At 33.4% G+C, this 66850-nt stretch overlaps 9 protein-coding genes across 13 annotated transcripts; 5 read left to right on the forward strand and 4 right to left on the reverse strand.

The window, feature by feature from the left end:
• The first annotated feature begins 7440 nt into the window (after window positions 1-7440).
• On the forward strand, window positions 7441-14805 carry LOC133699809 (probable serine/threonine-protein kinase At1g09600). 3 transcript variants are annotated; one of them, XM_062123281.1, is made up of 9 exons: window positions 7441-7548; window positions 7667-8782; window positions 9603-9887; window positions 10478-10795; window positions 11494-11721; window positions 12516-12616; window positions 12997-13111; window positions 13214-13678; window positions 14117-14805. In XM_062123281.1, the coding sequence occupies exons 2-9, from the start codon at window positions 8375-8377 to the stop codon at window positions 14309-14311; spliced, it is 2115 nt and encodes a 704-aa protein (XP_061979265.1). In that variant the 5' UTR covers window positions 7441-7548; window positions 7667-8374; the 3' UTR covers window positions 14312-14805. The 3 variants fall into 3 exon arrangements, with proteins under 3 accessions (XP_061979265.1, XP_061979264.1, XP_061979266.1); XM_062123282.1 differs by lacking the exon at window positions 7441-7548 and adding an exon at window positions 9281-9402 and having other exon boundaries at window positions 8643-8782; XM_062123280.1 differs by having other exon boundaries at window positions 7479-8782.
• A 1272-nt stretch (window positions 14806-16077) lies between these two features.
• On the forward strand, window positions 16078-17337 carry LOC133699810 (glucuronoxylan 4-O-methyltransferase 1-like). Its single transcript, XM_062123283.1, has one exon. The coding sequence runs from the start codon at window positions 16254-16256 to the stop codon at window positions 17118-17120; it is 867 nt and encodes a 288-aa protein (XP_061979267.1). The 5' UTR covers window positions 16078-16253; the 3' UTR covers window positions 17121-17337.
• A 369-nt stretch (window positions 17338-17706) lies between these two features.
• Window positions 17707-22871, reverse strand: LOC133699808 (leucine--tRNA ligase, cytoplasmic-like). The gene is made up of 3 exons (XM_062123279.1): window positions 22710-22871; window positions 18948-22220; window positions 17707-18177 (listed from the first exon to the last, which is right to left on the reverse strand). The coding sequence occupies exons 2-3, from the start codon at window positions 22199-22201 to the stop codon at window positions 18168-18170; spliced, it is 3264 nt and encodes a 1087-aa protein (XP_061979263.1). The 5' UTR covers window positions 22202-22220; window positions 22710-22871; the 3' UTR covers window positions 17707-18167.
• A 1827-nt stretch (window positions 22872-24698) lies between these two features.
• Window positions 24699-28052, forward strand: LOC133698898 (ras-related protein RABD1). Its single transcript, XM_062122004.1, has 8 exons — window positions 24699-24875; window positions 24963-25035; window positions 25269-25316; window positions 25402-25449; window positions 25916-25987; window positions 26240-26395; window positions 27103-27206; window positions 27775-28052. Exons 1-8 carry the CDS (start codon window positions 24862-24864, stop codon window positions 27863-27865), a joined length of 606 nt encoding a protein of 201 aa, XP_061977988.1. The 5' UTR covers window positions 24699-24861; the 3' UTR covers window positions 27866-28052.
• A 1193-nt stretch (window positions 28053-29245) lies between these two features.
• Window positions 29246-34634, reverse strand: LOC133698897 (ras-related protein RABA2a). The gene is made up of 2 exons (XM_062122003.1): window positions 34213-34634; window positions 29246-29909 (listed from the first exon to the last, which is right to left on the reverse strand). The coding sequence occupies exons 1-2, from the start codon at window positions 34375-34377 to the stop codon at window positions 29427-29429; spliced, it is 648 nt and encodes a 215-aa protein (XP_061977987.1). The 5' UTR covers window positions 34378-34634; the 3' UTR covers window positions 29246-29426.
• Window positions 34635-35926: 1292 nt separating this feature from the next.
• Window positions 35927-39030, forward strand: LOC133699263 (elongation factor 1-gamma 2-like). Its single transcript, XM_062122456.1, has 8 exons — window positions 35927-36080; window positions 36173-36217; window positions 36350-36499; window positions 36593-36653; window positions 36785-36837; window positions 36943-37044; window positions 37569-38082; window positions 38407-39030. The coding sequence occupies exons 2-8, from the start codon at window positions 36209-36211 to the stop codon at window positions 38784-38786; spliced, it is 1269 nt and encodes a 422-aa protein (XP_061978440.1). The 5' UTR covers window positions 35927-36080; window positions 36173-36208; the 3' UTR covers window positions 38787-39030.
• A 1481-nt stretch (window positions 39031-40511) lies between these two features.
• Window positions 40512-41698, reverse strand: LOC133699136 (uncharacterized). Of its 2 annotated transcripts, XM_062122285.1 has the most exons (3): window positions 41592-41698; window positions 41314-41337; window positions 40512-41059 (listed from the first exon to the last, which is right to left on the reverse strand). In XM_062122285.1, the coding sequence occupies exons 2-3, from the start codon at window positions 41328-41330 to the stop codon at window positions 40687-40689; spliced, it is 390 nt and encodes a 129-aa protein (XP_061978269.1). In that variant the 5' UTR covers window positions 41331-41337; window positions 41592-41698; the 3' UTR covers window positions 40512-40686. The 2 variants fall into 2 exon arrangements, with proteins under 2 accessions (XP_061978269.1, XP_061978268.1); XM_062122284.1 differs by lacking the exon at window positions 41592-41698 and having other exon boundaries at window positions 41314-41563.
• A 10873-nt stretch (window positions 41699-52571) lies between these two features.
• Window positions 52572-53209, forward strand: LOC133699349 (uncharacterized). Its single transcript, XM_062122586.1, has 2 exons — window positions 52572-52647; window positions 52968-53209. The coding sequence occupies exons 1-2, from the start codon at window positions 52572-52574 to the stop codon at window positions 53207-53209; spliced, it is 318 nt and encodes a 105-aa protein (XP_061978570.1).
• Window positions 53210-55789: 2580 nt separating this feature from the next.
• On the reverse strand, window positions 55790-64531 carry LOC133699233 (KH domain-containing protein At1g09660/At1g09670-like). 2 transcript variants are annotated; one of them, XM_062122402.1, is made up of 8 exons: window positions 64357-64531; window positions 64083-64240; window positions 60410-60495; window positions 59521-59660; window positions 58216-58350; window positions 58022-58138; window positions 56458-56601; window positions 55790-56350 (listed from the first exon to the last, which is right to left on the reverse strand). In XM_062122402.1, the coding sequence occupies exons 2-8, from the start codon at window positions 64184-64186 to the stop codon at window positions 56192-56194; spliced, it is 885 nt and encodes a 294-aa protein (XP_061978386.1). In that variant the 5' UTR covers window positions 64187-64240; window positions 64357-64531; the 3' UTR covers window positions 55790-56191. The 2 variants fall into 2 exon arrangements, with proteins under 2 accessions (XP_061978386.1, XP_061978385.1); XM_062122401.1 differs by having other exon boundaries at window positions 64083-64237; window positions 64357-64515.
• Window positions 64532-66850: the final 2319 nt, after the last annotated feature.

Consider the following 66850-nt stretch of genomic DNA (forward strand, 5'->3'; position numbering starts at 1 on the left):
TATGGGTTGAGGTTTTTGTTAGATTGATGAGAATTAAAAGGAAGTTAATTTTTTTTGTGAAGATTTTGAAGAAAATATATATGCAAAAAATTATTCAAAAATAATTTTTATTTAATTTAAAAATGGAGGAAATGTGTGTTAATTTTTTTGTTGATTTGGTGAAAATGTTAAGGTGGGTGTTTGATTTTATACTATTATATATATAATATTTTTTAAAATATTTAAACATTAGTTTTTGGAAATTTTCATTCAAATAGGATATGCATTCCACGTGTCAAAGGAAGAGATGGAAACATAAGAATCCACAATATTTAATAAAGTTCTTTATTTATCATCTACAACCAATATGTCATCTATATGATTTGTATTGATTTTCTTATAGTGTTATTCTCATTCCATGTATTACCGTATTAATCATATTCCTTAATTTATTTTTATTTCTTAGATAGAACGAAATACCACTAGTTAAATTTTTCACAGATGATGATGTTGAATGATGGTATTGTATCTATATCTAGAAAATATGTGTAGAAATAAAAAATTATATATAATTAGTATATTCAAAATTTACCTTTTTTATCATTTTCTATTAAGAAATTTAATTTCTTCCTAAAGATTTTGGTCATCCTATATTTTTTCTTATTCAAGATTCTTTTTATGTTTCTAAACATTATCCACATATAAAATATTTATTTCAAATCCATGGTAGAGTAATTACATCTTTTTAAAAATTTATTTTTTATATATTTCATTTGAATTTAAATTTTAATAATTACAAAATAAAATTTCAATAAAATTTAATTATATCAAGATAACAATGTGAACCCGGAATGCTAAACCTTATGATACACAATCAAGAATTAGAATACTCATTAAAAAAGCTAAATTAAATAAGAAAACCTTGACCCAATGATTAAGTGGACCAATAATCGAAGATATATAGTTAGAACTTCACATAGACAATATATTTGATAAACTCTGAAAGTTTAATGAATAACCTAAAGAAGAGAAGAAGGGCCTCACATTATTCAATTATTAATCAAGATAAAAATCTATATTTTCAATGTTATTTCAACTACTTATACAATATGGCTGATAAAATAAACCCTAATTAGCTAACATGCTTAAATTAAATCCACAAAATTAACTAACTTAAATCTATAATTGGATTAAATGGGAATTAAAAAGGGATTTCAATTGATAGTTAATATATTTATGATGATAATGTTTCTTGTTGAAACAAAAGAGATTGGCAATTTAGAATGGCAACAAAAGACAATATCACAAGCCCGAGCCCCAAGTAGATGCTTGATACCTTGATATCCTTATGACAAATTAAGTCATTACATTTTCATTAAATGTGCTAAATTCTTTTTAATATTTGAAGTGTGAGGCACTAGTCATCCAGTGATGAAACTAGTGTTTAGTTATGGATGAATAAACTAGTTATCCTATAATGAAGGTAATGGGCTAAGGAACTAATTATCATGTAATGAAGTTAGTGCCTGATAATGAGCTGAACAACTAATCATCATGTGATGGACTAGTGTTCGATTATGGGTGGTGAAACTAGCTATTTTATGATAGAACTAGTGCCCGGTAATGAGACGTGGAACTAGTTGTTCTGTGGTGGAACTAGTATTGATTATAAGTCATAAAATCGAATATCAAATGATGAAAATAAACGCTTGATAAAAAGGACAATGAAATTAGTTAATCAGTTATTATGAAACAATGCTCGAAATTGGTTGCTTGTAATGATGCGAGAATAATTTGAAAAGTGTGATTTAGAATAAAATTTACTATTATTTCAATCAATCGGTTAATGAAACCGATTAACCAGTTGATCAACCGGTAAAGGAAGTGCTAAAATTATGGAATAAACCAATCGACCGAATTATAATAGAATAAAACCAGTCAAACATTACTATTAATAGTAAAAGGTAATGTTAGAATAATAGAATAAACTAATTGACCAAAACATTTATCCAGTCAACCATTATTACCACTAGAAAAATTGCCATTTTTTTAAACATTATCAAAGAGGAAATTATCTACAAATTGTTTAGAAAGTTGAGTTGTTACACATATGATGTTCATTTTATTTTATTATATATATATATGCATTGCATTGACTTTTCTATTTATAGTTATAATTTTTTTACTGTGTTAAAAAATACATTAACGAAACCTACATGTTCATTATTTTGCATTAGAAAAATATTATCCGACCTGCAACGAGGCGAGTCAAATAGATTATTCAACACTTTTTTTATATTTATTACCACAACTAATTTTTAATTTATTTAATTAAATATATGTATAGACTTTTCAATTTATAATATTTTTTTTTGGTTAAAAATCATGTTGGAAAAGCTGATATATTTATTTATTTTTCCAAAAAATATTTATCTGATGTATGATAAAACAAACACCTGTAAAATAGCTAGTACATGCTATAAATGATTGTTTGCCTGATAATTAAATCGACTTTTGATGTTACAATATGAGTTGTACAAGTATGCAATCAATTAACATTATATGATAAATAGAAAATATTAACCCTAAAATAAAGATTATGGTGATGAAATCTTTCATACTTAGATCATTGACATGTACTATAGCTGTAATTCTGCTTTCGAAATTCAATCATCAATCTTGATAAAAAGCATATGTATGATCATTGAGAATTGTAAGACGTGTTTATTTATTCAAAATAAAAATGAAAACGAATTTTTCCCATGAAGAAAATACATCAACATTACAACTACTTTTTATACCATCTTAACATTTTTTATTTGTGATAATTTAATTGTAGAATAGTAATTTTATTTTATTAAAATTAAAAATTATGATGAAAAAATATATTATTAACCAGAAAAAACTTTATATTTGATTTATAATAAAAATTAATTTTATGACACTAACTAGTCCTAAAAATATTACCTTTAGTTTAGTTTATTCAGATCAGTTTGCCCAAATCAGTCAAGTTTAGCTAAATTATTAAAATTTTGATCAAATTAATCGGATTATATCAAATAAACTACTTTTTCAATTCAACTAAAAATATAATATTCTAAATCTTAAATTTCCTTTAGCAACCCATTAGGACAACTAAGTTTAATAACTATAAATGCAATACACAAAAGAAAATGGTACGATAAAAATTTGTTAAAAGGAAAAAAATCATATAAAAAGTAATGCTCCAATTTCACAAGTGATATTAAGTTGTTCGTCAATGATATCTCGACTCTTACCATAACGTTATAAATATTAGGCATGCTAATTATTTTACATGTGTTTTATTGTGGGTTATGTATTTTGTTTTCTATAAAAACAAATTATATATACAAGTTTTTTTTGATGTATTTTTATAGTTAAAAAATCTCTAAGTGAAAATAAATTTTTTTATACATACATGTAATCAAATAAATCATAAATCAAGAACTATATGTGTTAATAAATAAATAAATATATTGATAAATAATAACTAAAAATAAACTCAGAAAATTAAGAGATAAGTGTAAATTAAAATATTTAATCTTGCAAGATGAGATGTTTACCCAATTATATTTGCTAAATTTATTTATTAGTTTTTTTATTCAATCAAATAATAATAAGAATAGACGCACACATTAAATTGATTGAATAAAATAAAAGAAAAAATAATACCATGCAAGGCTATATATATTATAAATATTTTTTGAAAATAAATATTTTTTTTTTATTTTAAGAAATAAAGTTCATCTATATGCAATATTAAAATAAACATATATATTAATCACAAAAATTTCTTCAAAAATTAAATACATACAAAATAACTAAAAAATAATTGTCATTTAAAAGAAGCTATATAAATAAAATAAAAGAGAAAAGGGGTATTAATTTAAATATAAGTAAAAACAATATTTAAAAAAAAACATATAAAAATATTAATTTAAAAAAATAGAAAAAAAAAATTAGAAGAAAAAAAAAGGACAAGCATTGTTAAGCTAGCTTGGCCCATTTCGTTAAGACTTGTGTGTTTGGGCCATTGTTTTTTTTTATTGTAATTGAGACAGATGACATGTCGGTTGCCATGATTTTTTTTTAAATAAATCAAACAATATGTCATCTAATTTTGCCTAAATTCTAGCCACTGTGGTGGTTAAAAAATTAGGGTTGAAGGTTTTTTTTTACCCAAAACCCATTTTACAGCCCATTTTTGAAATAAAACATTTAGAAAACACTACAGAAACCTTGACAAACCTGTCCATGGCCTCAAAAAACCATTCCAAAACCCGAAACCAAAAATATTCTCAAGCTCAGATATGTTTTTTAGGCACTTTCAAAGTAAAAAAAATATAATATAATATAACATGAACTCTCGTCATTAAATAAAATCATTTGACACAAAGATCAACTGTTTTAGTGACTGAAATCTGTGTCAAGTGTCAACGATATCTTTCTCTCTTTATCATCAGAATCTGACGACCTCTCTCCCTCCTATCCAAACCATTGACTATAAATAACAAAAATAAATTTTTGTACCATAATTGAATTGAAAAAATATTGAGGGACCAAATATGTATAATTTTTAAAGTCTGAGGACTAAATTAAACTTTTTATAAACTTTAAAACCATCACCCATTTGTGGCACTTTTATACTTTGGTTCCCTATATTTTAATTTTGTCATTAGTCAACAAGTTTGATTTATTTGCGCTTGATTTTGGCCCAAAAAGGATGCAATTGTGCAAAAAAAAATTGAAAACTAAATTAAAAAAAATAACAGTTGATCCACAATAAAATGTGACAAGATGAATAATGATGTGTGCATAGTAAAAAACTCACACCCTTTTAATGTTTTATAATTGTTCAAGGAAAAATCACAAGTTATCTCATCATACCAACTAATCCTCTACCTCTCATGTTTACTCATAATTTTTTTTGTGTTTTATTTTCTCAAAATGGCCATTATTTTTATTTTATAACAGTGTTTTATCATCAAATATTGTTCAACTGAGTTCAAAAGCATGAGCTAGGTTGAAGTTAAACCCTAAAAGACTCAACCTATTTTGATGATGATGATGCCTTTCTCTTCCAGTTCCCTTACAGTGCAGTCATAATCACACAAGATTTTCATTAGAGGATCCACAAGAGCTCGCAAGACCCATTTTATTTCCACGTGGTAAAACTTGCACAAACCTCTATTCTCTGACCCAAACAATGATTTTATTCTTATGCGTCTAATATTGTGGTGTAGAGTACTTTTTAAAGTTTTTTTCATTTAAAAAAGCATTAAAATGTTTTTTTTAAAATTTTTATTTTTGACATTATCATATCAAAATAACTAAGAAAACGCTAAAAAAGAATTAATTTGATGTTTTTTCAAGTCAAATACACTTTTAAAATGCATCCAAATACAGTCTCATATGTAAAAACAAACAATATTGAAGAAGAAGTCTTTATGTTGATATTTGCTTATATAACAAGACAAGACAAACAAGGAGTAAGACGATGAAGATTAAAAAGAAGCTAATGTGATGTATTAGAATGCACATTCTTATTATATACAAATTCAACAAACGAAAAACATTCCAAACTTATAAAGTTCTTTTGAATGATAGTACATGATAAAATAGTTAATGATTTATTCGTTACTTTTGTTTGATCATCTGTTTATAAATGACAAGTATTTGAAAACAATAATTAATTTTTAACCTTTCCCATAAAATCTTCAAAAAATAATTGAGAAACTTAATATCACCATTAGTTTTTTCCAGGTCAATCGTGGTTGGTTGAGTTATTAAAAACCCGACCAAGTCAACTGGGTTTTATTAGGCTAATTTCTTGTTCAATTCAACTAAAAACACAACCTTGGTTAGATTTCAAATCTTAAATTTCTTTTATCAACCAATCATGACAAACTAAGTTTAATAACTACAAACTCAATACACAAAGAAGATAGATGGTATGACTATGAGGCCCTATTTGTTTGCTAAAAAATAGTTTTTTTTTTGAAGTGGTTTTCATGAAAAGTGAATTCTTAAAAAGTGAATTATTTTTTTATATTTGGTAGTGTCATGGAAAATGAGTTGAAAAATATTTTTCAATATTTAACCATGTCATGTAAAATGAGCTGAAAAATAACTTATTAATATTTTGTTTTTTTTCAAGTTTATTAAAAAGTATGGGGACTAGATTTGACAAATAAAAAATTGGAGGATGAAATTGAAAAAAATCTAATTTCATAAATTATTTCAAATAAAAAAATAAAAATAAAAATAATAGAGACCAAATTTGATAGATTAAAAAATTAAAGGAGAATGGAATTGAAAAAAAAATCAATTTCATAAATTATTTCAAGTAAAATAAATAGCAATAAAAAGAACGGAGATCAAATCTGATAGATAAGAAATTTCAATTAATAAAATGATAAGAAAAAAATAAATAACAATCAAGATAATAAGGATCAATGTTGGTATAAAAATTAAATTAAATAAAAAAAATTCAAAACAAAATATATAGTAATCAAAAAATTTAAAATAAAATTTAATAAAATTAACAGATAACAAGAGACTTTTGAATTTTTTGCAACTTTTTAGAAAATATTTTCGGTTTAAAATAAAAAAAAGCATTGTTTTAGAAATTAAGCCAAATTCTTTGATTAAAAAATATTTTTATTAACCAATTTTTTTAATAGTAAAAAAACATAAAAAAATATTAAAAAAATTCTAGAAAATATTGCAATGTCAGATGCACACCCTTTCAGCTCATGAACTCTAAACAGATTCTCAATTCTTAACTACGAGAAGAGCTTGTTTGGCTCTGTGGTTGAATCTGTGTTTGATCAAATTTCAAATTTTTTTTTTGTTAAAATTGAGTGCGGTTTGTACTTTTTGGATCGTTTTAATGTGCTGATGTTAAAAATAACTTTTAAAAAATAAAAAAAAATTATTAACATGTATTTTAGTATGAAAAATTATTTGAAAAGTAAACTAACACACTGCCAAACACGTTATTAGAGATCTTGTTGAAGACAAAAGCCACATTTAGCACTAAAAGCCAATGATGATCGAGCAATATGTCCTAACTCCTACGTTGTCTCATCATATCCAACCACTCCTCTCCCTCTCATGAATACTCATCCTTTTCTCTTGTATTTTATATTCTCAAAATGGCCATTATTTTTAATAATTATTTTTATTCAATAACATAAATACTTTTAAATTATCTTAATACTTTTTATGCGTGACAATTTAACACGGGCGTCATAAAGATGGTTCGATTGAGTTCAAGAGCATGAGCGAGGTCGAATTAAAACCCCAGAAGACCCAGCCCATGATGATGATGCCCTTCTCCTCCGGCCCCCCTGCAGTGCAGTCACAATCACGCAAGATTTCCACTGCGGGGCCCACAAGGACATGCGGGGCCCACTGTGTCGCCACGTGGAAGAGCCTCTGTTTCTCTTCTCACGAGAAGAAGAAATCCTTTTGTTATTTGCTTCTCTAACAAGACGAGCCAAGAAAAAACAAGGAGGAAGAAGATGAAGAAGAAGCTAATGTGATGTATGGATCCCCACTCCTTTCAATTCTCGCTCGCTCATTCGCTTACTCACACATCACTTGGCATCATTGTGTTCTGTTTCTTTGCTTCGCTTCTAAAAAAATCAAATCTTTCTTGCAGGAGTAGTGTTGTCTGTAAAAAAGCTAAAAACAGAAGTGAAGTTTGAAAGAACAACCTGTCTGAAACAAAAAAATATCTCTCATTTTCAAAGGGTATTCGCATTTCTAGGAAATATCCAGATCCGAAATACCCTCTCTTTCTCTTTCAAGCTTGCTGTCGCACAATAACCTTGCAAAGACCAAAAAAGGGTCCAAATTTATCCTTTTTTTCTTTATTATTTTTTGCCTTGTAATTGGTTTTTTTTTTCTTTTTTGCATGGTTTTAATAGTTGTCAAAAAAAGGGTCTTTCTAGTTTGTTTCTACGTTTTGAAACTGTTACCTTTGAATGTTGTATCTCAATCTTTGTACCTGATTGGGATCTGGGTTCTTGTTGATATGTCAAAATGGTTTTTTTATTGATCTTTTGATTTGAGGATCTGGGTTGATCTTAGTTTTTTCAAAGTTTTCTTCTTGGGGCATTTACCATTGATTCTTATGTTTATCATTTGTTTCCTTTGAATTGGTGATCTGGGTTCTTCTTGTTGTGTTAGAGCTTGATATCAAAAGTTAAGAATTTTAAACTTTTAAGAACTACATTGATTGATTAGATGCGGAGTAGGATAAGTTAAGACATTTATACGTTGGAGATGATGATATTTTGGGGTTGATGCTGGAAAGAATTGAAGTTAGTAAAACCAGTCACACGGTTGAGAATTCTGGATTGGAATTATGGGCTGCATTTGCTCGAAAGGCGGTCGAGCAAATAATTTTTTAGACAATAATGTGAGAAGAAAAGAAAAAAACAAGCCTGCCAAACGGCTAGTCTCTTTATCCAGAAAAGATGAAGTCGTGGTAGAGGTTGATGGCAGTGCTAATGATGCCACAGCTAGCTTGATATCGAATCAACCTGGAAACGATAACGTGGAGTATGCTCCAGTATCATCCGATGAGGGGGAAAAGAAGGAAATAATCGAAAAGGCTAATAATCGAATGAGTTCTAGTATAGTGAGTATGAGCAATGGAGAGAGAGGAGCACAGGTTGTTGCTGGTTGGCCTTCTTGGCTCACTGCTGTAGCTGGAGAAGCAATCAATGGATGGGTGCCTCGAAGGGCAGATTCTTTTGAGAAGCTGGATAAGGTCAGTTTGGTGTATGTCTCCATGATTCTCGTTGTTTTTGTCTTGTCCATTGATAATTTGAGTGAATTGTTAAAAAAAAAAAGGGTTTCATTTTCCCCTTTCCATGAACTTGAAAATAATAGCTAATTGGTATACTGTTGGCTATAGCTTGCGATATATTCAATAACTCTTCGATGTTTAAATGTATTCTCAGCACAACCTTAACCAACACCCCTCATGTTATACCTACAATATGTGTATATGTGCAAGCATGCTTGCGGCCGCATATATCTTAGGTTCCTAATGGACAACCTAGTTTTGGGTGCATTGAGAGTGCAGTCATATTACTTTGTTCCAATTCAGTTGCCTTTTGGTCATTGGTTAAAAGATGGATGCTGTCTTTGTAGAGATTTTTGTTTTCTCTGGAAATGTAATTTCTTTCTGAATTTTTTACCCTTGACTACTTTAATATTCTTGTAAGAATAAATGCTCTGTTTACCCCTGAAAGTTTTTGAACAGTAAAATTGACAAAAATGGTGAAACATGCTAGTCCGAGGGATGGAGGCGCTGTTATGTTACTGCAGGCAACGAGTCATGTCTCTTGCAAAATGGTTTCTTCCCTGAAGCAAGCATTCTTCTAGGTTCTGTTGGACAAGCACTCCTTTCAGATTTGTTTGTTTCAATCAATTTGAAACTGAAAGTTTCTCAGCAACTTGGCATGTTATTTATTTGATATGCAATGCTTGGTTTTTGAGCAACCACCATTTAGCTGTTAAATGCTGTCTACTCCTTGGTTTACTGCCCAGTTCTTTACCAGTAAACTTTTCTGCAAACAATGCAGATTGGACAGGGAACATATAGCAGTGTGTACAAAGCTCGGGATCTTGAAACAAATAAGATAGTGGCATTGAAGAAGGTGCGCTTTGCTAATATGGATCCAGAAAGTGTTCGCTTTATGGCAAGAGAAATCATCGTTTTGCGCAGGCTTGATCACCCAAATGTTATGAAGCTTGAGGGTGTCATTGCATCAAAAATGTCTGGCAGTTTATACCTTGTATTTGAATATATGGAGCATGACCTTGCAGGGCTTTTGGCCTCACCAGGGATTAAATTCACTGAAGCACAGGTTCTTGCTCTATCTCATTTGAACTTTAACTGCGAGAATAATTGATACATAATATTTTGGATCCTAACATAATTTGACAAGAAAAAAAAAACAAGAAGAAGAAGAAATTTTATGACAAACTCTAGAGTGGCTATTTCAAGTACAGTTTTGAACTCTTTTGAAAATGTCAAGAACCCAGGTGAAACTTGCCTAACTCAATATATTGACGTGAGTGCCTGAAAGCCACCTAATTTCCTATGGTTTAGTTCTAAGAAATGGCTTTTTGAATCAAATTTTTATTTTCCTTGGCAATCCATAATAACACTATTTATGGTTTTTCCTCATCAAGCCACTAGAAAGGCCAGCAAAATGAAAACATTTATAATAAAAGGAAGCTAGGAGATTTCCCCCCCCCCCATTAAGATAAGCAGGTTGTACGTGCAATGATGATTTTCAACTGAATTTTTGTCTCTGCGATCCATCCTCGCCCAATTTCAAAGATTTGGTCCTTTACCGGATCTTTTTTCTTCACAGCAAATGAATGAACTGGGCTAATCTATTACCCTATTTTTTTCTTTATTAAAGGTTGATCTGAAGTTTTTTTCCTGCAGATTAAATGTTACATGCAGCAGCTGCTTCATGGACTTGAACATTGCCACAACCGTGGGGTATTGCACCGTGATATAAAGGGATCAAATCTTCTGATTGACACTAATGGCAATCTCAAGATTGCTGATTTTGGACTGGCAACTTTTTTCTCTTCACCTCAGAAGCAGCCTCTAACAAGTCGGGTAGTTACATTGTGGTACAGACCTCCAGAGCTTTTGCTTGGTGCCACAGACTATGGAGTTGCTGTGGATCTATGGAGCGCTGGTTGCATTCTTGCAGAATTGTTTGCTGGGAAGCCTATCATGCCTGGAAGAACTGAGGTAGCTTTCTTTTTATATAATTGAAATAATGCCTTAATATATTATTAACTTGTTAAGCATATTGAATTGTTAATTGTTGATCCTTGACTCAAAGTGGCAATTTCCAATGGTGAAATACCCTAAATTGGAATTATGCCAACATAGGAACATGTGCAATTTTTTTTTTCCTGTTTATGAGGTCATGTTGCGGCCTAGTGATCATCTCATGAATGGCTGTCTTAATAGACCTGCTGATCAAAAGATCTGTTTTGAGTATTGTCCATTAATGGCTAACTGTTTGGCCATCATGACCTTGATCACTGTGACAGCAGGTGTCTCTGCATCAATCTAGGGAAAAATCTCTCAGATCAACAACTGTTGGCATATGGAGGTTTCTTTATGGTATGTGGATTTGCCAGAAGATGGCTTCTACAGATGAGAGCAGCAAGATCAGCATCATGACATGTTATATGGCATTGTTTACTTTCAGATTTATGGTCACTGGCAATTAGGTTCCTGAAAATTGTGTTTTTGCTTCAATGAAACGATCTTAATCCTTCATGCAATGTGTTTGTTCAAATTTTCTATAGCTCTGCTGAACCTATGTTACTTTCATCTGTTGAATATTGTGGCCTGGAAGATTGATGAAAGAATGTTATTGCATATTCACATTTAGCCAAATTATTTGGGTGTCAAGATCTTATGTCTATCATTTGTAGGTGGAGCAACTGCACAAAATCTTCAAACTTTGTGGGTCTCCTTCTGATGAGTACTGGAAGAGATCAAAACTGCCACATGCAACCATTTTCAAACCTCAGCATCCTTATAAACGTTGTGTTGCTGAGACATATAAGGACTTTCCATCATCAGCTTTGTCCCTGCTTGATGTCCTTCTTGCAGTAGAACCTGAGCCCCGTGGCACTGCTTTTTCAGCACTTGATAGTGAGGTAATTCGAGTTCTATATTACAATATGATTTCACCTTGTGAATTTTTGTGAGTCTTAAATGTCTACAAGTGCAAGTCTTCTTCACTTACTATGTTTTCCACATATGCTGGGGCTGTTTTCCCTAGGATTTTTGAAGCAGAAGCATTATTTATCCGATTATCATATTTACACTCGATTAATTGTTATTGTTTAGTTTCGGATTTACAAGATGTTTGACACAACTTCTGCTTCTGCGTTTACGTGCTTTTCAAAAGTGTTTTTGGCTTAAAAAAACATTAAATTGGTTGTTTTTTCAAGTGTTTTTAAATCGTTTTGATGTGCTTGATATCAAAATTTTTAAAAAAATCTGAAAAAAATTTCATTTTGATGTATTTTAAAGCGAAAAGCTATTTTGAAAAGCACCCTGCACTACAATACAAAACACCCCTTTATAATATTACCCTGAGCAGTTAGCAAAAGTAAAATCCGAATCCTGAACATCCTTCCTGCAGTAAAGTTTGTCTGCTAGTTTGACTCTGCCTATGAGTGGGTAAATTGATGAAAAAAGGCATGGCTATTGCTAAAGAAGAGGATGGTGATCGAAACAGCATTCATAATGGGTTTCCTTTTGGTAGTTGACCTGTCACAAGTGGTGATAAAAATAGAACCCTTTCATTATTCTACACTTCTTTTTTCGTTGGTGGTATTATCAGGGTTTGTGATGCTTATATTAACTTTCTTTGCATTCCATTCTGTTAATTTGGAACTTGCATGCTTTAAATGATTAAATCTCAGGAATTTTTTCTCTTCCCCAGTTCTTCAAGACGAAGCCTCTTCCTTGTGATCCATCAAGTTTGCCCAAGTACCCACCAACCAAGGAGTTTGATGTAAAGTTTCGGGATGAGGATGCTAGAAGGTAAAGAACTTCACCATATTATTTTCCCGTAACATCTCTCTTTTTGACAAGAGTTGGATGTGGCCTTGTTATTGCAAATCATCAAAAGCAGTTAAGCTGCCCCTTTTCCTTTTGTTATTAATAATAAAAAAGGTTGTTTTTGTGATGAATAAAACTCAAAAGTAATAACAATGTTTGTTTGTGGATTACTGTGATGCCCTTAATCAGACACATAATCTCTGAACCCGATGACTGTTTGTCTAGCTTCCGTCACTAATATAAACTTGGAAATATAAACTTTTAATGGATTCAATGATGGAGAAATCCTCAATCAGGACCTGATATCGATTTATTAATGGTTGCACTTTATTTATGCCACCTTTTTATCATCTTGCAACCAGGCGGAGAGCGGTTGGAGGTAAAGGGCGTGGACATGAATCAACTAGAAGGAGTTCGAAAGAAAGTAAAGCTGTGCCAGCACCAGATGCCAATGCAGAGTTGCAGGCATCCATACAGGTAAATTGTGACTGTATTTTCCTGAAGGGTCCTGTAGTTATTTATGCTATGGAGAACTAGTTTTTTAGGTCATGATTTACCTCTGTTATATATCTAATACAGAAGCGACAAGGGCAGTCTAACCAAATAAGCATCAGTGAACAGTACAGTCATGAAGAGGATGGTGGTTCTGGCTATCCTATTGGTCCTGCCAGAGGAACAACAAGAAATGTCTACTCTCATTCTGGCCAGTCAATGCATCCTACAAACTTTGGATCTTCACGTAATATGAATATCAATGATGCTGCTCTTAGGGCTCCTAGCCAAGACTTTATTTCTCCAAGGCAGACTACAGAGTTGAGCGCTCAGAGATCTTTTGTTCAACGGGAAGCAGTCCTGTCTAGATTTTCTAATTCAGTTGCAGTTAGAGGCGATTCAAACTTTCAAGGTTGCAGTTCAACTAACGTGAATTCGCACTGGCCAGAGGAGAGTTTTAATGTTAGATACAACAATCTGGATGATTCCTCCCACAGTCTATTAGGCGGGCCAAATTTCTCGCATAAGAAGCCTGGTTTGGAGTCTACAATGGTAAAGGAATTACTCCAGCAATTATATGTTTAACAATCTTCTTCCTCGTCCCTGTCATGATTCATTCAATTAATGTAGTTGGAAGAATGACAAAACGGCTGCCTTGACCCCTCTGATTCAGTCATTCCTGGTTTTTGAGTGGAACTGGACGTTGTGAAAAATTAAATTTGGATTACATGAAAAATTAATTGAAATGCAAATGCAAGGTTATGTCTAGTCTGATTGCTTATTGCTGTCAATATGGAGGTATTGAGTGACACTGGCTCTTTCAAAATCCAGTGATGTGCTTGCAAAGCTAACAATGTGTATAACTTGTTTCAGGACAGGGTTAAAATTTTGCTTTTGTACCTTGGATGGTTATTTAAGACTTTTGTTTGTTCACTCGAAACTTTTTGTAGAAATGCACTAATCACTTGCACTGTTTGCTTGTGGCCTCAGGGTTATTCTGCAAAGAAAGGACGTGTTCATTACTCTGGACCATTGGTGCCTCAAGGTGGAAACATTGAGGAAATGCTCAAAGAGCACGAGAGACAAATCCAGCGAGCTATGCATAAAGCTTGTTTGGAAAAGAACAACAATGAAAGTGGACAGTCTCAATCACTACTCTATCATCAGAGAATAAATGGTCAATGACCCTGGGTTAAGAGAGCATGGCAAATGACATAACTTTTTTATATTCCTTAATGACAATTAAGGAATATCAGTGGCATCTTTCCATCAGATAGTTACAAGCATCTTCCATAATTGGCATGACATCGAACCGCAAAATGGAGAGAAATGAATGAAATGCCAATCAAATCCATCACCTCTGGTGTAGTACAAGATTGCCGATGGATTTTTCATGACACCAACCAAGTATGTGTTTGCCAAATCACTCTCTTTGGTTTGTCCAGTTTCAAAGGTATACTTTGTACAGCTGAAAATCTTATTATTATTATTTTTTTGATCAATTTTCCCTCATTCTGTGGAGAGGCTGCAATAATCCCAGATGCCACTCCAAAATGTTGCTCGGGGTAGCTTTATAACAATACAAAGTGTAACTCGTTCTTTTCTTTGCCCTAGCAGGCACATGATGAATAGCAATATAATGAATATATATATATAAAGAACCATTTGATTCTGGATTATTGAGTAGAATTTCTGTGTTTCCTTTGTTTCAATCACAGATACATTTTCCTTTGCTTTTCTTGAAAATCCTGTCGTTTCTCCAGAGGGGATTTGAGCTTGGATCTTCTCTTAATAAAAGAGGCGTTGCTAACTTCTTAAAGGTCTTGTCTTGGCCTTGTTACAATTGCTCTCTTAAATTCCCTTAAAATTCTACTTAAAAAAAGAGTCTCGGTGAAGAAGAAAACAATTGGGGCAAGGCATTGAAATGATCTCTCTCTGCACCAATATATTTTTTTTAAAATAATCACTGATATACAAAAAAAACCCAAGATTTCTTCTTTGTTTTCCTTTATATTACCAGGAAGTAGTGGTAAATGTTCACGAGTGAGGTGCTTTTTCATTTGAGAAGTTATCCTACCAGTTCATCCAGAAGGCTTTAGCTTGAGGTTTTTGATTACCTTTCTACATAATAATCTGTAAAATAACTTTTTTTTTTTTGGCAGAAAAAGATTATCTGGCTGCAGTCCTACAAGATTATTTTTTTTCAGATAAAGCAAAATGTATTATTGGTAGTTTCTGATTTTTGCTCAACTATGAAGAAAAAACTGTTTGGTGAGTTAAATAATTTCTGCTTTTTACACTTACTCCACGTATAATTACGTTTTAAATCTTGTTTTCATAGAAGTTAAAATAATTTTTTTTATTCAAGAAGATCTACTTTTTATTTGTTTTGTATTCAAAAATTCATCTTATATATATATGTGTATTTAGTATTGTGGTATTTTTTATGGTTATGGTTTGAAAATATAAATTTAAAAAAAACTATAAATTATAGATTTCTCATAACCATGATTAGATTTTATTGGAATACATGCAAAATCATAGAATATATTGATTAATCAAGTATTTTAAAACTGTAATCGCGGTCACGGCCAAACGCAATTTATACTACACCTGACCAAACTGTCAAACAGACCAAAACAAGTTTGCATATACATTCAGTTCCTTGACCACAAAACAAGTCTGAAACTTGGAGAGGTGCACAAGAAAGACAGCACCCTCTACTCCATAGTCCAAACCCACATGGCCACAAACCAAGAATTAGAAGTCCATAATGTTAACAGAACAAAGAAACTCAGAAAAACTGTCAACATACCACCAAACTTGCAGGTCTACCAGCAAAAAAGCTTGCTTCGTCCATAAACTTTGCGGCTATTTAGTCTTTATCAAGTATCCATCCAATCCAGTGTTCCTTCCCTTTATGTCTAAGCATCAAGAAGCAATCACTACCTTCAACTCTCAAACTCTCTACTTCTCAACTCAAACCTACCGAAATATAATCTTTGCAAGCAGCTTCCAAAACACAAACAAACAATATCCAGTCCCCTTTACTTTTCCATTCCAAAACCGAAAAGGGCAAGGACTTTTTTTGAGTTTCTCTCACTCTATCCCAAAGATCAAATCCAATATGAGGCCTAAAGACCAACAAATCACCAATCTTAAGATGCTCCTCTTTGGTGTCTTCCTTGCTTTCTTTGTGCTTTTCGTGTTGCGATCAGGCATGTCGTCTTCCCAGGAAAGTCCATCTCCCACCTCTCAACCAGGAGTTTTAAACCCCATGAAAGAAGCTAGAGAAACAAATTGCTCACAAGCATGCACTCAGATCCCACGCTCCCTAACTCAAGCTCTCGTTCACTACACAACCTCAACCATCACCCCACAGCAGACACGCAAAGAAATATCAGTGAGTGCCAAAGTTTTAGAAAAGAAATCCCCATGTAACTTCTTGGTTTTTGGCCTCGGTCATGATAGCCTTATGTGGAGTGCACTCAACTACGGTGGACGAACAGTTTTCTTAGAAGAAGATGAAGCTTGGATTGCGCAAATTAAACGCCGGTTTCCCATGTTAGAGTCCCATCATGTCACATATGACAGCAAGGTGAATGAAGCTGCCAATCTCATGGAAGTAGGCAAGGGACCGGAGTGCACAGCAGTTGGTGATCCGAAGTTCTCCATGTGCCAACTTGCCATGAAAGGTTTGCCTAGTGAAGTTTATGAGATAGAATGGGACTTGATCATGGTTGATGCACCAACAGGCTACCATGATGAGGCACCAGGGAGAATGACTGCCATATTTACAGCTGGAATGATGGCACGAAACAGGAAAGAGGGAGAGACCGATGTTTTTGTGCACGATGTGAACAGAGAGGTGGAAGATAAGTTCTCCAAGTCTTTTCTTTGTGAAGGATATATGAAGAAACAAGTTGGAAGGTTAAGGCACTTCACCATTCCTAGCCACAGGGATGACTTGGACAGACCCTTTTGCCCAGAGTAGATTTTCTTGTGTTTTTCTTTCTTTCTAAAAAGTCACATTTCCTACACTAATTTCCATGCACTTGCGAAGAAATTTGCTATCATTTTGGAAAAACATGCATGGCTTTTACTGAATAGGCAGCTAAAAGCATATTGAAGATTTCTCTTCACTGTCATTGAATTGATACTTGGTATATACCAGAGTATACATAGAAAATGCGAAAGGTTGAAGTTTCTCATGTCGTCTATACCAACGAGGGTCTTTTGACAGTAACAACTCTCATCTCTTATGCCTGATCATCAGATGGTAAATTCTTTTACCAGAGAGAAATTGCCCAGCATTTGTCTTTCTAATTTTTCAGATTCTGTAGGACAATAGTACTTAGCACGCACACAAAACAGCCCTATCTTCACGTATTTACAAGGAATCAAATCCCGAGAATTTATCAAAATAGAGGAACTTGATGCCATAATGCAGAAATTCTGGTCCCTGCCGATATATTTCTAACATGATATCACCAGTTGCACACAACATACTTCCAGGATGATTTATTGTCACGTACCAAAGAATTCTTGAAAAAAGAAACGAACTTACAGAGGGACACTACAAAAAAAATTAAAGTTTTTCAAAATTCATCCATCAAACAATCAGCAGTTTGTTCGTGACACAATTCCTGATCAAGATAGATTTGAAATGAGAATTACTGAGAACAGAAATACAAATAACCTAACAGACTCAATATTTATAATTGTATAGAGAAAATGCATTACCAGGAAAACACAAGGGTAGAGAATACTTATAATGGAAGAAAAACCATCTCTGAATTCCCAAAACATCTATATCTAGTTTGTAGAAACCAACAAGAGGAACACAGCATCTTAGGCAACAAAAGGTGACAGTTAATGCAATAACAGACCTCCTTTTACAACTAACTGAAATCCAGGAGCAAATTTCTTGAAAGAACTCTGCATCTCGGAGCTTCTTCAAAGTAACTTGTATGGGAAAGTCATCAGCTTTGAAATCAAGTAATGAAAAACCTCTAAACCATATTTCCATGCACCGTTGTAACTACCTGTTGCTGTAGGATAAAAGGACAAAAGCCAAATTTCAGAACATAAATTTTTTTAGCACAACACAGCCATATATGGCAGTAAGATAACCTGAATGTGTTTTCAAGGAAAACAGAAGTCAAGAACAAATTTTGAACTGGAAAAGCATTATGACAAAATCATAAGGTTCATGTTTAGAATTAAGCTACCATCATTGGATGCTAGCAAAGATGAGGAACATTTCCTCCAACAAACAAGTGTAGCTTTTCAATCTGAGACATAATGCCAATGTACTACATGTTAAGAACTTCGTAAAATAATCTACAAGCTGGTAGGAATAAGCAGCTACATGGAGACTCAAACCAGCAGTCTGATAGAAGCATCTCCTAACCCAAGTCGATAAGCTTAAAAACAAGCTCAAAGCAGTTTAAACAGTAAGCCACAGTCAACACTTAATTAGACAAAACAAATCTGCTCCGAAACAGAAATAGAATCAGAATGAGTAAATAAAGCCAGCACACGAAAGGAAATAGGCTGATCTTTAGCCTGATAGTTGGGTACCAATTCAACTGATAAGAAGTTAACATTCAAGCACTTTCTATGCTTAATTAACCAGGACAGGCATAAGGAAAAGCAAACACAGGATACATCAGAAAATCTAAATACATTATAAATACATGCGAATATAAAAGATAAAGGAAATAGTTTACTGGCCACAAACAAAAAGACAAGTCTCATAACAACAAAGGCCACATTCCTGTAGATAAATTTAAGTTGGCACATGAATGAATCCTCTCACCTCAACAAAAAGATGGCAGTTGGCTGTCCAGGAGAAGGAGGATTTTGATCCAATAGAGAGGAAAAACTACCAGCTTTGGCTCTAGCATCATGGTCATTTGCAGACAATATTTCCACCAACTCCAGACCAATTTGCCTCTTGATCAAGTCCGAGTTCTCCTGAAGAACCTCAATCTCACCGAATGGAAGCTTCAGATTCAAGGCTTGAACCCCGATAGCAATAGCCTCTTCCTTTTTGAACCTCAAGAAAGGCATGCAAAGCTTTTGCACTTTCTTAAAGTTTGCATCTTGACCAATTGAACTTTTTTGCAGTGCCTCTAATATCTCCCCTTCTGGTGCAAAAGTACCTGTGTTTCTGTCAAATTTGCTCTGAAGTATATTCAAGCATTCTGCTTTCCATCCATCAAACTGCTCATTCACATATATCAAACCTGTAATCTTCTCTTCAGTTAGTGTTGCAGCAGGAGCTCCCTTCTTATTGGATTTCTTTGAACCCATGATTTGCTTTTGAAGAAGTTTCCTCATCAAAACAATTGAATCTTGCAAGTACTTGTTGGAAGCCTTAAGAGTTTCATCCGGAGAATCAGCTGTAGGCCAGCCAGCATTCACGACTAATCCATCCTTCCTCAGAAGCTCCCTCCAAACATGTTCAGCATAGTGTGGGCAGATAGGAGTGATAAGCCGTGTCTGCACATCAATATAACGCCATACCAAGTCACGATTCATGCCCCCACTTCCACAAGATAACCTGTACTCATCTCTGGCAGCTTGGAGATCATAGCATCCAGTCTTTAGAGCCTCTCTAAACATGTATTTTTCATAATTCTTCTTTGTCGTTAAAACAGCAATGTTTATTTCATTTTCAAACACCCGATCAGCATAAGTAGATGGTGGTCCTGTTCTCAAGGATGCCTCTGCAGCTAAAACCTCTTCAATCCATGCAATCTCTTTAGTGAGGCGAAGGATTGCAGAATTTGCAGTCTCAAATACAAAGTTAGCATCATCCACACCATCTCCAGCATCAGCTAGACTGAACCGAGTAGCATCAGCAGAAAATTCCTCAATGGCCTGACGCAGTGTCCTGAAATTTCCTGTGGACTTAGACATCTTCTCTGAATTGAGCATAATGTGTCCATTACATCTGAATCCGCGTGGCCAGTGATGCTTGGCCATGATTGCTGTGTGGTTGAAGATGCAGAATGTCAGATGATTCTGAATGAGGTCCTTTCCAGAGACTCGAAGATCAAACGGGTACCAATATGTAAACTCCTGTTTCATCTTATTAAGAATAGATGGTTCTATTTTTGATGATTTTGGGTATGAACCATCACAGAAGATAAAATTCCAGACATCGTCAGTCATTTCCTCAGGTCTAATAGGATGGGTCTTGTTAGAACCATACATGTCCTCATTATGTAGAAAGTGGGCAACAGTGTAATAAGCCATGTAAATAGTGGAGTCAGATAATGACTCAACAAGAAAATCTGGATCCCATGGAATGCGCGTACCAAGCCCAAAAGATCGTGAGCAAGCCCACCGATTTAGCCAGCCCAAAGTATGCTCAAAGCCATGTTTTGTCTCTTCAGCGTAGAGATTCATCTGGGATAAGCACTCCTCAGCCAATTTCTTCCATTCAAGATCATCATATGTGAGGTACCATTGGTCTGTTAGAGCCACAACACATTCATCACCAGACCTTGACATGACACGCTTCTCAGGCTCGCTATACATAACTGCCTCACCTGTCTCGATGAGCTTGGTCCTTATCAATGACTTTGCTTCTTGGACTTTCCTCCCTGCACATTCTCCAACAAGCATGGTTCCATCAGTGAATCCTTTCAAGTATGTCAACCTCTTAGCTTCAGCAAGCTTCTCTTTCTCATTTTGGCTCTTAATTTTCAGGTCCATGCAAACCTTTTCAGCAGCCTTATCACCATATTCTGGAATATTGATTATGGGTATAATATCAAAAGGCACTACCCACTCATCCTTCACGCCATACTTTTCCCTGAAAGCTGGTTTCGCTTTCAAAACCTGCAATGCCATGTAATCATCAGGGGCATCGCTAGGCACACTGGTCACGATCCCTGTACCTTTGTCTGTCAGAATGGTCAACATGGGAAGCGCATAAATGACCTTGTTGAAGGAAAGTGGAGACTTCAATGGTAGACCAATCAGATCATAACCAGTCAGCTCAACCAGGCAACTAGGTTGCTTGGGGGTCTTTGAGAAGCCCTGATAGGCGAGGTTAAGGGCAGCTCTCTCTGTCAGGATGAAGACATCGGTATCATTCACTTCAAAAGCTCCATACTTGCCCTCAGGCAGTACCCATGCATTTGTTTGTCCGTACATTGTCTCGGGCCTCAATGTAGCAGCAGCTAGAAACACGTTTCTTCCCTCTAATGCTTTGAATTTAGGCGGGAAAGGGGGCATCACTTCCATCTTTATAAGAGTGTAATCTTGGGGCTGCACACCTTCACCACTTGCCCTGTCATGATCTGCGCATGGCTGGTCATCCAAGGGAGAGTATACTGTGTATCTTTTATCTTTGACAATCTTCCCCATGTCCTTCAACTTCCTCATCTGCCACTGCACAAAAGAATCAAAATATGGATTCATATCTGTCGTAATAAACGATCTTCTCCAATCACATCCCATGCCAAAATCCTTCAGATCTTCCATGGCCAGTGGTGGAAAGTAAGTCAACCATTTTTCTGGTTTCTGGAACTCTGCTATCTCACTGTCAGAGAGCCCAACACTGCGCATAATCTCCCATTGGAACATCTGTCCACCCGATTTCGACACAGCCTTAGACTTTTTTCCCTTGAAGTTATCTGGTAGTTGACCAGCATTTGCATCCTCAGGCTCTGGTTGCAATTCTACTGACTCTACCTCTTTAGGGAACACAGGTGGATTGCCAAACTTTTGGATCTCCCTTGCAAGCTTATCTGCTGAGGCCTTAATAGGCATACCGGTGCAGTGAAAGCCAAAAGGAAGGAGCACGTTAGCCCCATTCAATCTATGAAAAGCAGCAGCAAATTCAAGCTTGGAAAGTGAGAATGCATGTCCAAGATGCAAGAACCCATTCATATACGGAAATGGGAAGTTGCCAAAGAACTTCTCGCCTGGTTTAGGAGTCCCTTCACCAGGTTCAGCCCGGAAAACATCTTTCTCATCCCACCAGCCGCTGACCTTCTTCTCTATCTCCAACAGACGGTCCCTCCTTGCAAAACTTTTTCCACTCTCGGTTGCCATTACACAAAATCGACAAGAACTGCATACAGAAAAAACACACAACAACTCAGTCAGGCACCCGAAATCAAATCGCGTGGATGAATGACCATTGAATCGATATAAACTCAAATCAAAACCCAAAATCTTAAAAACTGCACATATCCCCTTTTAGAACTTAAATTACAGCACCAACAAATCAAAAAAAAAAAGAGAAAGAAAGCCAATTTTTTCATTGCTCCGTCATGAACTTGGAAAGTAGTCAGAGCCCATTAATACATATAAAAAAACCATTTTTCGAATAAACTGAATAAGCCCACAGACTAAAAACCGCGTAATTATACCTTGAAGCAGCAGAATTGCAAATTTAGAAGAAAATAATGGAAACCCAATTTAGCTTTGGAGTGTTATATATCGAACAGATTCATTTGACTGATTTTAAGGATTGATTTACACTTTTGTTTTCGAACGAATCTGACAAAAACAAGTTCGAAAAACACACACACACAAGAGAAAAGAAAACAGAGAGTACCTGTTGTGATTCAAAACAAAACGGAGAAACACATTCCGAGGAAAAATTTGAAGGTGTTGTCTTAAAAGATGAAGAGCCAGAGGATTTGACGGTGTCTTTGCGGCTTTGAAGAAGATGGAGCAGGAGGAGAAGTCTATCGCTAAGGTCGTGTAGGGTTTAATGAATTCGAGCCTATCAAGGAATCTGATGAGAGGGAAAACTACAAATAAGTATTCCAAATACTTATGTGATTTCGATTAAGTACCCAAATTTCTATATTATGCGATCTTGTCTAAAATTATAGGATTCTAAATTTCTAATATACTCGATTACATTTATGATTTTCATATATCTCGGAACAAAAAAGAGAAAAAAATAAAAATAAAAATATATGTTCTTATAGATATTTATTAATTGTTTTGATATATTAATATTAAAAAATATATTTTTAATTAAAAAATATTTTTAAAAGCAATTCACAACACATTATTAAACAACAATATTACTAAACGATATTAGATGTGACTCGAGTTTTATATTCTCATCTTTTACAATTTCAATTATTCTAAGCATTACCTAGAATGTTGTTTTTTAATTTTAATATTAGGTTTTAATTATTATAAATATAAAAAAGAAAAAAACACTTAGTGATAGTATCTTAAATGATACGAGAAAGATAATTTAAATAAAATTTACTTGATATATACATTAATAAACTTTTAAGATCATTTTAATATATTAATGTTAAAAATAATTTTTAAAAATATATTATTTTGATGTATTTGCAAATAAAAAATACTTTGAAAAGCAATCGTTACCACACTTCTAAACATCCCCTTAAAGGTTGTTGCTAGTTATTTCTGGCTAGTGGTCAACTCGAACACCTTTTCTTTTTTCTTTTTTTTTCTATTTCTTAAGATTTTTTGTTTTTATTTTGAAAATGTAAAATTTATTTTTAATCTCTGTTAATAAAGATCTAATATATTATTTGGATCATATCTTTTTATGTTTTATGAGTATATTTGCAAACACATCAACATGTGTGTTTGGCATTATGGTAATTTTATGATTCTAATATTTTAAAAAAATATAGGTTTAGAAAAAGCATTTTTAGTTATGGTTTTTAAAAAATATGTTTGAAAAAATAAATATTTGATTAAAATTTATATAAAATAAATTTTTACATGCGAAGTAAATGAAAAGTACGTATTCATAAATGAAAAATAAATTATTATAACTTTTTATAAAATTAAGGTTGGAAACACATTTATATATAAATATATAAAGTTGAGTGCAAAGGGTAGAAAATATATAATTAACGAGAAAAAAAAAAGCATAAACAACTATAGTTTATTCCACACTAAGTACAAGTACCTGCATGCTAAACGTTTTATTTAGAAAATTCAATCATGTCCTTCACAAAAAAAAAATGTCATTAACGAGTTGATCCAAAAATTTGCATTTCAAATCTCAACCCTGGGTCAGGTCTTGAGTTGAGGAATTTTAGGTTAACTCAAGTTTTAATTTAATTTAAAAATATATAAACTTTATTAAACCTAATTAACTTGCTGGATTAATGAGTAATCAGTTAACTTGGCCAAATTAGATTAGGTCAACATCAATTTTGTTTATAAATAAAACAATATTGTTCTAATTAAAAAAAATTAACCTAATGACATAAAAATTGACCTGATTTCTTTTTCAAGTTAGATCTTGTTTGGATTTTAGTAACTATCAAAATAGCAATTAAGACATCTTTACAAAATGATAATTTATTATTCTAAAGCATGGTTTATTTGTGATATATTTACTAGTGATTATTATACCATGTATGAAAAATTTGTTTGGTGCATATAATAATAATAATAATATTTACTTTGGGATAGTTTATTTGTTTTCATGTTTTAAAAATATTTTTGTTTTTTTTATTTTTTAATTTTTGTTTTTTAATTTTGTATTATTTTAATATTCTAACAGCTATCATCTCAAATAAAGCGGTAGTGGTGGGCACTCCTAGCCTTGACATTGATAGTGAGACAAACAAACCCCAAAGGACAAAACTCTCTCTCTCTCTCTCTCTCTCTCTCTACTTCTTCCTTTCTTCGTCAAAGAGAAACCCCAAGATAAGAAAGACAAGCCTTGCATATCTCCCATCTCCATTTGGATCGCAATCATGAGCAACGAATAGTAAGCCATTCTCACTCCTTCTCTCTCTTTAAATTCTTTCCTTTTTTCATTTTTCGCTAACATTATCTCTTTTTTATAATGTTTTAGTGATTATCTGTTCAAGCTTTTGCTAATCGGAGACTCCTCTGTTGGGAAATCCTGTCTGCTTCTCAGATTTGCTGTGAGTTTCTTATGCTTTGGAAACTATCAATTATAAGTATACATTTTGTTAATTTTGTATGATTACACGGTTCTTAATGTGATTACTAGGAAGATGGGTTGATGTTAGTGATTAGTGCTTAATTGGGTTTCTAATATATTGCTAATATCAGTGGTTATTGTTAAATGGGGTGGTGATTAGTGTTTAAATTCAACTGGGTTTTTTGTTTCTCACCCTGTTTCGTAATTTCTCAGGATGACTCTTATGTAGACAGCTATATCAGTACCATTGGTGTTGATTTTGTAAGTACTTCTGCTATGTTTCTCGCGCTGCTCATGTGCTTTGATGTTTTTTTAAAAAGAGTTAAAGAAATTGGTTATTTTGTAGAAAATCAGAACTGTGGAGCAGGATGGAAAGACAATCAAGCTGCAGATTGTGAGTATAGATAACTGTCTTTTCGTTCAAAGATGGTTTCTTGTTCTGTGCCTTTTTTTACGTATTGAAATGGAGATTGAGGGTGATCGCTAACTAGATATGTGCACATCTGTCTCGTTGGAATGGAATAACTGGTTGATATGAGTATATGGAAATTTAGCTGACTGGTGTTCTTGAGTTGAGGTGGTATGTATTCATTTGCACGCACTAATTAAGATGGTTGAAATTATGAGTCAGGTGATATTTTAGTTCAGCAGTTAAAGCCCTTTGAAATTATTTAGTGTGTGTTACCAGTCTGAAATAATGGATCATAGTCGAGAAGTTTCAATGACTATTGCGTATGTTGTTGGTTGGCATGATAAGATTTGTGTAACATAACTATTGTCACAAATATACTTCACCTTTTTTTTCCTCCTAATGATTACACTTTTAAGTTTAACATTTAGCTGGTTTTTGCTCTTTTCAGTGGGATACAGCTGGACAGGAGCGCTTCAGGACCATAACGAGCAGTTATTATCGAGGAGCACATGGGATAATTGTGAGAAATTCTCCATTCTCTCTCTCTCTCTCTCTCTCTCTCTCTCTCTCTCTCTCGCATACAAGACTGACACACCTGCACGCATAACACACACATGCTGATTATATGGTCTTCCCCACGTACTGGTTTTACTGATTTCTGAAAACAAACTTTATGCTTTGGGAAATTGTGCCATGATTATGTTCATTTTACCATGCTCTATGAAGTCATGATCAAAAACCTAATAATTTGTATTGTGTGGGATTGCAACAGATAGTCTATGATGTTACTGAGATGGAGAGCTTCAACAATGTCAAGCAGTGGTTGAATGAGATTGATAGATATGCAAATGATAGTGTCTGCAAGCTTTTAGTTGGGAATAAGTGTGATCTAGTTGAGAACAAGGTCGTGGACACTCAAACAGCAAAGGTACATCCATTTAAATTAGTTATCTCTGATGTGATATTAAATTTTCTTGAGGCACTATCTACTGTGCCAAGTTTCTTCTGGCCAAGTGTGCTGAACCATCAGGGAAGATACTGTGCCGAGTTAGGACTCGGGACCAGTTCTGCTCTATGCGATAACCTTGTCCTGTTAATTATTTTCTTTTACTTCAGTGGTAAGAGTCGGTGCTTTCATTTAGCATTGCTAATTTGGTATGCTGTGTATATGCACCGAGGGAAAGTTTTTCTTACAGTTTCAGTAAGACTAATAAAAATTTATTGAAACATGTACTTCTTGAAGTGCTATTTTCATGTAATATTGTCTAGTTCCACATACAGGCGGGCCTGCATGTTGCAAAATCTTGAGATCCATGGTTCTCAAATGTACAGAGCCAGAGATTTTTTGCATACAAATGGGCTTATCCTTCTTGAGATGATGACCAAAAGTTCCTTGAATTGTTGTTTTTGATCATATAGCCATATTGAAAAGGTCGCTTTTGTGCATGTCTTCTAATACTAAAAAAAGGAAATCCTCCTACGTATGTAAATTAAGTTTCGCTTGCATTTACTGTTGATGAAGCAATGAGTGAAATATCAGTAAACATGAAGGGCATTCCAACAGATGTTTTTTTAACAGATACTGGTGTCGATTTGTAAATTGATCTTTCTTTCTTCTACCTGGATAAACTGCAGGCATTTGCAGATGAGCTTGGCATTCCTTTCCTAGAGACAAGCGCTAAAGACTCGATAAATGTGGAGCAGGCATTCTTAACCATGGCTGGTGAAATTAAGAAAAAGTAAACCCACCAATCCAGCAGTTCCTGCTGCTATTAATTCAACTGCTGACTTTTATTGATTGCCAATGCCACTTGTTAATGATTAATAATCATTGTTTTACCTGGACGTTATCTCAATTAGCTATTTTAGATTTTTTAGGAATTAATCATTTTATAGAAGACACAAGTTTTTGACACCCAAAGCCATTACTGACAGCATAAATGTGTTATTCTATGTGCACCCTTAAACTGGAAAGGTCAGCTATTTTAAGAAAACGCAGCTTGAAAGATACAAAAATTCTGTTTTGGTGCATAGTTAAGCTTGGAGGTGTTTGCTGTCATATTATTAATCTCCCATGCATTATCTCTGCCAAAATCCTGTCGAATTGGTTGCTGTGATGCACTGGATGTTGCATGTGTGATTCATGGACTGAAATTAATAAAGTTGAAATCACTTCTTGTTCCTTATTAAAATTGAAACAGTGTTAATGCCCTTTGCATTCTTCTTTATTTTCTTCTTCTCTCAGTTTCTTTTATGTAAAATTATGCACGGAGTAGATCTAACTGTGTAACTGAAAATCTTTTGCAGAATGGGTAACCAGCCAACCGCTAGCAAGTCCACCGGAACTGTTCAGATGAAGGGGCAGCCAATCGAGCAGAAGAACAACTGCTGTGGTTAGCTATCTGTGTTGTAATTTTAGTTGCTTGTCCCGAGGTTTGTAGGTAAAAACGTGTTGTTCACATCGCAATCATATGGATGTTCCAGATACTGTCAGATATTCTGTGCTTGAAGTTGTCTATCTGTGAAAAAAATTCTTATGTTGAAGGGATGGAGATTATATTTAAATGTAATGTGAATGTTAAATATCTGAAAGAGGCAACTGTTATTCTCTCTGAAAGCAGGAAGTGATGGCAAGGCAAAGAATGATACATGCAGATTGGTTGGGAGTAATCTCAAGCAATGCAAATGGTATTTATCCACATGCAATTAAATGTATCTTCAGTGAAACGATTAAAATAAAATAAAAATAGGGCTGTGAGTCACAAGTTTGGAGCACTGAACAGCGTGGTCGGTTATTTAGGTTGTATTTCGACCTGGATTTGACTAGGTTAATGTTCAAAATGGTTTGGGAAAAAAATAACAAAAAAGTTCATGCTAGGTGTTTGGTCGGTGGGTTACCTTGTCAGGTTAGAAGACTAGGTGGAGAGTGCAAATAACTTGGGACTACGTGGCATCTGTGTTGCCACTGCCTTCCTTGGCCATGGCCTTGCTGGAAATTGGAGCGGCCTTGAGGGCTGTCACGAAACGATGGAAATGAACGATCAACTGCTGGGAAGCATTTGGATCTTACAAACAAGTTGCAAAACTCGATTTACTATAGCCCTTCTCTGCTTCCATGAAGATGCTATGGGATGATGTCCATGCTTGTGGAGTAAGGCGTTCTACTCATCTTCTTCATCTCCGAGCAATCAAAATATAGTTATAAAACTTGATCCAGCTTGACAAATCTACTCGATAGCCCACCTGGTTAAGTTTCTGGTCGAATTGATTTTTCTTACCAAAACAATGAAGGACTGTCATCTCAAGTTTTTTACTTTTTACCAAACTCATAACCCAGGCATCAAGTTTGGTGAAGGTACTCACGGTACAAGTTGCCTTACAGATACAGATAAAAGAAATATGCATGCTACATGATCATCCTAGCATGGAGTGGTTATGGGTCATTGTCGAAGGCTTGTTTTTGTGAGGGATTGTCTCGTCTGTCTCTTGCAATCACCACCATTGCTTCTCTCTCCATTGTTCTTCAGTTTATTTCGCACAAGGCAAGTCCGAGGATGCGATACACGAAAAACAGATAGAAGGGTTGCAGATATACAACACCAACAATAACCACAACACTAGGAAATGGATGGATTAACAATATCAGTTTGCAAGATGCATTTATTTGGTAAAGGCATGCCAATCAACAGTTGTATTTGCATCCCTACATCAATGGAATTCTCTGCAATCATTACCAAAGTGATCTCGAAGCAAACTTTGTGATACAGTAACAAGAACATTACAAAAAATACTTTCAATATATCATGTGAAGGCATATGAAATCTCAACAACAATACGGTTCGACCATATAAAAATTAGGAAGAAAAAAAAAACTGATATGGATCGAGTGAACATGGCAAAAAAGGTAAGAAAATAGAGACATCCAAAGGGGGAAATTCATCACAACAACACTTACTCTTTCAGGATGAAGAGCAGCAAGTCTTTTTAGTGTCGGGCTCAGGTCCTCCAACTACAATTGTCTTACCGTCTTTGATACTAGCAGGTGCTGACTCTTCTGAAGAAAGTGACTTCTTACTAATTATCCTATATATCTCTGAAAGAATTGTCTGGAAAGCCTTCTCAACATTTGTTGCTTCGAGAGCGGATGTCTCTATAAATGCAAGCCCTTCTTTCTCTGCATAACTTTGAGCATCCTCGGTGGCAACCGCTCGAAGATGTTTCAGATCAGTCTTGTTCCCAATTAACATGATCACAATATTGGAATCCGCATGATCCCTCAGCTCCTTCAGCCATCGACTCACATTTTCAAATGTTGTTGGCTTTGTAACATCATATACGAGAAGAGCTCCAAGGGCACCCCTATAGTAGGCACTGGTGATTGCTCTGTATCGCTCCTGTCCAGCTGTGTCCCATATCTGAGCTTTCACAGTCCTTCCTTCAACCTAGCCAGAATACAGAGCACACAACAATATGCTTTTAGAAGTAAATAAATTTACTTTAATGAAAGACATAGGATGAAAATCATGTAATGTTGACACAGAAACCAGACAAGTAGATTGCAAAAACGTGTGTGTCCTAATCTGGAACATGGGAATCCATAGCAAATGCACTGTAAGCAGCCACATTTATTCGAGGGAACCAATTATCATGCCGTTTGGTATGCATTTTGAAGTGCTTTTAAATTTAGCCTCAAATGGAATTTTAAATTGTAACCAACCAAAAGTCACATACTCCTGAACCTGTTTACGAGTAATGTCAAATGAATAGCACCAAAGTAGCTTTAGTTTTACAAAACTAATAAAAAAATAAAGGCACTTTAAACAATACAAATTACTGAACACTTCATAGGAACAGCCAAAATTCCTAAACTAACCCTTAGCTTAGGAATGCATTCGATATATATTTCTATGTTTGATTATCAGGGCTCTTCTAACATTTTTAAGACATTTATCTTCAGTCTCTTGCACATAATCTTGGAGAATTTCACACTCTTAGATGATCAAGAGTCTTTTCTTTTTTATCATCATGTCCCAAAGCCAAAAGTTATTCTCGATCCATATTTACTTTCACACTTTTACTTAAGACAGGTCATGTAATTTATCAAAACAAATAAGGGTCATTTTAAAAAGGAACATGTTTGGAAAGTGTTGAAAATAAATTGACATCGTAAAATGGAAGAGTGGAGAATAGAAATTTAAAATAAGACGCAGGGAGAAACTAGCTTTTTGAAAGATGTGAATTCAACCTCGTAATAGCTTGTAAATGAACAGCAACAAAAATGCTTATAACAACATGCATGTGACAAAATGTACTTCATCTTGCATGGAACTTCAAATTTATTTTTCCATGGAAACAGGCTTGCCCAATAGATTAATTCTAATAGATATGACCCAGTCATCCAATTGACCATTAACATCACAGCCAGGGTAACAAACTATATCTCCAAGTTATTTAAGATCAGAATTTACATTTTTCTATAGATAAATGATGCGTAACAAACTATATCTCCAAGTTATTTAAGATCAGAATTTACATTTTTCAACATCACACTTCAAGTGTTGGCAAAAGAGAATGAAGATATGTTTTATAATGGAACTTCAACAGTTTCTATGTTTTTTTGGAACAAAAGATCTAAGAATGGTTTAAAAGATTCCTTCTGGGTGGGACAAATCCATTTTTAGCACATGAAGGGCATGCAATCTCATACAGTCCTACTATAATCTCCTTAAGAAAATGAAGATAGATCTCAGGAACCCTTACTAGCCAAGATATGCCACCAATAACTAGTGGTAGAAGGTGGATGGCACCGCTATAAAAGCTTTGGCAGTATTCTCGTGCATTGGTGCATGTCTAGTCTGAAAACTGTCTAAGAGTATCTATTTCAGAACTACAACTTGTTAAATACTAATGCAAATGCTGCTTATTAGTATTTCATTCCAATTTCCTTTTCTTTTCAAGCCTATTCCATTATACTTCTTTCATTGTTGATTTTTTTTCCATTTTTTCTGAAATCCAGTCCAATTCATAAGCAACATAGCTATGATCCTATTTAAAACTTAACAGGTAGCATCAACATCAGCCATATTGTCAGCTTTTTTTCTGCAATGGCGAATATTGAACGGTTAGAATAATGTAGCACACACCTATCATACCATATTATTGTTCTTTGTTATCCAGACATCGATTCATGATATCTTTGGCCGACAATACTAGCATAAAATGTAATTCTATCACAGCCCAACAATATTGAACAGTTAGAGTAACGCAACATAGACCTATCATTGTGTCTTCCACTAAGTGAATGATCTGAGCATAGAGTGAAGAGAGTGTGGCATTGAGGTTTGATAGGAAACAACTATTCTAACCTCAACACCACACTCCACTAACAATCAATTTGCTCTGCAATGGAGAATATTGAACATTTAAGAGTAACATAGCATTCACCTATCATACCACATTATCGCCGGTATTCAAACCTCAACGCCACTCTCTTCACTCTATGCCACTGCCACTCACATGGATGGTTTCTACGACACCGGTGCTGGTCAAAATTCAGATACAGTGTATGAGCTCTTCCTATGTAGAGGAGATTTTTTTTGCAATGGAAGAGAGAAATGGAACTTGATGCAGCTGAACTAGCAGAAAATGGAGGTTCTATGTGACATGTCTTTTTTCTTTATAGTTATCTTATACACTCTATCACAGCTCAACAATTTGAATACAGATACCGTTTCTATATGAATTCATCTGCTTACACCACAAATAATTCTTTCTCATCAAACCTCAATGCCTCTCTTTTCACTCTATGCAAACGCCACTCACAAGGATGGTTTGTACACCACCAATGCTGGTCAGAATTCTGATATTATATGGGCTCTTCCTATGTAAACAACTCCCCTAAGTTATGTCAGAGTTACATCAAGACTTGAAGATATCATGTAGAGGAGATACCTCCTTTAAGTTATCATAGTTGCATCAAGGGTTTTGTTTGACCAGCACTGGTGTTGTAGAAACCATTGCATAAAGTGAAGAGAGTGTGGTGTTGAAGTTTGATAGGAAAGAACTATTTGAAATGTAAGTAGATGAATCCGCACTGCACTGGCGTTAAGGTTTGATGGGAAAGAACTTCAATACCATTTCTGTACGAATTCATCTCCTTACACCACAAATAGTTATTTCCCATCAAGTCTCACCGCCACTCTCTTCACTCTATCCAAACACCACTCATAACGATGGTTTCTACAACACCAATTCTCTATCAAGTCTCTTCACTCTATGCAAAAGCCACTCTCAAGAATTGTTTGATAGGAAAGAACTATTTGAAATGTAAGTAGATGAATCCGCACTGCACTGGAGTTAAGGTTTGATGGGAAAGAACTTCAATACCATTTCTGTACGAATTCATCTCCTTACACCACAAATAGTTATTTCCCATCAAGTCTCACCGCCACTCTCTTCACTCTATCCAAACACCACTCATAATGATGGTTTCTACAACACCAGTTCTCTATCAAGTCTCTTCACTCTATGCAAAAGCCACTCTCAAGAATTGTTTCTACAACACCAGTACCAGTATTTGTCTAAATTCTGATAGTGTGTATAGGCTCTTCCTATGTAGAGGAGTCTTTTATTAATTTTTTGCAATGGAAGACAAAAATGGAAATTTATGCAGCCGGAGGCATCTGAAACCATAACTCAGAGGAGGTGTCTTCTCTACATAGGAAAAGCCCATATACTTAGAGACAGTCCTTCTTAAAGTAACGTAGCATACACCTATTTGAATGCCGATGCGTGCATGGTTTCTTTTGAATACCAATACTATTTATGTACGAATTCATCTACTTATAGAGCGTAATGTTGAGGTTTGATGGGAAAGAACTACTTCCAGTAAATTGTTGAATACCAATACCATTTATGTACGACTCCATCTGCTTACACTACAAATAATTCTTTCCCATCAAACCTTAACACCAAACTCTCTTCACTCTATGCAAATGCCGCTCACAAGGATAGGTTTCTACAGCAGCAGTGCTGGTCACAATTTTGATAGCATATATGGGCTCCTGCTGTGCAGAGGAAATACCTCCCCTGAGTTATGTCAGAGTTGCATGCCTGAATAACAAAAAGGAGATAATATGGCGTGATAGGCAAGAGAAGATTCCTCTCGTTCATACTATTCCCGACCTTTTATTAGCCAAAGCACACCCTTTGTATTTACGACTTTATGACTTAACAGAAATCCAACCCTCTTAGTTCCTTCTAAACATCCTCTCAAGCCAACAACTCATATCTTCTTGAACCTAAACCTATCAAATTCAATATTAAATTTTTATCTGTCTACACCACGGAGGTTCCTTCCATTTACATTACTCCAAAATCTCTTTTACCACCCAAAGTTCAGATCGAGCAATTTCAATTAAAGTGACTGTGATCATCATTATTATGACTTCTCAAACCACATTACCATTTCCAGTTTTTACCAAACATTCCACTTAATTATCAAACATTCGCTCGCTAATACCTCTGAAATCACACAACAGAACAAATAATTTCAAACAAAAATCACAAAGATCCGATAAAAATCAGAATAATCAGATCAAACCATAACTTAACGAGATCGAACCAGAGACAGTTGAGAATTGCAGATAAAAAATCAAACCAGTAGCAAAACATTCAGAATTGAAGTAGATCAAGCAAAGTGTAGCAGTGAGTAAATAGAGAGAGAGAGAGTAAGGTAATAGTAACTTGAAGAGTGCGAGTAGCGAATTCGACGCCAATGGTGGACTTGGACTCCAAACAGAACTCGTTGCGAGTAAATCGGGAGAGGAGGTTCGATTTTCCTACTCCTGAGTCGCCGATTAATACTACCTTGAACAGGTAGTCGTATTCCTCGTCTGCTCTCCTCGCCATCCTTCTCTTTTCTTTTTCTTTTTATAGCCCTCAGAAAGAAAGAGAAAGAAAGAAGACGATGAGATGAGAAGAGAAGAAGACGATGTCTTCGCTTTGATCTTTTTCTTTCAAAAATCAAATCAATGAGGAGTGTGTGAAATGTCAAGTGTGTCCCTCCCTCTCTTCGGATTTGTTTTTTATGGTAATATGACGGAAATGCTCAAGCGTTTTGATCCGCGTTCTGATTGTTTTTCAAAAATTTTACTGAAACATGACTGAAGAATGAGGTAACCCCCACACCACCGTGCCCGGCGAATGGCGATGCAAGTTGCCTTTGGATTATGATTTTAGGATTTGTATGGAAGGGTAATAAAATTATTTTTTAAAATATATTTAAATTAAATATGTATTAAAATAATATTTTTATTTTTAAAAATTTATTTTTGATATTAATACATCAAAACTATTTAAAAATCATCAAGATAATAATTTAAAATTAAAAAGATAATTCAAAAGCACTATTAAATAGTAATGTCAAATAAAAGTTTAAAACTTAATTAGATTTGAGGCAAAACTTGGATTGTAAATTAAAAAAATTAATTAAGATTAATAATTTTTTTTAAAAAAAATCAAAACACTTTTATTTTAATCTAAGAGATTTCTTTTATTTTTTTTAAAAAAGTCAAAGGGTTGATAGCTAGATTTTTTTTTTGATTAGGTTAGTCATGGGTTGACTAAGTTACCAGTTAATCCGTGTTTATGATCGAGTTAGCCGTTTTTTTTTCCATTTCTTTTTCAACCTGGACCTGTTTAAGTCCCGAGTTAATCATATCTTGGATTAACCTGCCAAATCGGTATATGTTTTAAAATAATGCTTGGGATTGAATCTTGTTTTAATTTGAGTTTTTTTAAAAAATTAACTACAATTACTTGATTGAGCCTAACAACCCTTGATCAACCCGACAAATTAATCTAATTAACTTAGTCAAAACCCGCTTTAACTTTTAAAAGAATATCTTTAAAATTATATTGTTTTAACTTTTAAAAAAATAAACCTAAATTAATATAAGTTAACCTATTCAATTCATTTTTTATAATTCAAGACTAGTTATATTTGATGATAAGTTTAATAACTTTGCCCCATACTATTAATTTTAAATTTATATTATATAGGATAGGGTGATAATTTTTTGTTCGGTTTGATTTTTATAAAAAAAATAACTAAACTGATTTTTTAAAAAAAACCAAAACCAATTCAAACCGATCAGTTTCGTTTTGGTTTTTTAGAACAAAAACTGGTTCAAACCGATTTGGCTTAGTTTTTTTGGTTTGGCTTGATTTTGGCGGTTTTGGGTTGGTTTAGCTTAGTTTTTTTCGGTTTGGGTTCGTTTGATTTTTTCGATTTCAGGTTTATAAAACCGAAACTGAATCGGTCAGTTTTTTAAAATTTTAATCAATTTTATTAATTTTTTTCATGTTTTAATTTTTTTAATTGTTTTTTAATTTTTCTTGATTTTTCGATTTATTTGCTCCCTCTAGGAGCTATGGTCGGATAAAATGTGAACGACGATCGAGAGACACCAAAATAATAAGAAATAAATAAATAAAAACGGAATATACTTTCAGTAGGCAAAATTCCACAGCCTCCAAATAAAACCCTAATAGAAGTCTACTTTCTCTCACATTTCTCTCGTTGCCTCTTTCAGCTCTCGTGCTCAACGCCTGTAAGCACAGATCGCCCTTTTCTTTTCTTGAATTAGCTTTTGATTTTTTACTACAAGCATTCTTAACTTTTGTATTTGCTGTTTGTTTTCAGATCTGAAATTGGAGCGACTCGTTTCCTTTCTCAGCCATGGCTCTCGTAAGTTCTTCTTCTTCATTCTAATCCAATTTAACCTAATCTTGAATTATACTTTTTTTTTCTACACTTGTGTTATGTTTTATGAAAATTAGCTTAAAGGGATTAAAATTAATTTGGTTTGGCTCGGTTAAGGTATTGTATGCCGGTAAGACGAACAAAAATGCATATAAGGCACTGATCGCTGCAGAATACTCTGGTGTGGATGTCAAACTTGCTGAGAATTTTGAGATGGGTGTCACCAACAAGACTCCTGAGTTTCTCAAAATGAACCCACTTGGAAAGGTATAATTTTTATTTTTATGTTTTTTTTTTGTTTTGGAAATTGGTGTTGTATTAGATTTCTAAATAAAGGGGGTCTGGTAATAATTTTATCAGGTTCCTGTCTTGGAGACTCCTGATGGTCCTATCTTCGAGAGCAATGCAATTGCACGTTATGGTAAGGCTTTACGCATGACTTGATTTGCCTGCGTGCCGGTGGTTGCTTTCTTGTAAGATGTTATGTGTTATGGATTTTATGATAATTGTATGGACACTTTTTTTGAGTTTTTTTACTACTTGTTCTTGCAGTTACTCGATTGAAGGCTGACAATCCTCTATATGGTTCATCATTGATTGATTATGTAAGCTCTTTAGTGTGAAACCATGGTGTCATAGTATTTGCTAGTTGCTTGTGTTCACACAATTTGTTATGCTAATATTTTTATTATTTGTGTTAATCCTTTTAGGCCCATATCGAGCAGTGGATGGATTTTTCAGCAACAGAGATTGATGCTGGTATTTCAAGATGGCTTTATCCTAGAATGGGATTTCAACCATATCTCCCTCCAGTAAGTTGTCTATTTTTTTTTGTGCTCTGCATTCTCTGAGAACTCCAGTTTTTCTCTCTTTTATGTCTCTGGAATGAGTTCTTTTTAACAGCATGTTAAATTTAGCACTGGTTTATTTATTTAGCCAAGTCATTTCCAATTGCCAGTTATAAATGTTTTTGTCATGTAGGACCACATTTTATAAGGGGAAATCCTGCTATTAGATATTCATGTGGGACTACATTAAAGAGAGTGAATGGAATGATACAATCATAAATATTTTTCCACGGAATAGTAAATACAGTTTATCACTAACAAATTTGGTTTCCATTTGTGACGAGCATCTGAACGGATTTCTATTATGTGACAACATTGAATGCACATGCCAGGAGAATGTATTCTTGACATGATTATGCCATTTTAATAAGTTAATTCTTTATTTTTTTTATTCTGTAATTTCAAGATTTCCTTGTATGCTAGTTCTTTTTTTATCATATTGTTGATGGCCCTTTAATATTGATATGCATGGATGTTGCTATATGAAGGCTGAGGAGGCTGCGATTTCTGCATTGAAGAGAGCACTGGGTGCCCTGAACCTGCATCTTGCCTCGAACACTTACTTGGTTGGGCATTCTGTGACCCTTGCTGACATCATCTTGACATGCAATCTTTTTTTAGGATTTGCTCATGTCATGACTAAGAGCTTTACCTCAGAGTTCCCTCATGTTGAGAGATACTTCTGGACCATGATTAATCAACCAAATGTCAAAAAGGTAATTGGTGAAGTCAAACAGGCTGAAGTAGTTGTGCCAATTACTAAGAAACCTGGTCCGCCCAAAGAATCTGCTAAATCAAAGGCCAAGGAGGAACCCAAAAAAGAAGCCAAGGAAAAAGAGCCGGCAAAGCCCAAAGCTGAACCTGCTGTGGAAGAGGAAGAGGCACCAAAGCCAAAACCGAAAAATCTTCTTGATTTATTGCCACCAAGCAAGATGATTTTGGATGATTGGAAGAGGCTCTACTCTAACACCAAGACCAACTTCCGTGAGGTTGCTATCAAAGGTATATCTTACCCTTTTTCTTTTGATTTTCTCCCATGCCCATTCTCTGAGCAGTGAATCTGCTATTTCAAATAGCCTCCAACTTGTAGATATATTTGGTGTGATTATTTTTGGAAGAAGAATTAGGGAAGAAATCAGGATGCTTTATTTTAGACTGGATTATTTTGGATTGACAGGAGTTTACTTTGAACTCTTGGGTGGTGCCAAGTTATTTCGGTCTTGTGCAAAAAAGAAATTGGTTTCTATTTTTTTTGTGTAGTAAATTTGGATTTGTTTTATTGTTATTAATGGAGTTATGACCTCTCATCTTCAACTTCTATTGTAGGATTCTGGGAAATGTATGATCCTGAGGGTTACTCACTGTGGTTCTGCAACTATAAGTACAACGAGGAGAATACTGTGTCGTTCGTCACCCTGAACAAAGTCGGCGGATTTCTTCAAAGGATGGATTTGGCTCGCAAGTATGCCTTTGGGAAGATGCTAGTGATCGGCTCAGAGCCTCCATTCAAGGTCAAGGGGCTGTGGCTTTTCCGTGGGCAAGAAATCCCCCAATTTGTCATTGACGAGTGCTATGACATGGAGCTGTATGAATGGACAAAGGTTGACATCTCAGATGAAGCTCAAAAGGAGCGTGCCAGTCAGATGATCGAAGATTGTGAGCCATTTGAGGGGGAGGCCCTTTTGGATGCTAAGTGCTTTAAGTGAAGCAACCTCTATCTATTAAGATCATGTTTCTGGCTGCAACCTTTTTTTGGTAGTGATTTTGTCGCTTGTCCCGGACACATACTGAAGTCTAGACTTTTTATGATTTGAACTATAGTGTAAGTTTGTTTATGCGCTTTACTTGGCCTTCTCAAAGTTATCTGCGTGTTTTTTGGTGGCCTTTAATTGCCAGAATCTCTAGGGTTCTTGTGTATTAATCTATTGTGCTCAGTATTTGTGATCAAAATTATGTTCCATCTTCCCAAGTTTCGATAGAAAGGGCAAAAGGGGAGTTTAATCTACAGTTGCAAGTTGTGCATGTCTTCAACCACAATGGAAAAACAACAGGGAATGGCGAACAGCGAACTTCCAGTTCTGGGGAGAAAGCATGGCTAGCAAGCCAATATTCACATCGATTTGCCTTGCTATGAACTTGACTGATGGCCGATGAAGAATCTGTCGAATGGCCTTGACAAATGAGCATGGATGTTGCTGTCATCATTTTTGGTTCCCTTGATAAGGGTCGCAATAGCTAAGGAAATCAGACTCTTAACTCCCCTCACCTTAGAGTTCTGTAACCTTTCTCTTTAGCAAGTCGTAAGCCAGCATAAATACCCTATAGCTGCTTCTGATCTGGAGCATTCCCAACATGCGAATACCCCTGACAGCTAGCTCTGTTCTTGAGCATTTCCCAATATGATAAGCAAAACCTTCAAGCCAACGCAACAGCACTGCGTGGTTCAAAGCTCCTTGTGTTATCTTAATCCCGTCAAGCATGGGAGCTAGGTAGTCATCTAACAAGCAATAGCCCCCTTTTAACTGATCAATATTGATTCGGAGAGGAAAATTCAGATTCAAAGAATTACTAGGGTATTGGAGGCAACCTTAGAGACACCTGACAAGGTCTTATTTCTGGAACACGAGTTCATAGAGGTAGCATTTACATCATTGCCGTAATGATCTTTACCCTATGCTTGAAAAACAACATGGTATGGATGAAAGAGCTGACACGAGAGGAGAGAGTCAAGTTAATGATTTCTTTTTGCATCCATTGCTGAATGGTTAAGGCAATCATCGACTAGCTTTTGAGCGTTCAGTTCAATCTCTGTTCATGGAATTTATACATGTAGCTTGCCCTTATATAGCTTATGGGGCACTTCAGTTACTCAACATTCGTTTCTTCACTCACTAGGGAAAGAAAAGGGATTTTAGAGGACTCAAAATCCTGTGCTTAGAGGACTCGTCTTATATTATGATACTCCATTAGATTCGACATCGGAGGAGGAGGCTGCCCGTGCATCCACAACTATAATGTCTCTCGAGTCTCTATCTCTTCTTATATTTTAGAACAATTACCAATATTACGTTATTATATAGCTTTTATTGGAAAAACTAGAGCACAACTATACTCTTATCACTTTTATCAGAACCAAAATCGTAGATCATGCATCTTATGTTTTGCAGTATAGGGACGACCCCACTTTGCTTTGTGATTTGCAGATATTTACTTCAAACACCAGGTTTTGTCTCAAGAGAGATCTCAGAATTTATCTTAATGCATATTAAATCCACTTCAGATCACCCTTCATATTTACATGGGAAGTAAGAAATAGGCAGAGAGAGATTAGGGCACAGTAAATATCCCTCCACTCAAACATTCAACCATAGAGCTAAAGGAAAATCAAGAACATGTTTCCTAATATACTTAAAAAGAGCTGCTGCATGATCTTCAACTGAAAATGCATTAATTTATATATATTTTTAATATTTTTCCATGATTTTGACATGAATATGTATATCAAAATCATTAAAAAACACCTGAAAATGTATCGAGACGGTTGCAACTTTATCACCATTAAATCCTAATAATACATCCCATGCCCTATAACACGCTTCTCATGATCTAATCTACCAAATTGTTGGATCCTAGGAGGGTCCAATGGTGATGGTGGAATGGATGAACATCTTGAGCACTGATGTTTGGTTTTGTTCCAATCGGAGGAGTCATGTTGATGCTTGTATCTTGGTGAGATATCATAGGGCTCGTGGCTTGAGCAGTAAGTTCCAGGCTCTTTCTTCTTCTCTTTCTCTTCTTTCTTGGTGCCGTTCTGCTTCGGATCCGGCCTCCATTGGCCTTCCGAAGACGATGTCCTTCTCCTTCGAGAACCGCAATCCCAACAACACAGCCATGGGACGCCGCCGCTATCTCTATGGTTTCTGCGACGATCACTGCTTCCGATGCATATGAGACAACAACAGAGATTATGGTCACCGTCCTATATATCCATGCAAATTAAACACAACATTAGCCCGCAATCGTCCGTTAATCACAATCATCTACGTTAATAAATTACAAATTAAGTAAGAAAAATATGAACTAATTAATATACTGACTATAAAGCCAAATCAAGTAAATAAATTTATGTGGGTGGCATCGATAACCAACCATGAACATTAAATAAAAAAAAGCTATAATTTCAATAAAAAAAATTTAATGAAAAAAGGATATAGAAACTGGGAGTACTCTCACCGAAGAGCAGCAGCCATCAAAGCACTGATGAAAATCAGGACAGCAGCAGCAGCAGCCATCAGAGCACAGATCAAAATCAAGACAACAGCAGCAACAATCTGGATCACAATCACAATCACAGTTCCCGAAATTACAGTCAATATCGCTCATCTTCTTCTTCTATTATTATTATTATTATTATTCTTATTCTTATTGCTGGAACTGATCAATGTAGACTTGTAGATTTTTTTTCTTCTAAGAATAATGTATAAACATTGTTCATAGATAGAAGGACTTACTTATATAGTATTAGCAGATAGAATCTTTTGCCTCTTTCCTCACGCTTTGCAAGCTTTCCTTGTTAGCTTTAAAGGCAGGGAAAGGAATTTGGGTGCTGTTTTCGTTGCTTCATTACCCTTTTTTTGGTGATGCCCATTCATTTTATTTTATTTTATTTTTAATAATGTTGGGCTATTGTTTCAAAATATAAAAGATATAGAGATATAGATAATGATGTTTTTAATTTAAAAAATATAAAAATTCACTCTGAAATCTTCTGATAAATTTAATTTTATATTTTCATCTTTGTTTTTTTAACAAAATATGTTTACAATTCTCACATTGATCCCAATCTCTTTTATTATAAGACAATAACCCATTGCTGCCATAGATATTATATTTGTTCTTGAATATGTTATTTTATTATTTTTTTAATTTAATATTCTTTGTATTTTTTGACATTTTGGAAAAATCTCCTAAGGATTTGAAATTTTTATTTTTATTTTTAAAAAAACTTGGAAAACCAAGAAAAAATTAAAAACCTAGGAAAAATAAAATTAACTTGGAAGAAAATGGATAAAAAAAGTAAAAGAATATGTCCATAGCTAGAAGCCTTGTAGAATGAACTATGTCTATGCATGGAAATAAAATTTGCAAGATAATAGTTTTTCAAGATTCTCATTATTTTTCAATGCTTTTTATGGGTTATATTAATTGTTTTTGGGATGTCTCACATTTCTTACTCTTTTAGGTTTTTCAACCCCCCCCCCCCCTCCCACAATCTTGGTTTTGCAAATTTTGTTAATTTTTTTTAAATAATTTTTTTCATTTTTTATGTTTTGAAAATTATTTTTTCTTTCATTGGTAAAAAAAAGAATTTCAGTCCAACTTAAAATAATAAAAAAATACATAGGAGAAAATATAAATCCACTAGAAGGTAAAAAAAAAAAAAAACCCTTTCAATTTCAGTGGCTAACTAGCAAGAATTTGGGGAAAACGATTAGGAGATCTCCTAATATATGAACAATTTTTTAATTCATTATTTTAGTTTAAATGTTTTTTTAACCATCATGAATTACAGTTAGACCTCTATAAATTAATTTCACCAAGACCATGAAAATTTATTAATTAATAGAGATATTATTTAAATGTTAAATTTAAATTAGACCAAACACAAATATTATTTAATCAAAGTTATTAATTTATCAAGGTTATAAAACACATATTATAATATTTATCCATTCTACTTTACACAAATAAAAGAAAAGAATTATTCATTTAAGTATATAAATTTTAGCCTTCAATAAATAAAGATAAAAGATATATTATTCTTATAATTGTTTTTTTTTAAAAAAAGTTTGAATTCGGAATCTCTTGCATGAGAGCATAGGCACGCAAGCATTAATGTTCAACGTATTATTATTCAACCATTATTCCAATAATAATTTAACACGCAAGCATGCATGCATTGAATAATATTATGAGAAAGAAAAAAAATATGATTTTTTATTTTTTATTTTTTTTCTAAAAAACTAAAAACATTAATGTTCAATAAATTAATATGTTAAATTGACAATAGATTAACTTATAACCATTACATCAATACATCTTTGAGTTTTATATTTGCTAACGAGTTTTAAACATAGTTATAACTAGGATGTGGATTAAATATTTTTTTTAAAAAATATTTAAAATCCTATTATTTTAATATAAAAAAATAATGATTTAAGGATTAGATTTTAACTTGATTAATATTATATTGATCCCTCCGAGATGTTCTAGATTTTACTAGAAATGTGGCCAGCACAATGCTGCGGGGTTAATTTTTTTGTATAAAAAATATCAAAAAAATTTTAAATTTATGAGTATTAGGTTTTTCTATAAAGTTATACCTAAAAGTATTGGGTCTGTTTATTACTCCTAATCCAAAAGTTATATTTAAAATATTAATAATAATATTAAATTTACATGATCCAAGTTTAAGTAAGTTTGGTTGCAACATCAAACTAGGAGTCTTTGATATGAGTCTAGTTGTAAGATTCTGTTAAAAAATGTAATAATTAATTAAAATAAAATTAAAAAATAATAAAATAAAATATTATTTTAATAAATAATATTTTACAAGAAAAGTTAGAGTAAAATTCCCTCGTGAAATCATAAGATTTCAGAACAATAATTTTAAATCGAAGCATCGTCAGCTTGGAATATATGATCATGATAGTGCCCAGCTAAAAATGGGACCTACTTCAAAATGTTCGTATCAATCAGTATGAGCAGCCAGAAAACAAAAACCTAACAACTTCAAGTGTCTGTGGGCGCGCCCAAATGTTCGACCGGATAAAATTACTATCTTATTGGTGTCTACGTATACGAGATTATACAAAGTATCTCTAACTATTGTTTTAATAATTGGACCGGCTTAACGAGTTGATCTAATATCTAATTAATTTGAATTGAAAAAATTAATTGATTGATTTGTGTTTTTTATTGAATTGGTTGATTTTATTATTATTGTTTTAACTTAGATAATTCTAGATTTAAATTCGATATGTTTCGAGTCAACTTGCTGAGCGAATCTAGATTTTGAGTGTGTTTAAAAGTATAGTTGCAGTTGTTGTTTAAAGTGTTTTTTATTTGAAAATATATTAAAATAATTTTTTTTTAAAAAAAATTAATTTTGACATTAGCGTGTATTAAAATGATCTAAAAACATTAAAAATATTAATTTAAAGTAAATAAAATAAAAAAAATTCAAATTTTTTTAAATACACTTTTAAATCACAAAAATGTACAGCAACTTTATAATAATAGTTTTGAATCCAACGCTATAGCATCATCGTAAGCAAGCAATTGAAATATAAAATCGTGATAGAATAAAAATGGGAATGTTACAAAATTCTCGTACCGACAAGAATGAGCAGCAGCAGTTAGAGAACAAAAATGTAACGACTTCTTCAAGTGTCGGCGCCCAAGTTTTGGTTTGGTAAGAACAATTAAATTCAAGAGTGGACTGTCTTATTGGCATCTGTTTATCTTATATTAAGCTTTACCTGATCAAAATCAATATGCTTTTTCTTTTTTTTTAGTTTAATATGGGTGTCCGGATTAGCTTGCGTGCACCTCGACTAATCCCACGGGTCCTGAAGTTTACGACTATGTAAGCTTCCAGTGACCATCATATGAGCAACCACATGGCTCGAACCTGAGATTATAGAGGGAGCAAACCTTTTGGTCCCAAGCTCTTACCACTGGGCCACCACCTATATGATTTCAATATACTTTTTCTTGCTCTGTCATAGAGAGCATCTTTAACAAGAAATTTTTTTTTAACCAATAATAAAAATTCTAAAAAATAACACATATTAAAAATATATTTGAAAAATAATATAGCTCGAACACAAATATGTTTTTGGTTTTTAAATATTGATTTTGTGCATGTTAGATAATTGTATAAATTGTATTTTGATACCTCGTTTAAAAATTTAAATTATTAAATAAGGTTTCGAGAATATTTTTTTTTCTAATATTTTTTTGAGTGAAAACTTTTTAAATTTAAAATTTATGAATATTCATACTAACGTTTGCTTAGAGAGTTAAAGGGTGAATTCCAATAAAGAGGAGTTCTTATGATATCAAAACTGATAAGACTAATTTGTAAAATTATAAGAAATTCAATGACTAAATAAATAATTTACTCATTACAAAAACACCAATAGAAGTGGCAAATTAACCACATGCCCAATTAAGAAACTAATCCACTAGTTTTTAGAACCAAAGGATATTATCTTTGTAATTGGGCTTAGTACGTATATATTGTGCAAAGATGTTCTTAATAAAAAAATTAGTGATTATATAAAAAAAATTATCTAGCATTTATATTAAAAGAAGTACTAAAATTATGTAAAATATCCTCACAAGGGTTATGTGCAAAGAACAGGCAAACCCATGTAAATTGTACGTATTCGAAAGCATGAAAAGCAATGTTTTTGTATCAATAATTAATTGCATAAAAATATGTAGGAAATTTATGGTAATATTTGCAATTTGAGATTTTAATTTTTTAGCAAGGTTTAGTATTTTATTAATTTTAATAAAATAAAATATGATAATTGTCAAACATATATAGAACCATTAATTACTTGTTAGATTTACGTACGATTGTATAGTACTGGAATAATAACGAGCAATTATCTCTTAAACATGTCCCTGCAAAATTAATTTATTAAGCAAATATTATTTTTGTCTCGTGATCATAACAAAAGAAGAGTACAATCGTTTTAATTTGTGCCAAGCTAGTTTTGGTCTCAATTATGAAAAGAATTTGGTGTATTTTAGTTACATCATCCTTTTCCTTTAAGAAGGTGTCCACAAACTTTGATTTCTGCAGGCTTAGCAAGTATGAAAAGAATGTGGTGTATTTAGCAACCTCTTGATCAGTCGTATATATATTCTTCAGGATAAATGCCTGTTGGTTGATTGCTGAGTAATGATGTGAAAAAAGATGGCTATGGCGATTCTGTTCTGATCTCTTTCTGTACGGATTGAATAACTGGAAACTCTAACAAGTTGTAGTGCTGAAATATATGTTCTGTTTGAAATTAAGTAGAAATAATTAAATTCAAGATTTGTACACCTTAAGCTTACCAAAAGCCAGAAAAATGTCCTCGAGAATCTTGATAAAAAAAGTTTCAACAACAAAATGTCCACAGGGGGAGAGTTTTTAGTTGAACCGAACACAAGATATTAATCGATAAAACTCAGTTAATCCGAGTTTTTTTAGTTAATCCGAGTTATTTTAGTGATTTAATTCACGAAACATTTCGTTGTATTTTTCGATTCCAGAAATACATGCAGTAAGAGACATGATATCCCATTCCAAATTACTGGTGTCAGGAAAATTGCATTGATGCCGAAACTAAAAGAAAAGCAAGTGTAGTGAGAGGATCAGAAATCAGCAATGATGCTGATTTAGCAAAAGGGACCTGCATGCCAAGCTAACAATATGCATTCGGCTTATTGATAATGCCACCTGATAAGCAGTTCTCCCCGTGTAGCCACCGTTCTCCGCCTCCCTCCACACGCATTTGTCTGGCATGTTGCGGGCTACAATAGGGATTACTACTCTAGAATCTATATGGGCGTGAGAAAATAATGTTTCTCCACACCCTTTAGTTTTTATTGTAATGTAATTTTCAGAAAACATAAAATAATATAAAATAAACTTAATATTTAATGAAATATATTATAAAAAAAACTTCAATAAAAGGGGAATTTACTCCAATAAAAGGGAAATAATGTTTCTCCACACCCTTCAAGTTTTATGGTGATGTAATTTTCAGATAACATGAAATAATATAAAACAAACCTAATATTTGATTAAATATATCATTAAAAAAGTTCAATAAAAGGGAAATTTGTCCAATTCTTAGCAAAGAAGATAGCCTTGTCATCAAATAAAATTAAAAATTCCAAAACAAATAATATGTGAATCCATAATTTTACATCGTCTTTTTCCTTTAAAAAGGTGTCCACAAACTTTGATTTTTGCTGGCGTAGCATGTATGAAAAGAATTTGGTGTATTTAGCAACCTCTTGATCAGTCGTATATATATTCTACAGGATAAATGCATGTTGGTTGATTGCTGAGTAATGATGTGAAAAAAGATGGCTATGGTGATTCTGTTCTGATCTCTTTCTGTGGATTCTGATTACATATACTTAGAAAAGTCTGTACTAAACAGATTGAACAGCTGAAAAATCAAACAAGTTATAAAGTTTTTGCAAAAGAATCCGTCTGGGGAGGAATTTAATAAATTTTCTTCGTGATCCCAAGATTTCTGTTTAGCATTACGTGATATCTTCTGTCAAATTGTTTTTTATTTTAAAAAATATTAAACTGATATTTTTTAAAATATATTTAATAATTTTCATGTGTTATAATGCTTTCTTAAAATTAATTTGTGCATCTTATTTTTAAGCTTATCAGGAGTCGATATATATCTTCAAGAATCTGATAAAAAAAAGTATAACAACAACAGAATCTGAATTTCTTTTTCTTATCTCCTTTATATCTTTAAGATATTTCTAGATATCATATGCCAAACAATCCCAGTTATTTTTTAAAATTCTGATATCAAGATTTCAACAACAAAAATGTCTTCAGGAGGGTGAGTTTTCAGTTAAACCGGAAACAAGACATTGACCGAATGACCGGTGAAACTCAGTTGATCCGAGGTTTTAGTGACCTGATTCCCAGACACTTCCATGTTTTTCCGATTCCAGAAATACAGTAAGAGACATGACATCCCATTCCAAATTACTGGTGTCAGGAAAATTGCATTGATGCCGAAACTAAAAAAGCAAGTGTAGTGAGAGGATCAGAAATCAGCAATGATGCCCACATCGATCACAGTCATGCATGACTCTCTACTATTGCTTGCCTGAAAAGCTTCTCCACCTTTGTGGTGGGTAGAGCATTACGACAAGCTCTCCAGATAAAAAACCTGTGCTTCCATAAGTTCCTGTCTGTTTTAGCAAAAGGGACCTGCATGCCAGGCTATCAATATGCGGCCGACTCATTGATAATGCCACCTGATAAGCAGTTTTCACCGTGTAGCCACCGTTCTCCGCCTCCCTCCACACACATTTTTGAGGCATGTTGCCGGCTACAATAGGGATACTTGAAAACCAATTGCTCATTCCACCCCCACCGGCCACCATTCTGATTACCTAATGCTGTTAATCTATCCCCACCAGGCAATGTTCTAAGTAGACTGATGAGAACCGAGGATTTTCAAAGTTCCAATTAGAAGTCAGAAACAAAAGCTGACAGGATTGGGATCTCTGAATTAAAAAGTTCTGATTTCTGATTAGAATTATGTTGGTTTATATCTTAGATTATGATTATTAGTAGTAGTTGCAATTGTCCTTTCGTCAGAACTCTGGTTAGGCAAGGTTGCTAGGCTATTGTTTCTGAAACCTATCCTTCTCTTCTTAAGTTCCCATCATAGACTTTGGACTCGGAAAGTAGAAGGAGATGGGAGCCATCTTTTCTCTCTAAACAAGACCTCCTTTCAGCACCTCTGCATGTCCCTTCAAGAATGCTCCGCCATGTGTAAGATGGATTGAGCATAACGAAAAGAAGAATGATCGGGGAAACAGCTTCCTCGCAGAACCTTAAATACCACTGAATCTTCGTTCTCCATGATCCATCATCTCTGTTTAGCCAAGCGAGCAAGATTAAAAGCTTATCATTGTTGGATTTGCACGTTCTTTTTCCTCTGCTTTCTGACGCTACCAGCACCAAGCCAATAAGGAGTTGATATCATAGCAAATGCCCACTGAGAGCTTGAAAACACTTATGGCAAAGGTGGGAATCTTCTTCAAAACCCGATCCCATAAATTGGCGAAAATACCGTGCCTTCCATAACGCCCAATCATTCCAAATAATTCAATTCTTGGTTATTTTTTATAAGTTTTTTAGTGGCTTACGTTATATTTTTACTCTTTATATATATATATATATATATATATATATATATATAGAGAGAGAGAGAGAGAGAGAGAGAGAGAGAGAGGCGAAATTTATCAAAAAAAAAAATTATTTATACTTTTTTTATTCATATGTATATTACTAATTTAAATTCATATTATTCATAAAAAAAGTTTATGGTTATATAATATTAAGTTAATTTTTTAGTAATTATTAATTTACCCTCCTGGCAATGGCGGAACCAGGGGGAGGCTGGCAGGGGCCCGGGTCCCTACAAGGAAATTTTTCCCAACCTCTCCCTTTCTAAAATAATTAAAATTTTACTCTTTTTAAAATATTTTTTTTAATTTGGCTCCCCTTACTTTTTTCTTCTTGCTCCGCCCCTGCCTCCTGGTATTTACTAATGTTCAGTTAAAAACTATTTTATGTAGTGCACAAATCTTTACAAAATTAATATATATATATATATATATAATAAAATAAAATAAAAAACGTTTATTTAATAAACATTCAAATTTTATTCACTTATAAGTACCTTTAAATAATTTATTATAAATTATAAAAAAATATATAAATATGCTAAAACACTAGTTTATATAAATTTCTTGCTATATTGGAGCATTATCAAAGAATTTGAACTGTAAATTTAATATCTAACCATTGATTAATTTTTTATAATTTGATCATTTTATTTTTAAATTATTTTCAATGCAAAACATTGGTCAGTACTTAAGTGGTGATGTGACCATTATCTTGTATCACATGAAAAAAATTAGGTCTAGGTTGAAAAAAGGGAGAATATATTTGGAGTCCATTTTTTACTTATGCTAAAGATAAGTTGAAATGACTTTATAAGTTATAAGTATATTTGGCAAAAATTACTCAAAGTAACTTTTATAAAATAATATATAGAATAAGTTAAAAGTTTCAAAAAAATTATTTTTGATTAAATCAAATATTATGACTCAATTTTATAATAATTTTTTTTAAGTCGAAAGTTATTTCTAACTAAACATTGCTTATAATTTTATTTGAATAAAAAATAAAATATAAAACAACTTATTCAAACTTAAATCAATTTGTAAATGTCATACTAACATAACTTTAATATCAAAAAATGTGACGCAAATGAAAATTACACAAAAAAATAAGCACAAGAATATAAGTTTTTCAAAATTAGGGTTACTAATGAATTTTTTTTTAGAATAATATATCAGATTTACAATAAATTAAAAAACTTTAATGAATATTTCTTTTAAAGGAGTCATATCAGAGATTTACAACAACTTAGAAAACTTGAAACTAAAAGAAAAAAGCAATAAAATTCCTAAAAAAACTAGAAAAAGTAAAAGCATTAAGCATATTATTTAATTTTTTAAATTAAATAAAAATAAAAATAACTAGGAAAACAAATATTTTTTCCTAAAAATCCTTTTGCATTAGTCTCGCCATATTAAAAATACTCATTAAGTTTAAACTATTTTTTTCTCAATCTCGTGGATATCCAATCATGATTCTCTAATCTTTTTTTTTCCTTCACTTCAAGTACATAATAATTTTAAATATAAACTTCAATCTTTTTATAGTAAAATTTGCATAAGATACAATAATAAATTATATATCTTTCACTAGCTTCTATCTTTTATAGTAATGAATTACAAACTTTCAACTTGCTTCATCAACATATGTTGTCTTTATGATAATAATAAGTATATAATAAAAAGAATCAACATAGTCTAAATTAATAATTTTTATTTTTTAAATGTCTTTCTTGTTCTATATACACTCAACCTTTAACTTATCAATGATATCAGTATTAATAACATCATCACTGTTATTAATATTATTATTTATAATATCATTATCAATATAATCATCATTAAAATAAATATTATATATAAATTGCTAGAAAATATCAATTCATGTATGTCTCGTCATAAATGAGATCATCAAAGTCTCCATAGTACTCATCTCGATTAAGAAATCGTCTTCTCTATTAATGTCTCTGAAATGAGTTGTCAAAATTAATTATAAATTTCGTGATTATTTTTCTCACGATCCCCTGGGCTTCTCACCTTTACTAATTGACAAGTTAATTTTGTAATTTATCTCCGCATGTAATTACTAGTTTTTAAACACGACTTTTCAATTATATAATTTATTTTTGTATATTTTCTATCACCTGTTTTTAAAACCTTTTTTTCTTGATGAGAGCCTCTTCATCCTTTTCTATATGAGCACGCCATATTATGCTATCTCTTCCACACAAGATTATTACGGCACAGAGCAAGCAAATAACCATTGAAATCGTTGGGCTTTGATATCAGTTTACACATATGGAAATAACACAAGAAAAACAACGAGCACAACAATACAAATTCTACCAAATAAAGTTGCCACATAAACCTTAATTGAAAAATTTATTACTGAATATTTTTTAAAAAATAGTTTGCGTCTCTAAGTGGTTTATAATTCTCTAAACAAATTCAAAAACCAACTTAAACAAACTAGAAAAAATAAAATTATTAAGAATAATATTTTATTTTCTAAACTAAATGAAAAAAAATAAAAATAACTAAAAAAAATTATTTATCTTAAAAACCACTAATAAGATCATAAAAAATATAGAGACTAACTATAATTTACCCATTAAACAAAAATAAAACGGTTAAGAAGGGGGGAAATCCTTAACCTATCTTCTAATATCTTTATCATCAAATAAGTCTGAAATCGATTGATTTTATCATTTTTATATATATATATAAAAAAGAATGTAATGAACGCTAAATAATATCACTTCTTAATACACATGTTTGTTAAGTCCATCCAAGTAAATTGGAGTTTATTTTAACACTTTTATTGAAAACATTTAACAACTAATTTATATTTATTACATTTAAAATAAAATTAATAAATATTTGAGACACAATAAAGAGATAATACCTTAAGCATTAACTCAAGAGGTTACTTTACATGAAATATAATGATGACAATGAATATTTATTAATTAAATTTTATATTATTTATACGGAATTGAAGTTCAAAATAATTATTTAAACTTCACTTGAATCTAAACAAGTGTGAATTTTTTATAATTAAATTTGACTTGATCAAGTTTTGGATACTCATTTAATATTTATAACTTAAACTCGAACCCAAATATTATAATTTAAAACTATTTAGTACATAATTAACTGATATATATGTCATTTTTTAATTTTTTAAATTATTTATTTATTTAGAATCAATATTTAAATTTGAGTTAAATAAATTAATATTTATACGCAACCCAAAATTTAATTTTTTATCTTTAAATTTTACTCAAAACCCGAACCTAATAGAGATTTACAACTTTTAAAAAAAAAAAAAAACGTAGTTTTAAAAATAAGAGAACACCTTTCCTCCTCCTTGTACATGTCTGCTTCTTGATTGATTAAAGCCATTACATACGCTTAAAAACACCCCATCTCTCCGCACTCCCTTTTGAGCGAGCGAGCGAGCGAGCGCAATGAGTGAAATCTCAGGAGGAAGCAGATCCGTACTTCTATTATTCTTCCTTTCACTTTCTCTTCTTTTCATTTCAGGTTTGTCTCTCAGATCTCTTTCGCCTTTTCTCCCTTCTTTACCAATCTTTAATTACCAACATTGAAAGGAAAATTATTGTGTTTGATTTTATTTTTATTTTTATTTTTTTGTATAGTTTATGCTTGTATCTCTCCTTGTTGGGCTTGATTTATTTTTATTTTATTTTATGAATTTGCATGTGGGTAAATAATAAAAAATAGATAAATTATAATGCTTCAATTTTCATAGAATCCATTGAATGGAAAAGGAAAAAAGAAAAAAACTATGCAGTGCATGTAACATTCAGGTTTTTTTTCCTTTTTTTTTTTCATGTTTCCAGGTATCTCAGATGACTCATCCGGTGCAAAAAATGGGACGAAGGCTGATCCGCATGCTGCTTCCAAAAACAATGATGGGCCCGAGATTGCCATTGTGTTTGTTTTCGTTGTGGCAATAGGGTTCTTTGCACTTTTCCTTTTCAAGTTTTGGCAAAAGAAGAAAAGGGAAGAGCAGTATGCCCGTCTTTTGAAGTTGTTCGAAGAGGATGATGAGCTTGAAGTTGAACTTGGCCTTCGAGATTGACATTTTTAATTCTTGCAACTTGAGTTTATTGTAGGTAAGGTGTGTTTTTCGGTTCCCAGTTGGAGAGATTTTGCTGCTTTCTTTGTAGGTTTGGTCAATGTGTAAAATGTTTTTAATTCAGCACGTAACTTTGCTTCTTTTGTTGATTAAAACTTACAGGCGTTTGTATGGTTGTTCTGTGCAAGTGCATTTTCTTCTGCGGATGTTATGCGATTGATTTATTTTTCTGAACTTATAGATGATGTTGCTTTTACATTAAAACATTAAGTTATTTAGCACTTGCTGTGAATGAAAGTATGTATCTTGATGCTTGCTGGCTATCAATATTATGTTCTAACCTTGGTTATGTTGTGCAGGCTTAAAAGAGATTTGTTTGGAGGAAAACTTGCTCCTCCGTCAGCCAAGATTGGGCTGTGGTGATCCCTGTGCAGAGGTTAGATGTTTTTTTCAATTGAATACTGTATTACTTTTCATGTCATGTTCAAATGAAAACTTTTCATGAATTTGAATTCTTTGATTACTAAGAGAAGTGAAATTCTACCTTGTATAAGTTCTACGAGTCTTATTCCCAGTTTGTAAAAGATGAATTCTTTATTCTGGTGCACATCGAATTGTGTAGAATTAAAGCATTTTTTTGTGAAGCATCTTGAATATTTATATATATTCCATATTAGCAGAAAGGATGAGTTGATGTAACGTCTTCTATTCTGAATTTTGATGGTGGTGTTCATGGTTTATGGCACCTACTCTAGCCTCAATTCCAAGCCATATTTATCCCATAATGGATGTGTGTGCCCACTTGCTGGCTTTTGACTTAATTAGTTTCTCTTATCAAAATCCTTAAGAAAATGAAGAAATATTGTCTGAATGTTACAGCCTTACAGGCTTGTCGTGAATGAATACAAGGTGCGTTGTAACAGCCTTACAGGCTTGTTGTGAATGAATACAGGCTGTGTTGGAACAGTATTTTAATACCTGGATATGCTTTTAATGAGTTTGAAAATACATAGGTTCTGAACTTGCTGTGAATGAATTTACTTTGTTTCTAACCTTCCTTTTTCTTCTGTCTTTAATGATTTCAAAACTTCATATTGGCTTCGTGCATCGTCGGTCTATTTGAGATCTTTGTTCATTGTGATTAAAATTTTCCCAATACACATCTTGTATCTCTCATCAGCTGCTGAGCAATTTTTTTTATGGATTTACTGGGCTGCATTTGGTTGCAGAAAATTTTTAAAAATCTCAAATCTTTGGTCATGAGAAGCTTTTTCCTGCCTTGCTTCTAATCCAAGAAAATAACTTGATATTCTTGGACTTGTTTGCAACTAGGGACATAATGATAAAGTGAGCATTGAAATTGGGTGAAGTGTGTTTATGCCCCTAAAGACTAGTCAATTTTTCATTTATGTCCTTATAGTTTAAGATTATAGTTGTTTTATCAATAGATTTCAAAAATTCCCATTGTTTTCCTTGACTCTTTTAAAAGTTTCAAGCAGAGTGAATAAAGGTGTGCAAGCCCATATTTTGAATTTATTTGATTTATTCTTATGTCTCAAGTATTTATGTGAAATATTATCACATATTAAACTAGATTTCAAATAATTTATTTCTTTTTAAAACACTACCTAAAAGTTGTACAAGTCAGTATTTACTGGGATACCTCACCAATTTGGGATTAGAGAGTTGCCATGGCACTTTTACAAACCATGAGTGGTTGTGGTATGCTGTTACCGGTGGTGGAGGCCACCACAAGAACTGGAATCGTGGCAAGTTGGTTGCAGCCCTAGTGGGGTGTTGGTGGTGGTGGCACTTGTGCCAAGAGAGCATTCCCTTGTATCAAAGACAAAATAGTCATCGAATTCCGAATTTTATCGCCGTTAATATTCCTATTCTTGGTATGTCTTGGTAATATGCCAGACATTTAAAATGTTATTTGCGACTGTAGCATAGCATCGGGTTAAGGAGAAGGATTGGTTCGAATTTTACCAGATAACATGTGCGAGAGTGTGTTTATGTCCTCTTGAATTTGCTGGAAATTTGTTACTTGTATAGACCAAAAGCATATTCACCAGGATAAGGGTGGAAAGGGAAGCAGTAACCAATTGGAATTTGGGTAAGAATTTTATCATAAATCAAAGATAATCATTGATGGAAAAGTTTATATAAAAGCACCAGGCTTGACAAAAATAGAAAATTCCAGGCGATAGTGTCCTACTTTAATACGACTATAACGTATAAAGACTTTGACAAGTCAACTGGGTGAAAAAACCTAGTTTCTTTTAATCTACTTAACACTTTAACCCATGACCCGGGACTTGGAGCCAAGTCAGACCTTCTAATCAGGTCCTATAAGCATGCTAACACTTGAAAACAGAAAATTCAAAATCCTTTATTTATTCTCTTGGTTGGATGAGTGCATGTTTCCATGAATGTCTTGTCTTCATCAGCTGGTCTTGGTTAGCTTCTTTTCATTGATTAGATTACAATCAGGAATACGTTATCTTGATTATTCCTTAAAATTTGAAAAAATAGCCCCAGTAAAATGTAAACAATATAGCAGAAAAATGGAGCTACAAGTCATTTGAGTCAAACTAGTGCATTTATTGAGATAATGATGTTACATTATAGAATTACCGGTGCAAAAGTCGTCAGGTAGATTTAAAGATACATCACATGACTTGAAAGAACTAACTGAATTATTGATTACAAGTAGTTTATTTCACTAATGAAACGAATAATTCCATGCTCAAATGAATACTACGTTAAAGAATTGGAGATTGTTTGATACACACTAAAGCACATTGAACAGAACTAGTGACAAAAGATAACCTGCGGAAGTTTCCAAGCAATTATGCTCAACACACAGGAGTTCAGTTTGCCGAACGCCAAATGCTCAGCCTCCAAAGGTCCCTCCCAAGCATCAAGAAGCCATTAGGGCTTCGATAAATAAGTTGCCGTCATCCAGCAATGAATAAACCAGAGTCATCTTCCTGTCTTGGCTCGTTTCATTCCGGCAGTATTGAAGGGTGACATGCTTGGGCTCATGCTAGGGCTCATGCTTGGACTTTCCTCCCTTAGAGTACCATTTAGCAAAGCCAGTTCCCTCAATTGCTGTTTCTTATAGTGATCCAAGGATTCGTCCTGCAGAAAGAGAGCATAGCAATGAGTACAAGTCAAGAGAAAATCAGCAAGCTGTGGCAGAGACCTAGAATTTAACAGCAAAATTCATAAGTCATTCATGTCCATACCACAGGCTTCAGGAGGCTTTCTAATATGGTTATTGCATGTTCCAAGCGGGCATTTATTATATCCTCTGGAAATTCAGCCTCCACCAACACATGCAGCGGTTCATTAAGGTGCTCATATCCAGGCTTGTCTTTTAGTTTTTCTTCCTGGAGAAAAATCATAGTCAATCATAGGAGTTATGGGAAGGATTGAAAAGAGGGAAAACAGGCATCACATGAACAATGATCATTGAACTTACTTGTGCAATCAACAAATCATTTATCAAAGGAGACAATGACAAAAGCTTTCTTTTTCAAGGGATTTAAGAAATATTTAACTGAAGTTCCATTCTGAATCACAGAAAATAAATGGTCCGCTTCACTGTCGTCAAAAAGTGATTCTACATTAAACATTGTGATTCCTAAATATGAGTACCATATCTCTACCATAGAAAGCAACTGAATTGAAAATATAATATACAAAAATGGATCATTGGAGCTCTGGCTCGTTTATAGTCATATTTCTGATCAACTAATTTACAGTCATATTACCTCTCCTGGACATTAACATAAAATACAAATTCTCCTAAATGAGGCGTGAAATTTAGTATATAAATAATACACCCAAGCATGTGAAGCACACACGAAGTAGTATTGTTCATTCTTTAATGGAAAGCAGGAACAGGTTCAGCCCATAGGTTCCACCTTCCATTTCTTTGCATTGAGTTTTCTACAGTTAAATGAGGTGCTAACAAGTTATGCATGGCATTTATGTCTTCCTGTTTTGAACAATTTCAGTACTACGGTGGCCAAGTAGTCAGACTCAGACATCAAAAACCAACAATCACCCATGATAAGTTGTGAAGTACAGCACAGATGGTCATCATGATAGTTTACAATGAAAAACAGAATAAAATGCATGCAAGCAACCAACTTAAGTCTCCTCAATATAAATTGAACAATCTATACATAATAAAATGTGACCAAAGAATAACAGCTGCTATCAAAATAGATTTGAAGGCTAGATATTATATCAGAAAAAAGAAGAAAAAATTGTGTTCTATGACTCTTTCCATGAATACTAACACAAATAGCAAAACAACTGCAAACAACATCAGTATCTAGGTGCAACTACATGTGTCAAATTTCTGTCATGGGGATCGTAGCATGACTTGGTAAAAACTATAACTATGGTGCAAATACTGATCAAAACTTTCATAAATGGACGACTGAATATAAATATTCAAAGTGAGTCGAACATCAACATTAAACAAAATTCACAGAGAGCTATTTGTTGGATCACCTACAAATTAGCATGTCCCTTTTAAGAAGATTGCACTACGAGAAAAATAGGATAGTAAGATACCCACCCCATTTCAACAGAAACCATAGAAATCAACAATACTTGAAATACAAATACAAATTTTAATTTCTAACATCATGTCATACAAGAGCAAGCAGAAGCTATAGTCATTTACCAAGTTCACTTCAGATTCACCATGACATGCAACCTAACTATCTAATTAATGCAAACTAAACTGCTTTATCAATTGACTTGAAATAGAAAACAAATCAGAATCATTCATACCTTTAGAGAATCCTTTACGGAGCCCTTGCCTCTTATATACAACCTACAATCTGTCAAGGCTTCAACTCTTTTCAAGGAGTTCCCTCGTGGTCCCAAGATTCGGCCAACAAAATTATACTGCCAAATTCTGGGTTAGAGTTAGAAATGATAATTAATTCATATCTCCATTACTTCAAGAAACATCTTGGACTTACACTTGGGTATTTATCAACAGGAACATCAAGTCTAATTACTCTCTTTACAACAGGCGTGATTGGAATTCCAGGGACCCCAGGCCAACCCATTGAAGCAGCTGGAAATGAGGCCATTCTTTGAAGATGCCCATTCTCCTGCAGTAAGACATGACACGTGGATTTTCTATTATTTTGTTTAAGAAATTAAAACTAAGATGTCATAGTTATCCTAAAGTAAGACATTTTCGGGCATGAGAAGAGGAGACTAATTTTTCTCAGGTATTGCAGCAGATGGGGGTTTGTACAAGATATGCCATGGAAGTTAACCCAATCCTAAACAACTTTCTTCCTCCATGAAATATCATGTTTCTTTTCTTCTAAGCAGGCCGCGACACTTAAGTCAAATACTATTCATAGGAGAAGCACTCAGACAACCAAAAATAGTCCAGGACATTTTCCAAGTTGCTCGTGAGTACTCATTGGCCTTACATATCATGAGGATTCAAGTTACATTGTCTAGATGATAAGGACATTGGTTTTCTAAATTTTATCCAACATGCGTACTCCCAATAGAAGTCACCTACTCATATCTTGGAACTTCATAGAATTTTCTTGCAAGTTCACAAAAATTACAGTTTCTCAAGGAATCAACTTCTCTAAAAAAATGATATAGCACAATGTTCAAATTCACTGCTTTCCCATCAAACACTCAAGGTCAAAGAACCCTACCATATTGCGATAAAAAGATAGAACACGTAACAAAGATTTGCTTCCAAGAGGGAAAAGGAAAATTTCCATTTCACATCAATCTTCAACACTGTTTTTCTAGCTCATTGCAGATGTACTATTAACTAACTTAGAAATATCGCCTTCAGTAATGTCTTATTTTTGCTCATTTTCTTCAGTTTCTCAAGTCGATATGCATGATAGGGAAATAATGAAGAATCAAACTACCAACTTCCAAAGAAATTTGAGGGAGGTAATATGATAGCCAAATAAATGTTGTGTCAGAAAGTATGAAAGAACGACGCAATTAACAAATGAAATGGGAAAAGAGAAACAGGAACGAGCTAAATTGAAGTAATCAGAACACATCAAGCCATTTTGTATGTTCGGATTCAAAAATGCAAAGTGATTCTGTTCACAACAAAGTTAAACAAACTGCTAATACAACACTACAGTACCAGTAGTAAAAAAGCAAGAATGCCAGATAGCAGGATCATCATGTAGTAGTTAAAAAGCAAGTCAAGTAAAATTCATTTCCTGTATAGCATACTAACTACCAAGAGTATCCAAGTCACACATGAAACCACAAACTCGCATTACCTCAGTTGGCATAGCAGACCATGCCTCCAAATCCATCGTTCTTCCATTTGAATGTTGACCTAATGACCTAAATGGACTCTCATGCTCGTATCTTTCATGATCTACCAAACCCTGATTGCAAGCTGATGCCCTTCTGATTTCTGCAGTGACATTAAAGTATACCAACTAAGCATGTAGTATGGATTACGCGAAACTCTTTAGTACAGTCGACAGTTATATTACTCTGAGTGATGTCTGCATTTTCCTAAAAGCTAATAGTTTTAAGAATTTCCAGCAGATCAATTATGGGAACTATGATTGCATCGCTCGAACATATACTTCATGTTTCAAGCAGATAAGAACAAGCATGTGGATAAACACCATTAGAGAATACTATTAGTGATGTCTGATGTATTCCTAGAAAACTAATAGTTCAAGAATTTCCAGGAGATCAACTAAGGGCATCATGATGTATAATTGAAACATGTACCTAAAGGTCCAAACAGACAAGAACATATGTGCAGACAAATAAAAACTGCCAACTTCAAGGTAAATATTTTTGTGCCAAAAATCCATTAAGCAATAGCCTCCCTGTGGCTGTATTCATCATTGATATAATGTTGTGGGGTTTCCCTTCCCATTTGTGTGTCAAGTATTCAAGCTAGTCCTCTCTGTGTAACAAAACTAAAGATCTGCATGCAATCATCTACTTTAAAATCATGAAAGAACAAGTAATGATGCTTTCATGTACCAGTATCGCATGCACAGATAAATGCTGGTACATTTACAGAAACCATGCGCGTCAATATTGAAATCACTCATTCAAAAGAAAACAACACCTGTAATGCAACCAATAAGCAATCGTGTATATACAGTATGTATCGTGTAAGATAAGTTATGATTCAGTAACCTTGATTAAGAAGCCTGCAGCAATTTGGTAAAACTTGCACAAATGGCCCCAACTTGTGCTTCTCTGCGAATAACTCCGCCAAATATCTGTCATTGTTATACTAGTCAAATCACATATGTAAAAACTTGCAAAAAATAGTGGTCATGAAAAGAAAATAAACATTTGAGTTTTTACAGCAAGATTAGCATTGTGGGTTGTAGGTACGGACACACTAGAGATGAAAGGCATTTCATGATTCAAATTGTGCATAACAATAGCAATTTAGATGGTAATTTTTTTTACATTTGAAGTTTTGAACTGCAATCATGGATAAATGTTTCATGATATGCAGACAGATATTCTTAAAATTATTCACAAGTATGATCTGTGAAAGGAAGCAGGAAAAGACAACAATTCAAAATACAAGCTTAGCAATCATGGTTTTAAATGCCAACCATTACATTACGTAAACAGCAAATAATAAATAAAAAATTGCCTTTTAATGGTTTTCAGTGATGAACTGCATCACATCCTTGTGGCCAATATTCAAGGTCGTCAGATACCCAACAACTCCTATTTTGTCAGTTTATGTTTCCACTAGTCTTTTTTCAAGTTTTTTCACCTCATAGCTCCCCACCCAATTTTTTCACCAAAATTTGTTATTCCAAGTGCTCGCCTCAATGAAGTTACAACCTTGAAATTTTTTCTTCCAATGTCAAGATATAAGTTTTTTCTTGTTTTTTTATTTTTTTCTTGGGGTTGAAGATCTGAGACTTCTTTATTGGTACAAAGTTGTTAGGAACTTGCATGGTTATAGGATTATTAAATGCACGGATTACCAAAAAATTGTTAAAAAGCTAATGGTTTCTAGTTGCAATGGCCATAACAGTTATTTTATGCCCAAGAAAGATGGCTTCCCTGACCATCCCTGATTAAACCATGTTACTAACAGCTTCATAAAAGAAAAATATTACTTTTAATATGGATCTTCTAAGAATCTCCCAACTGGTTTACTGAAGACTGCTGGGAGCAAGATGAAGAATCCCCAACCAACATTACCTTAAGGTTCTTCCACTATACTGTTTTGCTTTGGTCACAGATGAATTGACCAGGCACTATGTCACAACTTGAGTTTGGGTACATTAAAAGTAGGAATATGGAGTACTCCAAAAGTTCAGTGATTCCAAATGAAGCAAAACCACAATGAAATAACACATCGCAACTGAGTGATGTCAAGGAAAGTGAACAAGCTGCTGTTAGTTTGAGTAGAAAGGTCTCAACATCAACATTTCACTTCCTAAATGGCAGAATCTAACAAGAAGAAATGACATCGAGGACTGAAATACACAAGAACAAGTAGAGTGCTAGTTTTGCAATTGAGAAGTTGCAACTGGGATGGAAAGTAAATTTTACAAACTACAACTAGACCATTTATGATATAGGATTCAGCACAAGAAATGTTGGGAGTTAAAGAAGCACCATTTCAATAAATGTGCACACACGAGATGGGGATGTGAGGATTGACATTAGACACCTAAAAATAAACTAGTGAGAAATGAAAGACTCCACGAGATGGTGAAGGCAGCAACCATTGAGGATACATTACTATGGGGTCATCTAGGACAATTTTAAGTGCATCAGATACAGACCCCATGGATGCTTTGGAGCAAAGAGTGCCTGGATCAAAGTAGCTTCGTGCTAGAGAAGTGAGCCAAAATTAGCATGGGTAGAAGAGGTAAAAAACTGATTCAGAATCACAAAATATTTAAAGAGGTTAGAAAAGTCTCACTTGCTATAGAAGAGCATTTTATTTCTGGAAATTAAAGTGGTGCTTTTCCTCTTGAAATTTTGCTTTGGAATATGGTTCTTTATTGGACCTGGCAATTCCCAGCAAGCTTGGTCTAAAAACAAATGATTGCCATGCCATCCTTGGTGTAGCTGTCACCCATGCAAGCTGTTGGAATTTACCTCGTGTGTATCTCCCTACTTCTGTTCTCTTTTAAAACACAACATAGGTACTGCTTCTAGCATTAACTTCCAGGAGAAATAGTGAGTAGAGAATCTTCCATTATCCATTGAGTTTCCACATCTCTACTGCCTTTCTAGTTTGCATAATGCTCCTATGCCCGGCTTACACTCTATGGAGTGTAGCAGTGTCTCATGGAATATACGATTACACCCTTTCTAGTGAAGCATGTTGTCAGTAACTTCTAAAGCAAATGGAGGCACAGGATCAAAGTCAATTCTCTTGTAAGTATTTTCTGTATCATCTTACTTACTCCTATTTTCTCTTTCATCACTACGTCTGGAGCACCAAAGTACCCTGCAAATCTAGGGCCTTTATTTGGACTGTGATACTTATTAGGATTGATTGCATATCCCAATGGCCATATAAGGTCATGTCGCCTGCAACTGTTTCATATGTGATAATAACAGGGAGATAAAAGCATCTTTTGTTACAATGTTTAGTAGCTTTGTATATGTGGAATAGGCTTTTCACTGTTGCTGGTTAATCAAGACCAGTTGCAAAGAGGATCTTTCATCTTCCATAGAAGGATTCTTATCCTGGTTGACTCTATAAAAATTACAGTTTATCTTGTATCATTCTTTCTCTCTTTTAATAATATACTCTTGTCTGTACCTGACAAACAACTTAGAGAAAGTTTAGTCATATTGGAAAAAAAAGGTCCATAAAACTGAGCTTAGTGAGAATAGTAATGAGATTTTGTTAAGTTCAGATGGATTGAGTATTTTGGATAACTGGTCACTCCTCTAGGTTCTTTCCAACCAAACGCTGATTTGGATGCAAAGAAAGGGTGGCAGTAAACTGGGTCTCCAAAGGGAGAGTTTTGAGAAACGACAAGCACGGCTGAAGTGGCTATACATAACAATCTATTTACGGATCTTTATGCTAAAGAAAACAGAAAAATAATTCAATCTAGACAAGTAACAACGGATTTTTCTTTTTATACCCAAAATTGATGTCAATGGTTATTGTTTTCATAGGAATCAAAGAGAACTGAAAGAAGCATCGTGCCATAATGACTTGCAGATGCTTGGAACAAAAACACCAAAATGAAAAGAAAAAAAATCTACGGAAAAAGTTCAAATTTTGTTGGGAAAGAAAGCGCTCGGCATGTAAAGCAGGGCAAAAGAAGAATAAGACATTTACTGAAAAGCATGATAATCACAAAAATACAAGAAGAACCGCTTGAAATAACATCAATGTATGATGACTCTTTCCACAAGAGAGAGTGAACCACTATAACAAGAAATATTTGCTCTGATTTCCCTTATTAGCATGTGGTTTTGCAGTAAAAAAAGAAAATCATCCATGAAGTTCTCTCTCAAATGAGAACAAAAGAAAGAGTTTTCTTCAATTTCAACTGCAACAATCTTTTAAAATAGAAGTTACCAATACCAAAAATCAAACACAACCTCTTTCTCTTAGACAAGAACGTGATAGTTTAATGAAAAAAAACACCAAGAAGTGAAAACAACACCATCATCCACACCAAAAATAGCATGAAATAAGTCAAAAGGATAGAAACCATCAATCATAGCACAACCCCATAACATAAAAAGGAAAACAAAAACCATGATATACAAGCAAGAGAAAGCAACAACCTTTCAAGATAATAAGATAACAAAGATCAATCGGCAAGACAATTAAACATGAGGAGTGAAAACTAACCTTTCAAGATCTGAAGGCAAAGAAGTGGACCTGTGAGGAGAAGCATGGTGGACTCCAGAGGGAGGGTACTGGAAGTAACTCCCAGGTGGGATTCTCTCTCCCATCACACAACCACACACACGACAGAAAAGGAGTTATATTACTGCTGTATGTAGCTGCTTAAACAAGAAAAAAGAAGGAAAACAACATTAGAACACCAACAAGTCGTCAAAAGATAAATGAAACAAGAAACAGAACCGAAGCAGGTAAATAAAAGAAAAGGACGAGGGCTTACTGGATGTGGATGGGAGCAGAGGGGGGGAGGGGTGGAGGCAGAGATTTAAGAGGCAAGAAAAGAGGAGTGATGCCAGTCTCTTCCTTGGCTTTTTATATTGCTAGTAGTTGTTGGGTCTTGGCTTTGGAGTGGTAGTGGAGCAGAGCAAGCAGTGGCAGTGTGGTGTTAAAGACCAAAAGCCCTAACTCCAACCCAACAAACACTCTCTCTTCTCTTGGATTCCTTTTGCTTTGCTGTATTTATTGATTAATGATGCTCTTCCATGCTCGATCTTTCCTTAAGTTTGACCTCTATTGTTTTGTTTTGGAATAAAAAATAAAAATATTTTTGCATTTAGTATTTTATGATAATATTGGCGCATAAATAAATACACTAAACAAATAGTTTTACAAAACGACATGTTCATATTGAACATACCGTTATTTTTATGCAAATTAACGTGATTTATAGATATACTATTATATTAATTCGCAATCCGCAGTATTTAATAATAATTTTTTAAAAAATATAAAATAAATATTATGAGTATAGAGCACTGGACCTAAAAATTTTGGATTTGACGATCAAGTCAAACTCAATATTTTTGGGTCTGGTTGTCTAACTTGCCCTAATAGCATTGTGTCCAACTGTCCAACCGGATCCAGTATTTTTGGATCTGACTGCAAGTCATACCCAATAATTTTGGGTTTGGTTTTCAAGCCAGACCCAATAACACTTTTAGAAATGATTTGGGTCTGGCTTTATGCTTTTTGCACAAAAAAATAAAAAGACAATACTTCCAGCAATACTTTTTGACTAAAAAACAACAAAAACAAAGCTCTCATGAGCTACAATGTTGCCTACAGTGCAAACACTTTGTGTCTACAGTGTGGTTATCAGTACAATGAATCTATATCCACGGTAAATGCATTGTGTTTTTCTCATATCTTTTAAAGTATAGTATAATAAATGTTTGCGAACCACAAGATACACTTTACCACAAAACACATGTAACAATTCTTAGGGGGTGTTTAAGAGTGTGATAGTAATTGTTTTTTTTTAAATTTATTTGAAAATACATTAAAATAATATTTTTTATTTTTTAAAAAATTATTTTTTATATCAAAATATTAAAACAATCTGAAAAATACTAAAAAATTTTAATTAAAAAAAACATTTTAAAAACAAACAAACATTAAAGCCTTGATGTTTCATTTCTCTATTAAACTTGTTTTGTATCTCTTGTGATTCACAACAATTATTAAGCACAACAATCCATTGACAACGTCTTGGATCACTACAAGCTTTGAAAAGACTTTCATCTGTTAGGATTTGCTTTTTAGGTTTTGTTTTGGACTGCATTCTCTCTCTCACATTAACAAAAAAAATTATTGCGCTTTATATTGTTCTATAACATTTTCTGAATATTCCTCCAAGCTATATTTTAATTTTTTTTTTAAGTATCGTAGTATATTAATATCAAAAATAAAATTTAAAAAATAAAATTTTTAATATATTTTTTTTAAAAAAATATTTTAAAAAACATTCATTTAATTATAACAACATTAATTTTCCTCTCTCGCCCACCAAAATAATCTGCCCCCTCCCTCTTGAGCTCAGCCACCTCTTCAGTCGCCATTACTTTTCTCCCTTCTGGGCATAGTTGCCATTGCCTCCGTCATCCTTTTAACCACCATTCACGCCGCTTGTGTATGATTTTTCACTTGTTTTCATTTTTATACTGTGCAGGAGATCTGAGACTGGTTGATGGATTTCAATGACAGGGAGACTTTGGTCTTTTACCTTGTAGGCAAAAACATATAGCTATGAACTAAAATCACTCCCTTCGACAAGAAAAAAAAAACCAATGATGTAATTATAATTGTCCAAGGGGCATGAAAGAAATACTCTTTTGGCCCTTGATTTTTTTTGTTTTTCAGACCTGGTCCTCGTGGTTTTAATTTTTTATATTTTGGCTCTAAAACTTTGTGATTTTTTATTTATTTAGTTACTTTAAGCACTAATAAGTTCAGCACAATAATTAATTGCCAAAAACTATTTTCACCCCATAACATATCACCAAATACAAATAGTATAACATCAAACAAAGCTATTAGTTTATGAATCCAAGCCTTCTTTTGGTTTTTATTTTTTATAAAATAAAGATATGCAAGTCTTCACATGCAATTTTTTCTCAATTACTCTAACTTCCAAACCTCTTGTACTCTTAAATATAATTAAAATTAATTCTTAAAATCTATTCCAAACACAATAATGATATTGAATTTGTTCTATACCTTGAAGCCCGTGATAGAATAAATTAGAAAAAATATATAAGGTTTTGATTTGATTTTATTTTTAAAAAATTTATGGAGAATGATCTGAAAATAAATAAATCGATAAAGTAGTAAAATAAATTAATTCCTTTTAAGTTCACAAAATGAATTAAATATTTTTTTTAATTTCAAAAACTAATTAACTAGTCCCTTAAACAATGTACACTTAATTTTACTAT

Source organism: Populus nigra, chromosome 7, assembly GCF_951802175.1.
Source record: "Populus nigra chromosome 7, ddPopNigr1.1, whole genome shotgun sequence".
Lineage (NCBI taxonomy): Eukaryota > Viridiplantae > Streptophyta > Magnoliopsida > Malpighiales > Salicaceae > Populus > Populus nigra.

What these genes read in the sequence shown, in the direction of transcription:
- LOC133699809 (XM_062123281.1), top strand. Translation starts at nt 8,375, where the DNA reads ATGGGCTGCATTTGCTCGAAAGGCGGTCGAGCAAATAATTTTTTAGAC. An exon ending in CGGGATGAGGATGCTAGAAG is followed by an intron (nt 12,617 to 12,996) that starts GTAAAGAACTTC and finishes TCTTGCAACCAG; the next exon opens with GCGGAGAGCGGTTGGAGGTA. An exon ending in CTGGTTTGGAGTCTACAATG is followed by an intron (nt 13,679 to 14,116) that starts GTAAAGGAATTA and finishes TTGTGGCCTCAG; the next exon opens with GGTTATTCTGCAAAGAAAGG.
- LOC133699810 (XM_062123283.1), top strand. Translation starts at nt 16,254, where the DNA reads ATGAGGCCTAAAGACCAACAAATCACCAATCTTAAGATGCTCCTCTTT.
- LOC133699808 (XM_062123279.1), bottom strand. Translation starts at nt 22,201, where the DNA reads ATGGCAACCGAGAGTGGAAAAAGTTTTGCAAGGAGGGACCGTCTGTTG.
- LOC133698898 (XM_062122004.1), top strand. An exon ending in AGACAATCAAGCTGCAGATT is followed by an intron (nt 25,450 to 25,915) that starts GTGAGTATAGAT and finishes TGCTCTTTTCAG; the next exon opens with TGGGATACAGCTGGACAGGA. An exon ending in GCTGGTGAAATTAAGAAAAA is followed by an intron (nt 27,207 to 27,774) that starts GTAAACCCACCA and finishes AATCTTTTGCAG; the next exon opens with AATGGGTAACCAGCCAACCG.
- LOC133698897 (XM_062122003.1), bottom strand. Translation starts at nt 34,377, where the DNA reads ATGGCGAGGAGAGCAGACGAGGAATACGACTACCTGTTCAAGGTAGTA. An exon ending in TCGCTACTCGCACTCTTCAA is followed by an intron (nt 29,910 to 34,212) that starts GTTACTATTACC and finishes TATTCTGGCTAG; the next exon opens with GTTGAAGGAAGGACTGTGAA.
- LOC133699263 (XM_062122456.1), top strand. An exon ending in TTCAACCATATCTCCCTCCA is followed by an intron (nt 37,045 to 37,568) that starts GTAAGTTGTCTA and finishes TGCTATATGAAG; the next exon opens with GCTGAGGAGGCTGCGATTTC. An exon ending in CCGTGAGGTTGCTATCAAAG is followed by an intron (nt 38,083 to 38,406) that starts GTATATCTTACC and finishes CTTCTATTGTAG; the next exon opens with GATTCTGGGAAATGTATGAT.
- LOC133699136 (XM_062122284.1), bottom strand. Translation starts at nt 41,372, where the DNA reads ATGGCTGCTGCTGCTGCTGTCCTGATTTTCATCAGTGCTTTGATGGCT. An exon ending in TTGATGGCTGCTGCTCTTCG is followed by an intron (nt 41,060 to 41,313) that starts GTGAGAGTACTC and finishes ATGGATATATAG; the next exon opens with GACGGTGACCATAATCTCTG.
- LOC133699349 (XM_062122586.1), top strand. Translation starts at nt 52,572, where the DNA reads ATGAGTGAAATCTCAGGAGGAAGCAGATCCGTACTTCTATTATTCTTC. An exon ending in TTCTCTTCTTTTCATTTCAG is followed by an intron (nt 52,648 to 52,967) that starts GTTTGTCTCTCA and finishes TCATGTTTCCAG; the next exon opens with GTATCTCAGATGACTCATCC.
- LOC133699233 (XM_062122402.1), bottom strand. Translation starts at nt 64,186, where the DNA reads ATGGGAGAGAGAATCCCACCTGGGAGTTACTTCCAGTACCCTCCCTCT. An exon ending in CTGCAGGCTTCTTAATCAAG is followed by an intron (nt 59,661 to 60,409) that starts GTTACTGAATCA and finishes ATGTCACTGCAG; the next exon opens with AAATCAGAAGGGCATCAGCT. An exon ending in AAAGCCTCCTGAAGCCTGTG is followed by an intron (nt 56,351 to 56,457) that starts GTATGGACATGA and finishes CTCTTTCTGCAG; the next exon opens with GACGAATCCTTGGATCACTA.